The following is a 70,191-nucleotide window of genomic DNA, read 5'->3' on the forward strand; positions in this document are numbered from 1 at the left end:
CAGCTGGAGTGCTGTGTGCACTTGTGGGCCCCTGGGAAGCAGAGAGTCATTGAGGGGCTGCAGCGTGTGCACAGAAGGACAGGGCAGCTGGGCAAGGGGGTGGAGCACAAGGCCAGTGAGGAGGTGCTGAGGGAGCTTCAGCCTGGACATTGAGAGGCTCTTGAGGCACCTCCAGGCAGACTTCTGGCAATCCCCTCATGACAGTGCTCAGCACACGGGCTGTTTCAGTGCCAAACATCCCATCACTGCATCCAAGGGCTTAAGACACTGGAGTGGGTGTCACTTCCATCTTGTGGTTTGTTGGCTCCTTGGTTTGCAAGCACGAGTTAGGCTGTTCATTTTCCTGTATATCCAGCAAGCAACGATGCTTCTTCACAGCATTTTCTGCTATTTTCTGCCCTGGATGTGATTCTGATCCAGTTTTAGTTTTCCACATCTGCAGCAGCAGTAGCAAAGGCATTGCTGTCGCTTTCACTGTTTTCCATTTCTGTGTTTCAAGAACAAAAAGGTCCATTTTTCCGAGATAACCTTGCTTGCTGACATTAGCCAGGCAGAAAAATCAACTTCATATCCATCTAGAGTGCTGTTGAATTGACCCATTTTAATTACGTGGCTGTAACTTAGAACCCCTCTGTCGCTATCAAATGCTATGATTTTTTCCTAAGACAATATGGTGGTAGATGTGAAAAGCAATGAGGTTCTACATGATAGGTACCGGGCTGTCCCTCATGCTTCTCTCTTGCCACAGATGACAGAAGCAAGAGCCGTCTCTCCCCTGGCTCCCGCTGCTCCTGGAGAAGAAGCCAAAGAGGAGCACAATGAGGTTGATGACAACAACCGTTCAACGTTCTTCACACCGCCTTGTTCTAGACCTGTAAGTGCCAGTTGTGTGTGGTGCTGTCTTTAGTGCAAGGCAGAGGTGCAAGTTTTGGAGCAGCCAGCACTTTGCTGTTGCAGGCTGAGGATGCTGGGTGCTGGAGTCCTGCCAGGAGCTAGGGATTTCCTCCAGGCAGCGGCTGCACAACTTGGCCTCTGACCTGTCACGTTGAGGCCGCAAAGTGCTGGTGCCTCTGGGAGAGCATCTGGCTGCTTGGATTAGGGAAGCACTATCTCTTGGTTTCTGCAGTGCTACGGCCAAGGACAAAGGAGGTTATGCGGGAGGTGCCAGGGCTTGGTTTGTTTGTTTTCCCTTTTTGGCAAGGTGTGTTTGGCTTGTGAAAGATGTCTGCACTTTCCTTGAACAGTTCTTCACTGGTAGAGTCTAATTTAGGAACTCTGTCTTTTGGCTTTTGATAAGCTGCAAAGGGAGGATTATGTTGTCCGTGCAGCTGTGGGAGGCCATTATTGTCCCATGTGGAAAAGAAATAAAGTGCAGAGTTGCAAAGCCTCCTTGTGAGGCCAAACAGAGAAGCGGCCAGTTTCTGCTGGGGCATATTTTGCTGTAGTCCACAGCTTTGGCAAGTGCCTTGGAGCCATCAGTGCGTGCTAATCTGCAAGTCCTTGACTGCTGTCTTGTGTTTCTTGGAAGAGGAAGACCATCTTGCAATGGTGCCTGCTGTATCTGAAGTGAAATGGGCACCATTGTGTCTGGGGAGCTGCGTGGGCCAAAAGGACGCAGGGCTGGCGGCCTTGAGCAGCTGCAGATGAGGCAGCATGTGGCCAGGTGGCCAAGAAGGCCAAGGGCATGGTGGCCTGTGTCAGCAGCAGTGGGGCAGCAGGAGCAGGGCAGTGAGCGTGGCCCTGTGCTGGGCAGCGCCGCGGCCACAGCTGGAGTGCTGTGTGCACTTGTGGGCCCCTGGGAAGCAGAGAGTCATTGAGGGGCTGCAGCGTGTGCACAGAAGGACAGGGCAGCTGGGCAAGGGGTGCAGCACAAGGCCAGTGAGGAGGCGCTGAGGAAGCTTGAGTTTGGACAACAGGAGCCTCGTGAGGGGCCTTCAGCATCTCCTCAGTGCATCCAAATATTTGAGCCGTTTTTGGTAGCGATTTTTTCGCCCTTTTTTTTCCTTGATTTTTGTTTTTGTTTGCTTGGAGGAAGAGGCCTTTTCATTTTCTTTTTCTTCCAACTAAAGTTGTTTTCTGTGGAGAGCCTGGTTTCAAGCATGCCTTAAAGAAAGATAAGTGCCTTAAAGAAATATAGAAGCCTGCTGTAAAAGAAGCCTTTCTCAGGCTTGATCCTGTAAATAATTAGGTTCTCAGCTACCTTCTATATAAACAACAAGTTTCTCAGGCCGTTCTGTCCTTGGCTGCTACTGGGAGCAGACAGTCAGTCTGGGAATAGAGATGAAGGTTTTGGAACCTTCCATATCCGGGTGAGAACACTGATCTTGGTTTCAGTAAACTGACTTCAGTTAAAAGGAGGAGCTGAAGTTTTCTCTACAACCTATCAGGAGCTCAGATTTTGCAATATGCATGAAGTGAATTAACACTGTTATAAAAGGTGCCTGATTGATGAATAAAGCGGAGTCGATGCTGACCAATGCAAGGTGGGTCGTCTCCCTCCAACTTCAATAGTTTTCATCATTATTTTCTGCCCTTTTATAGCACTGGGACTGAGTCTGTTAGAATTTTAATTTCCAAGGTATCGCTTCTGGAGAATACAGTAGTTTTGCATGAGAACACATTATTCTGTGCAGGGACCTTGGTGCAGAAGGAGCTGTTGTGGTTCCAGGCCAGCCAGTATGGCCTCACACATCACTTTGAGCTTAGTAGTGCCCGTGCCTTTTTGCAGCCCAGGGAATCAGTGTGTGTTGTTTGGGAATTGAGCAGCAGGTCCATGCCCTTGCATTCCAGCTGCTCCTCAGAGATCACAGGAGCTGGAGGGAGCTGGGCTGCATTTCTCATTCCAGCCAATTTACACCACCGGTGTGGTTGCGTCCAAGAGAAGAACTTGCCCAGCACAGATGCACAAAGAGTGCAATTCCCAGTGCAATGCTCTGGGTCTGATCCTTTTCTGTAAGGACCTACACGCTCCAGATTCCCCAGTCGTGTGCTGTTTTGAAGCAACAGGAGAGCAATCTCAGGATTGTAATTGAGTGTGGCACTGGCTACCAAGTTCTGATGTCTGTAGCAGCAGAGAGGACAGTAAAGAGAGATTTCAGTAACGAAATCTGTCAATCTATCGATCTATCTATCTATCTATCTATCTATCTATTTATCTCTGTAACATTTTCATAATTGAATCTTCCTGGCTCTGGTCCAAGGAAGTTGGAGGTGCAAAGCTCACCTAAAGCATCCCTTTCTGGAGAAGATTAGACACATATTCCCTCCACCAATTCTGAGCAGGAAGAGATGTTTCTGCCTCCAGATAGGATGGTTTTCCCTTTAGAGTTGTTTCTCTCCTCTGGCCTCTTCTGCCCTGAAGTCTCCAGTTAATTCTTTCAATTTCTGCCTGTCCTAGAGAGGTGCAACAATTCCATGTTTAGGTGGTGTTTGGTGACTCTGCTCATGCATGCATAATGTGACACATGGTTTCCTTCACTGGCATCCCCAGGGCTGTGTAAGTGCATTCGTTCATGGGGCCTTAGGAGAGTCTCTTTCCCTCAGCAGCAGCAGCAGCAGCAGCAGCAGCAAGGAGCGGTGGCAGGGTCAGGACGAGGAGGAGGTGGCTGCCCTGGCCCTTTGCTCCCGGGCCCCAGGCCAGGAGGGCTCTGGCTGCAGCAGGGCGCTCTTCGGGCAGCCCCTGGCAGCCTCTGCACGGAGCACGGCGCGCTGCCCCGCCCTGCTTTGCCACTTTTCTTCAGCAATACCCTAGCTCCTCTTCACAAGGAAACAACTCCAGCAATGTAAAATGACCTAACTCAAGTACACTTCTATCTGCCTTTGTATTGTAGTTCAGGGCATGTATTATTTTGTCTAGAATTTCATGATTTTTATGAAAACATGCATTCATATCTGCACATTTTTGTGGTTTTAATTATTCATATACCAAAATACGCCTTTTTAAACTCTTAATTTATTGCAGTTGGTAATTTTGACGTTGTATTTTTTAAAAATGTCACAAAACAACACCCTTTGGGTAGTTTTTCTCATCTTAAAAAAAAAACCCATAAGTAATTTTAGTCTCTGTCTCTCCAAGCTGGTTCATACTGGCCTATTTTAAATCAGGGCTACAATACTTTTAGAGGATTGAGAGAGGTGCAATGAAATGCACACCAGTGATTCCTCTTGTGCAATGTCATGGCCCTGCCATAAAGCCTCTTTTCACTTTTTTTGTCTCTCATTAGCTCAACTGCAAACACATGTTTAGTTCCAAACTTACACAAGATGAGCAAAATCAAAATGATGCGAGGGGCCTTTGGGAGCTCCTTGCTGATCTTTCTGCTTCTTCAGCTGTGCAAGGCTCTGATCCAGGCAAAAGGATTGCACTTAGTGCTACACAGCATTTGGCTGGAACTCTGCTGATTTCTAGGAACAGCTGGAGGCCTCGATCTCCCCAGGATGTTTTGGCTGAGCCAAGCTTTGCTGGCTTTTGGCTGCCAATACCATTGCCCTTGCTTTCTTATATCCACAAGTACCATAGCTGGGCAAAAAGTGCCACGTGGGCCATCTTCCAAAGGCACTTTGCTCTGGAGTTTGTGAATGAACGTGAGCCTAATCTACTGCCAAACCACGGGGAAAAAAATCAGGAAACAGAACTTCCCATCCTTAACAAACAACTGACAATTCAGAAGTGGATCTAGAGCTGCTTTAGGGAATGAAAAGGAAGGCAATCTTCCACGGAGTTGTGCTTTCGGGAGTTTTTCTTCTGACTCCCACTCCCAGCTGGCACTGGAAAAAGTCACGTCTCTGCAAGCGTCGGTGTCTTCTGTCTGTCATCAGTTGCTTTGCTGCAACAATCAGAACAGGCATCAGGCTGGAGAGAGGCTCAGCTCCTGCTAGCAACAGGAGCTGCCCCAAGGAGAAAAAAGAAATGAACTTTTACCTCCCAAAACCATCTCCCCAGAGGCTCAAGCAGGATTTCTCTGGTTCCCAGAAATACAAAGAAATAGGGCTGAGAAGACCCTCTGCAGCTATGTGTTCATGCACAAGACTTTGCTGATGCCATTTGGGTTTGGCCTTTTTTTCTTTTCTATCTTTTCTGTATTCCCTGCACATCAATTTAGAGCTCTGTAGACTACTCTATTTGTGACTACTTTTTCCAGTCCTTTTCCATGGCCTTTGCCTAAGCAGAAAGACAAACTTCCAGAGCTCCAAGCGCCGGGGAGTAGAAGCCCCCAGTATTATCTTGGTTCTTCCTGGGACAGACCCCTCCGGGGAGCTGGCGGACTCACCATCCCTGCAAGCCTTTAAAAGAAGACTGGATGTGGCACTCAGTGCCGTGCTTTAGTTGAGGGGTTAGGCCGTGGGTTGGACTCGATGATCTTGAAAGTGTCTGTCTTCCTAGCCAGTGATTCTGTGATTATGTAACTGAGGCAGCTTTTCCTGCAGCCCTGGAAAGGGCTGCAGGGGCCCTTGGCCAAGGATGGGGATCAGGGCTCATGGAAAAGAAGCAAAGGGCTCAAGGCGAAGGCCGAGAGGGCAGAGCTGCCACCGCGGGGCCCAGAGAGAGCCTCATGTCCTCCTCCTCAACCTGCGCCCTCTGCGCTGCCCTTTGCGGCGCCGGCGGCTCCTCTCGCTGCGGGGCTCCAGGCCGTGCTGGGGGCCGGGCCCCTCGTCTCGGGAAGCGCCGGAGCCTCGGAGGCGAGCGGCTGCTGCTGTGGCCGGCAGGGGAGAGCTGCGGCTGCGGCCCTGGGCACGGCGAGCTGCCGCTATGGCCGGCTCCTGCCGCGGCTCCTGCCTCTGCTCCTGCCCTGTGCGCACAGACACGGCCGAGGGCTGCCCGGCAGCTCCCTGCCGCTCCGCAGCGGGCCCGGCCGGGCTGCTGCTCTCTGCGGCCTCTGCCCGCCGCTGCCGGCCCCGCCGCGCTCCCGCCGGCCTCTGCCGCAGCCGGGCCCACACGGGAGGCAGCACATTGCGGCCGGCTCGGAAAAGCCCTGCCCGCAAACCTCCCGCCACGGCCTCGGCCTCAGGCCACAGGCTGCCGGCGTCCTCGCAGCTGCGAGCCGGCCCGGGCCGCCTGCCGGCCTCGGCCACAGCTCCCGCCTGTGTCTCCATGGCCGCGGCTGCTCGGCCCAGCGGGCTGAGCTCCGCCAGCGCCAGCAGCAGCTCCTCACGGGCCCAGGCTCCGGGCGCTCCGAGCCCGCCCTCCCCCGAATCCCAGCCCTGAGGGGCTTGGCGTCCCAATGCATCCCCTGCGGACAGCAGGGTCGGCCGCTGAGCTCAGCCCATGGCGACACCACCAAGCGACCAATGGAAAAATCACCAAATCCTTATCAGAGAGAAAACTCCCATGGTGCCTGACAGCCTGAAGCAACTGCCAATTACAGATCATTCCATCCATGTGGGAAAAGAGACTTTTGTGTTAAAGCAAAAAAGAGTTATCAAAAAGGAGGGCAGGAACAAACAACAAAGTTATTTGGACTCATGCTTCTTGTCTCTGCTAGAAAGGCCAACAAATGCAATCCTTGCTCTTCTGACACAGCTCTCTCTGTTCATGGTGTGGGACAGCGAGTGCTGATGATGTGCAGGACCTGATGCAAGGGACAGGGAGGAGGATGCAGCAGGCACAGTGCCAAGCTGACAGAGGAATGATCTATGGTAGTGGCACTGAAGTAGAAGAGTTTGCAGGCAGCACAGAAAATGGCTCTTTGTTTCACCTCTTCTTTCAGTGCTGCTAAGAATGTAGCCTGGAGCAAGCTGGGAACACCAGAGCATGGAGCCCTTTCCAGGCAGGGCTGCATCTGCTTGAAGGGGCACAGGGAGCTCAGCAAGAATCAGACACAAACCAGCAGGGGACTGAGGAGCCCCTCTGGTGGCAGTGAGCAGCCTCGGGCTCTGCTCACTGTTGCTGCCATTTTCTATGGAACCATCTCCAAGGACTTCTGTTGTGCTCTGTATTTCTAAGTGCTTTCCCCCTTCGTTTTTTTGTCTCCTGCACCTTGATTTCTCCAAATTTTCCTACCCTGTGAGCAGCAGCCCTTGTCCAGAACTGGCTCTAAAATATCAGCAAAGCAGCTAGGAACAACAACGGGTGGAATCCTGTGGCTCAGGAATTTGTATACCGGAGCCCGGCCTGTGCATTATGCTTTGTCAGGACCTCCTTTTCTGTGCAAAAACTAGTGAGCAGTGGAGTTTGTTTGCCTAAGAGCTCCTGAGAAGCAAATGTTGTGCTAGGTTTCTCATGAGTGTATCCGTTAAGTTCATTACTGGCAAACAGAAAGTAAGGCCAGGGTAGCAGAGCAGCTGGGAGCTGGTCACTCCCTGCAAAGGGCTGGTGTATCATGTGAGAACACCACGTTCCAGCACGGGCGAGCAGGGTAAATGTGCTCAAGGTGCTGCAGGCGAGGTTTGGGCTCACTGACAGGGCAGTCAGGGGTGGTGAGCACTGCAAGATCCAGCTGCAGTCCCCATCCACGTCCCTTTCAGTGCTGGCTTTAGTGTGTCTGCAGCCTGGATCCAGAGCGCCCTGGGCGGCTCCTGAGGCTGCCTTTGCACTCAGGGTGAGGATGCCCAGGAGCCCCTGAGGCCGGCAGTGGGGACCAGGGCTGGGGCTTGTGGCCTGGCAGGTGTGGCTCTGGGGGCTGGGACATGCCAGGGCGTGGGTCACTGTCACTGGCCTCTGGAGCGCTGGTTAACTCTGTGATGTTCCAGGGACAACAGCAAGAGTGGAGAACTGGCTAGACTAGGGTTTGCCTCAGCCAGAACCTCTAGGTCAGCTGCCTAGCAGTAGAGACCCCTGGAGGACCAAATGGAGCAGGCAGCAGAAGCTCTTCTGTGGTGTAAAGTGCAATGAATTTATTAGGAGAGGCAGAAAGAAAGTACTTAGCACAAAATCCCAAAAGGGAAGCAGAAGATTAAACAACCGCAACACCCCTGTGCACGGGTTTTGAAAATCTTTCAATCAGGGGGTGGACACCATACAGTAACCAATAAGCGACTGTTGGGGTGTGGTTTCGAGGGCCACAACAAATCAGAACAAGGGGAAGAGAGAGGGTTGAGACAGGGATTGGATCTTGGGGTGAGGGACAGGGAACTTTCTGGAACAAAGGGTAGGGTTTGGGCTGATGGATGGGCCAAAGGGGCCTGGTTGTCTTGACAGACAGGGAAAAGTCTGGTAAGGAGGGAGGGGATTCCTTGAGGGACACTTAGGGAAGAGAGCATAACACGGGGGAGAAATTAACTGTAATGACTCGGGAAACGCTTGAACATACCAGAAGCTAACAGAACATTTGGCTCAATAAAGTAACACACTGCAACACAGAAATTCAGGCTTTCAGCAGCTGAGAGGTGGCAGTGTTAGAGCCCGCAGCAGCTGGTGAAAGCCATCTCTCTCCTTCAGGTTCTTGCTGTGTGGGAAGGTGCTGCGGGTTGTGGTGGCTGCACTCCCCCTTGCTGGGAGGATGATCTGTACCAGGGGAGAGCAGAAAGCTGCCATGGTGAGCAGAACATGCTCAGAGCATTACAGTTCAGAGAATGGCACTGCCCCCGAAGGGCAAAAAGCTTGAAAGCATAGAATTCTGTGCAGAACCGTTGCACAAATTTTCTCTTCTAGAACGTGCCCATTTTTGTATTCTGTGGATGAATACATGGGGGTTTTTTCTTAAGGTTTTTGGGAGAACTCTCAAGTTTATTTCTGTTTGCATTTTCCATCCTGCATGTATACAGATTTTTTTTTTTTAATTGTTCTTTTGTAAATATTTACAGAAAAAATACCAAAGCATTTTTTAATCCTTTGGAATATTTTGATTAATATTCTTAGAAAGAAAACCTTGTTGAACAAGTATGAAACACAGAGAGAAGAAAAATAGCATAAAAGTCTTTTTTAAAAGGGTGTATAATGAGGACTGCAGAAATGAATAATTCCTCCAAGGGCAAATTCTTCAAGAACGGCCAAGATATTTCCTTAAATCAAGGGAAATATGACCTGAAGCCATACAAAGAGCAGCCAAAGCAAATGAAAACCTTTGGAAAAGAGGGAATTTTGCCAGTGACATCAATCTGTCAGGATAACTAAAGTGTCGCAGTCGAGGAGGTCACGACATAAAGCAGAGACCACAAGCAGTCTCAGTTGGTAACACTGGGCAACAGTTTATTAATGAAAATGGCTGATCTTTTATACACTTTCCAGTTGTTTACCCTTCTTCTACCTTAGCTATTGGCCACAATAATTCAATATCATGCCATTGGTGAAAAGTTACTCTGAGTCCACCTAACTTTCTAAAATCGCTTCATCCAGCTGCAGAATGCTCTTATCTTCCTTCTCTCGATCTCCTTGGTTACGGCCTTGGAGAAAGCTCCTTATCAGCTTCTTCTTCTTCTCTTACTTCTTGCTCCTTTAGCTAACAGGCCCGCTGCTAGCCCCTTCCACACTAAGGGATGTCTATCATCCTTGCACTGCTTTCCTTGATATTTATAGTGTGTTTTCTCCCAGTTTCTGTGAAGTGAATAAGAAACTGCAGTTGTTTATTGTGCAAATCCAGAAAATTAGAGGGCTTTGGGGAGGCTACAAAATGCAGGCCCCAGAGATAGCAGAACTGTGATTAGAGCTAAGCAGCCGCCGTGAGATAGGCAGAGTTCCCGGAACAGCTATGTCAGTGACAATCCTACCTGTTCTTCTGAATCAGACACAAGAGTACTGAGAGGGAAAAATAAAGCACAGTCTAAATCAGAGATGAACCCTCCATTGCAATCACCTAATTGATCTAATATTAATCAGAATTTAGAAAAAGATTTGGATTCAAAGAAACAACTCTTTGCATTACCTGTAAGATATGGTCGTAATGATGTAAATCCACAATTTGAAAGCCTTTCTCACCATGATACAAAAGAACTTTGTCAATCTTTGGGAGAAAGTGGGTTCTCTTCTCCTTATTTTAATAATGTGTTGAAAAGTATTTTTTATTCTTATGACCTAGTCCCTGCTGATTGTCGAAATGTGGCTTCCCTAATTTTAACCAATTCACAATATCTGTTATGGGAATTACAATGGAAAAAACTTCTTAATAAATTGGTTGAAAGATATAAAAATACTCCTTATGAGAATATAGATGTTACCCAACCTAGCAGGTGATCCATTTTACCATAGACCAGAAAATCAAGCGGCGGAATTGCCTTGGCCTGTATTACCAGATATTAAAGGTGCTGCTAGAAAAGCTTTGTTTTCAGTTGAGCCAGCTGGTACTCATGTAAATGCTTATACTACTATCAGACAAGGTGGAACAGAGACAAGGTGGAACAGAATCCTATGGTTCTTTTCTAGCCAGATTAACCCAAGCAGTCGAGAAGCAATGTCCAGATGAACAAGCTCGCTCCTATATTGTTTAAAACCTTGCCTTTGTAAATGCTAATGAGGAATGTAGAAAAATTATTTTAACTTTGCCTGATCAGCCTCCAACTATTACACAGATGCTAACAGCTTGCAGTAGGTTCACTTCTCCACAACATCTTGCTAACATACAGGTCAATGCATTAGGAAAAACAGTGGAAGATAATCTGACACAATGAATGGATAAATTTGAAAAGCTCCTAGAAAAACAAGAAAAAATTTGGGAGAAATCTGTTGGTACTGTACAGTTGGACTCTGATAAAAAGACTTGTGGTTAACCAGGTCACATTAAAAAGCATTGTCCTATGAAAACAACCCAACCTAAACAACTTTCTATTTGCCCTCGATGTGGAAAAGGGAAGCATCTTGCTAAGTACTGTCACTCTCAGTTTGACATCGATGGCAGACCTTTGTCGTTAAACTCAAAAAAGAGCACGGATTAGCACCGTGCCTCGACACAAGTAGTGGTACCCCTGGCAGCCAGTTACCCAGTAAAGTAACTAAATACCTGAGTCATTTATCCCTCAATCAACCAATCCTCAAATGGTTCCAGCTCAATGCCCTCAAGTGCAAGGTTCGAATTAGCCTCCTCAAAATTGATTAATCTATTAAATAATTTGTGTTGCGTAAGCATTCCTACTGCAATTGTCAATCTTTTCCAACAAAGACAAGATTTTTCTATTCTAGGCAAAGCCAACAAGAAGATTTTTAAACTCTCAATCCTCCCTTCTATTGTTTCAGTAAATTGTAATGAAGAACTAGTGATTTTAGCTCTTACACTTGATGTTCCTATAGTAATTCCACCAAAAACACCTATTGCTATTTCTGTTACCAATGAATATACCCAAGCAAAAAATTTTCTAAAGAATTCAGTTGTGTCTGTGCCATCTAGTACCTCAGGTCCAGAGGTTTTTGGGTGCAATGTTTGGACAGTAACCAAGCAAAATTGACTTGCTGCCTGACTCACTGTGGTAAAACAATTTATGTTACAGGCATGCCGGATACTGGCGCAGATGTCACTGTAATTTTTTACATGTCTGGCCCAATGATTGGGATTTGGTGGCTCCTTCAGGTTCCCTCATAGGAATTGGAGGTGCTGCCGTGTGTTTGCAAAGTGCATCCATGATTAACATTACAGGTCCTGAAGGAAAGACAGCAACGGTGCGTCCTTTTGTTGTTCAGAAGCCTCTCACCATCTGGGGGAGAGACGTCCTGTCCCAATGGGGAGCCAAACTGGAAGTAGGAAGTGGGGCTGTGATGGAAACCATGTCAAAACCTGCCACTTGAAAGCTGACCTGGAAAACTGATCATCCTATATGGACTGATCAATGGCCTTCAACAGAGAAAACTTTAAATATCCTTAAAAATTTGGTAAAGGAGCAATTACAACAAGATCACATCACCCCCGCAAATAGTCCCTGGAATTCACCAGTGTTCATCATCCACAAGAAGACATCGGACTCCTGGATGTTGTTTCATGACCTGAGGAAGATCAATGAAGTGATTGAAGACATGGGACCTTTTCAACCTGGACTCCCTTCTTTATCAATGATCCCATAACACTGGTCTCTCATTGTCATTCCTTTAAAGGACTGTTTTTTCCACATTCCAGTTCATCCTGATGATGCTCCAAGATTTGCTTTTTCAGTTCCCATCATCAATCAAAGACAACCCATGCAGAGATATCACTGGAAATCATTGCCCCAAAAAATGAAGAACTCACCTTTAATTTGCCAGTATTTTGTTACCCAAGCTTTGTCTCCAGTTCGACGTAAGTTTCCCAGATCCATGATTCTGCACTACATGGATGATTTGCTCATCGCGGCTCCAACGCAGGCAGAGATGAAGAAAACCCGTGCTAGTGTTTTTACTTAAATCCAAAATGCTGGACTTGCAATTTCTGCTGGAAAAATCCAAGAAGTTCTACCCTGGAAGTATCTTGGATGGAAGATGACTGAGAAAAGAATAACACCACAGAAGATACAGCTCCGGACCAGTGTCAGCAATCTGGAAGGCTTACAGCAGCTTTTGGGAGAAATCAGTTGGGTCAGACGTGTTTTGGGAATCACCAGTGATGAACTGGGTCCACTTTTCAATTTACTGAGAGGAAGCTGCAACATCAACTCTCCAAGAACCTTAACACCTGAAGCTTGTTCAGCCCTTGACAAGGTCATGGAAGCTCTCCAAAGACAGCAAGCTCATCGCTGTATTCCAGAAAAGCCTTTCTTTTTTGGAATTTTAGGAGAAAAAATGCAATTTTGTGGTCTCATTTTTCAGTGGGACCCTTCTGAGAGAAATCCTTTGTTGATAATAGAGCAGATTTTTCTTCCCTATGAGTTTCCAAAGACTATTTTCACAGTTTTAGAGATGATAGCACAAATTGTAATTAAGGCCAGGACCAGATTGTTAAGTTTAGCAGGTCAAGAATTTGCAGTTATCTATTTACCATTGAAAAAAGATCATCTTTATTGGGCAATGCAAAATTCTGATGATTTGCAGTATGCAATGTTGGACTTCCCAGGTGTTTGTTCTGTTGATTAATGTCGCGGTCCATTCCGGTTAACGTTTAACGCGGTGATTTTTTTGGTGCAAAAATAACCAACAAGGCACAGGGGATTTGCAGTAACAAATCAACAAAATGCAGTTTTATTGAAATAACTACAACTGAAAAGCATTGGTGAGGGGAACTGGGGAAGAAAGGGAGAAAATAAGGAAAGAGGGAGGACAGGAGGGTAGAGGGGTTATAGCTACCGAGATGTGGTGCCGCTTTTGTCCTTCGGGGTCCAGCCATCTGTGGTAGTGTGTTGTTAAGTTTCTTGTGTTATTCCCCAATTTATGTATTGTTCTCCCCTATTATGTGTAAAATGGTTTCGTTCCCCAGTTTTTCCCGCCAGTGCTAGCCTGTCAGCTAAGTTGCTATAGTAACCGCTATTCATAGTTGCCGATATGTAATTGCTCCTCCCCTGGTTTCCCTTATAAGTGAAAGTTGTTTCCTCCCTGTCCAGTCAATCACTCCCTTCCTCCTCCCAGGTTTCGAGAACCTTCTCCTCTCTAGAGATGGTGGTTGGCTGGGGTCCCAGGACACCTCCTTTACCTTTTGATTATTGGTCTCCATGGAGTGTCAGTTCTGTGAAGTTCATCCCCTCACCTTTCCTGATTGGCTCTGTCTGTACCCACCTCCCTCCTTTATAATCCTGTTTTCACCCCCTATGAAAAAACTTTTTCCCGGCTGGTTTCCCCGGTGTTTTTGGATCTGGCATCACCTGCAATAAACCGATGTTTAACCCCCGGGAAATGGTCAGCTCCGTTCCTCTCATATACCAGCGAGGTACGCCAGTCCGCAGCCAGCACAGCCCGAGGCCATCAGACGCCGAAGGGTGCTGGCCAGGAATTGCAGAGGGGCGTCGGCCTTTCGCCCTCAGCTAGTCGGATTCTAAACTTCGGGCCACATACGTTCTCCTCTGCAGCCATCAAAGCTCACTGGGTCACGTCTGGGGAGATCTCAACAAGCACAGCTAACCAGGGCTCCAATTATATGATTTTTTCGTTGGGGGGAAGGGGAGCTGAAACCAAGGTCTCCAAGGAGGGGGAAAGAACAGAAAAAGGGGGTGCACAGAGTCCTAGCCAAGCAACAGGCAAAATCATTGTTTTCATGGCCCAATGCTCGCAGGTGCATTTATTCTGGGCAGCTTTTCTCCCCTTCGTGCACATCTCCCCCGAGCTCGGGAGGGTGTTCAGTCCCAGTCTCTGGAAGAAGGTGAGAGGGGGGTTTTCTTGCACGGGGATTTCTTGTCTTGGTTCCTTGATGAAGAGGCTCACATCTCTGCTTGTCTGTCACGGTGGTTGAAGGCAGACGAGGGGAGTCCTCTCTTGGAGGGGGGCACCGCCCTAGAGCTCAGACCAGCCAGGCCAGGAGGCAGGGAGAAAGTCCAGATCCATTGTTCAGAAAGGGCAGAATGCCCCCTTCAAGTTCAGCATGGCGTGTTCTGCAAACAACACCTGTGGAAAGAGTGAGCTGAGAAGCACCTGACGTCCCCTCCCCACTGGCTCAACAGTTTTTAACTTTTCGGTGGTCTTTTCTTCATGGCAATTGTGAGGCAAAAATGAAGGACATTTCAGACAGACTCTCACATGACCCCGTGACTCACGATTGTCTTGAGGGATCTTCATCAGCAGAACTCTGGAGTGTCGTTGATGAATCTTCGGAACTCATTGCATGTCGGTAGCATAACCTGGAAAAAATAGGGATGACATAAAAGAGGAGGATGAAAAGAAGAGAGAGGGAAAAGAAAAGAAAAAGAGAAGGGAAAGGGAAGCAATAAACAAACATAATTAATATGGATTATCATAACAATTTTCACACGTGGTTATTCTTTTATAACAATTTCAAAAATGGCGAATTATAATAATTTCAAAAAAAGGCTAATTAATTAAAGCAATTAAAACAATTTCAAAAAATGGTTGAAACAAATCACAAATAATCAAAACAAAAACAACAAACAAATAATAATATAAGAACTGCCTTTTAAAAATTATTTTCTAAAATACTCTACTAAAGATCAAAATAACCTTCTGTAAATCATACTTGAGAATCAAAAATTGCTCTAAAGCACCTATCCTTACTTCATAGTTGTTTTGTGTCAAATGTTTTGGGGACATCTATATTATAGAGGACATCGGCTAAGTGGTGTGCATTGATTACAGACATCAATCTCCTTAGCCTTTTCATCATGTTCCAATTCATAACGAATAGGGCTGCTGACAAGATAAAACCAAGCATAATTAGAATCAAAAGAACAACAATTGGATGGCACACACTGTTCAGGACACCTGTGGCAGTAGGTGACCACCCAAAGACAGTATCCCACCACCTGTGCTCAGCATCCTGCTTTACCCTCTCCATAACCCGGTTTATTTGTCTCACGTTGTGATGAACAGTCACCAGAGTCTTCTGTCCATTCTTGATTTTCTCGAGGATGTCAACCAGGTCCTGACGGAGCAGCAGTTGTCTCACCAGGGTAAGGTTCATTCTGATAGGAGTGGGCATCAGCCTGTGAATCAGTGTGTATTTGGATTGCAATAGGTTGTGAGAGGTAACTGGAGCTTCGTAAGAGAAATCCCATCCTACAATCTTAGTAAAGTTACAAGCACAAAAGTTTGAGTGATTCTTTGTATCTACCACAACATCTTTTACAAACACAAAATCACAAATGGTTCTACAGCGTGCGCATCCATTGCCTATGTATATAAGAACTGTTTCAGTAGCCTCATTAGGACGAATCTCAAAATGACAGATGTTTTACTCTGTGTCTAAACAGATATCCTGAGCTACGATTGCATTGCTTTCACAGATGAACCCTTGTTGTTCTGGGACAATACAAGATTCCAGATTAACAGTTTGCCATTTGTCATTGACCTGACAGGCCCATCCCCTATATTCTCTGGGATAGAGAACAGCTCCGTCATGGTTTAATCCTAATGCAAGAACAGGAACAGACCAAATGTACAGAAGCATTGCGTATCGTTAAAACAAAAGCAGTGGCTGTGTTTGAAATGGGATCATAAGTTAAGTTCACCAGATTCCACTAGGACTGGAATTCTCTTTTGTCATGGTTTGAGCCTGGCACAGAGCCAGTGCCCCCATGAAAATGCCCTCACCCTGGTGTCTGCTGTGAGATGTGACCAGGAATAAGCAAAACAGGCTCCAGCTTAAACATAAAGAACACTTTATTACCTAAACTACAGGAAAATAGGGAAAAACTATAAGGAAAAGGAAAAAAAAATGGAAAACCTTACAAAAAAACCACTTTTCTCCTCCCCACTACCTGAATTTCCCAATCCGATACATTCTCCCAAATCACCAACTGCCTAGCCTGGCACCACACTTTAGTATACTCAAACTTCAGTTCATGAAGAGGAGAGGAGTCCTTCTTGTTCCATAGGCTTCCCCTGGAAACACACTGAAACCTCGTGTGCTTCCATGTCACTTCGGCACCGCCCGGAAAGTCCTTTTGCCGCTTGTGACATCTTCCTTCCATGCCCAGTGCTCTCACCACCGTGCATGGACCAGAGCTGCTTTTAGGGTTGTCTTTTAAGAATGCCTTGTCTCACTCCAAAAAGGCACAGTCTCTGCTTTGGGACATCTGTCCCCCCCCCATATTTTTCCAATCCCCTGGGGCCGAGGGGTCCTCACGATGAACCCTCCTGGTTCTGAGGCACTGCCTCCCCCTAAGTGCAGTCTCTGTGTCACAGGAACAAACTGAGTCCATGGCCACAAGAAAAGTCCAGCCAAAAGGCCACTCCAAGCATCTCTCTCTTCACTCAGCCAGTCTTCTCTACGTCCTTCGGGCCAGGTCCTTGTTTCATCTTATCTCCCTTCTTAGTCAGCTCCGAGGAGGATCAGCATTCTTGCAAGGCCCCAGTCATGAAAGAAAGGGGTTAAAAATTTCAGTCTCTGCCTGTCTCAGAACGACGATACTCCCACACGCGCTGCTGCTGCGGCCGGCCGGGCTGCACCCTTCTCCCCCCTTTCTCCTCCTGGGCCAGCTGCTATCACATTCCGTCTCGCCGACTCTCCTCTCTCTCCCTCCTGGGGGGGGGAATGGCTGCCCGATGTCTCTTGGGGCTCCTCCACCCTTCCATCCTCAAGGGCCTTCTCACCCCCATCTCTGTCCAGGCCCAGGCCTACCGCATGGCTGCCCCTCCCCCGCCCAGCAGCAGCGACTGGACAGGGGAGGGTGATCTGACCTCTTTCCCTCGAAGTCCCAAGAGAGCCTCCCAGGGCCAGAGCTCTGCTTTTTAACCCCTGTGTATTCTCGGAGGTGTGTCCAAACCCCACTGGCTACACCAGGTGCCAGTATCAAACTCAGAACATCCATTGGTTTGACCACAGCATCCCAGAATTCCCACTTCTTCCTGGTCAAACCACCACATCTTTCAAATTCAGTGGCATTGTCCCAAATTATTTTCCGAATTTCTGTGGGGAAAGTGCCTTCCTCGCCCTCTCTTATAATTGAAGCAGAGACTGACTGCATCCATAATTGTGCCTGGATACAGCTGAGGGCTAAGGAAACATTGTTCTGTGTAGCACTAATGCATCAATCACCAATTTGTGATTATTCATGTTCACTCTTTCCCAATTTGGCAAAATGTTTGACAGCAGCCACTGGTGTGTCCCCAAGGCTAACAGAGATGACCTCAGTGGTTGCTGTAATTTGGTCAGATCTCTAGTTGTAGCAGCCAATTTGTTCATTAGTACTTCAGAATCAACGCTATTCAGAATTCCCAATCCTGTACCCACAACACCGGTCACGTCCCTTGGTGTTCTGATTTTAAAAGAGCTTTGTTTCCGAAGCCAAGTGGTCCAACCTTCAAAAGAAGTTTGCAGAAGCGGAGAACAGGCTGGCTGTATATCTGACACATTGTTCTGCATTAGCAATTTGACCTGTTTGAGAGACATGCCGGATTGAACAATATTTGTTGTTGGCCAGTTTTCCTGATTATATAAGGTCCAACCTTGAAAATTCTTGGCATGAGTACCATAGATCCGGTAAATTGCAGGAAGGCTTGAGACCAGGGCCATGTAAAGGGGCTTTTTGTTGCCTCTGCCAATTGAGGTGTGATTGCTGTGTTTACCGTGCTCAGTGCAGGCCTTGCAGTGTCTGCCCTTTGAGATGTATTAGAAAAGGGCTTCAACCTTGCATCTGAGAGAGCGTAATTACAGCACTTGGTGTGGGTTTGGTACAGTGTTTATCTTAAATGTGTAAACCAAGCCTCTTAATCCGAATGGACTAGCTGTGTCCTTCTGCCAACGACATGTCACGTAAGTAGGTTTGACCAAAGTAAAACTGTACCAGCAATCAAGTGATTCATCATTACACTCTCTTGTAATTGCAACATTGTTAGTTTGGGGACCCAAAGCATAACTACCAATATGTTCCTGGTGGCAACGCAGAGCCAGGGCACTTTTTATTTTGGAACTTGCCATTTCTTCATGGGACATAATTTTGCTGAAGGGATGTCCAGATGATTCCTTCCACCTGTTTCCATAAAATTTCCAGCAATTATGATGGAGGTGGCCTTTTCATGGAGAGTTCCTTCCACCTTTCTGCATGTTACCACAATTGACTCACCAACCGTTCCTGTCAGGGTTCTGACCAATTCGTTCTGGTCCCATCTCCACTCATTTGGTCGGTACACCTTGGAGTCGTGCAGCACTAGGGTTGCCAGGCTTGGGTAACGACCCTTGGGATAGGATCCAAGAACATTGGTGTGCTGAATGATGGCTTGGGGCCACAGCTGCTCACCAGGGCGTTGTCCATGAAATTGTGGTAATACGCAGAAAAGTATTAGCAAGGTTATCATGTTTCGGATGATTCTCATGTCCCTCCGGGTTCTCTTGTAAAAGTAAAAACAACAAAAAATCCTGCCACTGAGAGGCAGAAAGGAGTTTAAAACGAAGGGATTATCCAGCATGTATGTATGCGGTGCTCTTTTCCAAGAGCATCAGAGGCTACCCATGCATGTTTGTTCAGAGGGGTTTCCAGCACAAGTGGTACCTCGCCCACCGTGGGGAGGTCCACTAAGACAGGTTGTCCAGGGTAATGTGATGGATTATTTGGATCGTCAGGACCCTCCAGCGAAGGGACAATGCTTGGAGGTGTAGGGCAAAAAGCAGTGACTTTGGGGCAGCTGTTCACCCCCCACCTGCCATTTACCCCCTTAACAGCCTCCCACAGCCGACAGTCCCAGTTTGCTTTCTGTGGCTTAAGTGTCATGGTTTGGGCCGAACATCCATTGGTTTGACCACAGCCTCCCAGAATTCCCACTTCTTCCTGGTCAAACCACCACATTAAGGAACCACTTCAAAAGGCCATTTGTCCTTTCCACAATCCCGTTAGCCTGAGGGTAGTAAGGAGTATGAAAGGTCCACTTTATGCCTTTGGTTCTGGCCCAGTCCTTACCACTTTAGCAGTAAAGTGAGACTCGTTGTCAGACTGAATTTCTTGCGGCTTTGGGAAAGTTTCAAACCACCCCTGCAAAGCTTTAACTGTATTATCTCCTGTGGCCCTTTTAAAAGCATCAGCTTGTACCAACCCAGATACAATTTCCACTCCTACCAACACAAAATGTTTACCTCCTGACCTTTTAAAAGGACCAATATAATCTACCTGCCACGCTTCCCACAAGCCTTTACCTTTCCTCAAATGCAGAGGGTCATCCTCTAAAGGATGCCTTTCCAGTCGCTTGCGGCACTGTTTGCATGCATGTTTTACACATTTCACAGGTAACTGGCCAGCTGCGGGCATGTGCTTCCTGGTACAGATCTTTTGCACCTATGTGCTGTCTTTTTACATGTAACCATTCTAATAGTTGATTCCAATCCTCTGAGATAGTTTCCTTTTTCAGGGGGCTAAGCCTTGCTAGTTCATCAACTCTGTTGTTCCATTCTCCTGCTTGATTCCCATCTGTTTGGTGAGAAGCTACCCAACCAACCAGAAAGTTTCCTTTGCTGGCCATTTCTAGGATTTCTTGCCATTTATCTTTCTGCCACACTGGGATTCTGTTAACTTCCCAGCCATTCTGTTGCCAGAAAGGGAGCCACTCAGTGCAGCCTTTGTGTACTGCATATGAATCAGTGTAGATGTAAACAGGAGAAGTGTTCTGTGCCTCACGTTGGAAAACACTCCAGAGAGCTACGACTTCTCCAACCTGAGCGCTGCCCCCCCCATTTTGTGATAATTTTTTCACCAGATGAAATATGTAAGGCAGCCGCCTTATATTTCCAAGTCTTTCCTTCCCGCTTTGAAGAAGCATCTGTAAACCAACAGTTTGCTGCTAACTCAGATGAGAAGGGTGGTGCTACTTCTATTACAGAAGCAGGTTTGTCTTGGCTGGTATCCTGGCTCTCATTGTCTTGTATTGCCAAGAATTTTCCAGCACCTTCTGTGACAGGAAAGCTATTGCAATAGTACTCTATTTGGGCATACCCTTTCCTGACTGATGACTTTTGGGCTATGCCATCAGGTGGAGGGTCCCATTTGTGACAGCTTTAATTACCTTGAAGGGACCTCTCAAGATAATAGCTTGCTGCCGTGTGATTTTTTCTACTTCAATGAGAGCTAAGCTAACAGCAAACAATCCCTTTTCCCAAACAGTGTATCTTTTCTCAGCATCTTTAAAACCATGGGAAAAGAAGCTGACAGGCCCTGTTGGACCCTCAGGACCTCACTGCCAAATGTGTGTTGATAGCCCTGAGGAGGCAAACCCCCATTCCACTTGGAAAGGGTCTTTAGGGTGAATGGGCCCCAATGCCTGATGTGCTGTGGCTTCAAAAATCAGTAATTGTAATGCTTCCTCCTGAGAAGGAGTCCAATCCCATTTGTCTTCTTTCCTTAGTAAATTGTAAAGGGGCCTAGCAATGATTGAGAAATCTGGGATATGTTTCCTCCAGAATACTAACAGTCCTAAGGCTTGCTGGAGGTCTTTTTTGTTTTCAGGCATTTTCATCTGCTCTAAAGAAGTTAAAGTGTCAGGTGGGATACATGTGCTTCTGGATTGCCACCAAATTCCCAGAAATTTTACTTCCTGAGAAGGCTTTTGGATTTTCTCTGGGGGAATCTTTGAATCTAGGCTCTCCAGATGAGAGATTATATTCTGCTGGAGATCCCCCACCTCCTTAATTTCCTCTCCTCCTACCAAAATGTCATCAACGTATTGGTAAACAGCTACAGTGTCAGTTTTAGGTATTTTTTCTAATTCCTTAGCTAAAGCATTGTGTGCTAGAGTTGGAGAGTGTTTGTATCCCTGAGGGAATCTAGTGAATGTGTACTGTTGTCCCTCCCATGTGAATGCAAAGTGGTCCATGTCCTCTGGCTGTATAGGTATCATGAAGAACATGTCTTTGACATCTATTGTTGCCATGATTGTGTGAGCTTTTTCTTGTATTGATGTTATTAATTCAGCTAAATTTGGCACTGCTGCAGTCAGGGGTCAGTGTTGGCATTGAGCCTACGATAATCAATCGTGAGCCTCCATGTCCCATCGGGCTTTCGGACTGGCCACACGGGTGAATTGTATGGGGAGTGTGTGTTAATTATTATTCCTTGGTCACGCAAATCTTGAATAACCAGTTTGATGCCTTCCCTAGCTCCAGAAGGCAAAGGATATTGTTTCACATTGATTGTTTTACTGCAAGGCAGTGCAGTGCGGTCTGAAGCAGCCTAATGTTAAGTGGTGGAGTGCCAAAACACCACAGAAAACCCTCAGTGTCTTCCCACTGTCTTCCTGCGAGGACATCCATCCCTAGCAGATTATTCAGGATGTCCCCAATTACCATTTTGACAACTAATTGATTTTCCTCTCCAGGGAGTGTTACTTTGACTAAAGCAACATTCATGGGTTCTATAGTTCCCAAAGCATTAAGAACACAGCATTGCCTTTTTGTTGGAACAACTCCACACTTCTGGGCACCTTTATGTGTTAGTGCAGAGATCTGGGCTCCCGTATCAACTATGAAGGTTACCAGAACTTTTTTGGGGCTTGTGATAGCTGTGATTAATATATCTCCTGATTTGCTTTTTGTGAGCATTCGTAGGTAAACCCAACCTCCATCCCTTTGTCACCTGTAAGCAGCGGAGATATTAGTTTGCCGAAAGCTCTGTTGGTGTGGATTCAGTGTTTGTGTTTTGGGGTACGGGCGGGTGGGCAGTTATGTTGCTTAGGCTCTGTGAAAGAAGTTGCAAAAGAGTTACTTCTGGCTTACTGCCAGTGCTTTTTAAGAGACAGGCAGCCAGGGTTTCACTGTCCAAGTTCTGAGAAAGAAGCTGAGAAAGAGTTAACTTTGTCTCACGGGCTGTGTTCTGTGGGAGGGACTGAGATGCAGTTTCACTGCTGTCCAGGTTTAGAGCAAATTTAGGGAAGAATCCCCCCAAAGGAGCTCCGGTGGGAAAAGCAGATCCAATCGGCCCCTCCCCCCAACTGGTCTGGGAGGAAAAAAAATACCTCCTTGGAGAAAGGTGGAAAAAAACCCTGTTTATTAAACAATAAGACCAAAACAGTATCAAAACAATGAGACCCCTTGCCACTCTAAAAGAGATGACAAACTGAGAAAACCCTGGGTTCAAGCAGCAGCTCACTCAGTCTCTATCAGTCTCTCAGTGCTGGAATTGTCGCAGGCCCGGCCCGGCCCGGTGGGCCACAGCTGCAGCTGCCGGTGCTCTCCTGAGTGTTCAGTCCAGAGCAGTTCCAAAAGGTCCAAAGAAAAGGGAAAAAGAAAAACAGTCCAGGGAACTTCTTTGCCTCAGCTAGCTAACACAAACTAAAAAGCAAAAGAAGAGCTCTCTGCCCTGCTGTCTGTTCACAGACAACACAGTCAGGAGCAGGAATGTGGAGGAGTGAGTGCAGTGTCTGAAAACAAACTGCGCGCTTCTTCTCTCTCCCCCTTCACTCTCTGTAACACTCTTAAAGGTACAAAACTTATTATTATTCAACATAAACAGAATGAGACGATTGGGGATAAAAGCATCATATATAGTCAACCCAGGACAACTGCCCAGATTCTGAGGGAGAAACTGGGGAAGGGTTAACTTTGGCTCATTGCCTGTGTTCTGTGGGATGGACTGAGATGTGCTGTGTGCTGTACTGTGTATTAGAATGGGGACCTTAGGGCATCGGCCTGGCCGTGGCCGTGCAGCTCACCAGGGACCCCCAGAAGCGACACCTGGGTGAGAGGGGTGTCCCCAAATGTCCCCAGGGCAGGGAGGGTGAGGGGGGACACACAGGGCGGGGAGGGGTGGATGTGGCCGATCTGTCGCGGGGCGCTGAGTCCCGGCTGGATGATAACAGGGGCGCGACAGAGCCCCCGTTGGAGCTCCGCAGAATCCCAGCTGCCAGTGGAGGTTCGGCGCAGAAACAAAAAGGCAGCAGCACAGGCCCTGGGGTGGAACTGGGGGAACTTTATTCGATGGCAAAACTCCCTGAGTCTGTACAGGCTCCATGGAATTGGCCAGGGCCCCATGGAGGGCTGAGGCTTAGCGATAGGAATTGCTGAGCCATGATGAAATAGCAAAATAAGCTCCTGTCTTCCACCTCTCGGACCCCAGCTTATCTCTGTAACCCCATAGGTCACTTGCCCCCAATCCCTACTATTGGACAAGTTTGGATCCCTTTGTACCCTATAAAAAGGGGCTGGTTTGGCCCGTTTGGCAGAAGAAGAGCCATCGCTGGAACCCTTCACAGATCCCCCAATAAAACCATCGCTGTGGAACGCCAGGACCTTTCTTCTCTCTCGTCTGCTTCCCCCAATAGCCTGCCAGGCACCTTAGCAAGCAAAGAGCTGGAATTCCAAGAGAGCTGATAATCACTAAAGAGCTGATATCCACTCAGCTTGCTTAAGGTAGCCACGGCTACGAGCAGCCTGGGCATTTGGACTCTCTGTCCCCAGCAGGGACTGAGCTATCCGGCCCGTGCTGCCTTGCTCGGGGGCAAAACCTGCCCTGCGGGCTGAGGGGCAATGCGAGCCCAGGATCCCAGGACCCTGAACAGAGGGCAGACAACAGCTTATAAACGGGGGGGTCTCAGGGAGGGTAAAATCTCTAGCTAATTGGGGGAACTGGGGGTGGAACACAAGGCAGGGAATACAATGTGTAAACCAATGAAGGATTTCAAGGGAGGAGAACAGCTTGAGTAAACCAATGGGGTTTCGGAGGATACAAAACTGACAGGGAAGTTTCTAAAGGGGAGGGCAGGTTCGGGCAGGGATTGACATTTAATGGAAGGAGGAGTAAGGAAGGTTCTGGGGCAAAGGTAGGGGCAGGAGGGGTTAACAGCTGGGAAGGGGGGGAGGTTTGAAACTTGGCAGGGAGTAGGTGGGTAACAAAGAGAACTAAACTGAATAACGGGGAGGCCAATACAGAGGGGTTGCAAAACCACAAATTACACAGAGAACCTGCCAAATAAAGAAAACACACTACAACAGGTGGACATCCTGGGGGTGTCCTCAACTCCTTAAGGGACACATCAGGATTGTCCCCAGCAGGGGATTTTGGGATCCTTGATGGATTTTTGAGATCCCTGATGAATTTTGGGAGGTTTTGGGATCTGTGATGAATTTTTGGGGTCGCAGTACCGGTCAGCATGCGGAACCTGTCACAATGGATTTGGGGCCAGGGCTCTCTAATGGGATTTTTGGGATCCCTGGTGAATTTTTGGGATCCCAGATGAATTTTAGGGGTCACTGACTGATGTTTGGGGTTGCAGTCCTGGCCACCATGAGGGCCCTGTTGCAGCAGGGGCCACTGGAGGGGCCACCCTTGGGGACAGCCTGTGGATCCTGTGGCTCAATGTCACCAGCAACAGTTCCGTGGCCGAGAGCCTGGGGGGACTTCCAGGGGGATGCGTGGACATCATGGCTGAGGAATTTTGGGGAGTTCTGGGCTGGTTTGAAGTGAGACCCATAGCACGGGGAATGGACCCAAAAATGAGGGGGAAGGACTCAAAATCAAAGGGTGTCATGGGATGTCTTGGGGTGTCACAGGTGCCATGGCAGGACTCTGCCTGTGCCAGGGTGGGCGCAGACACTCAGTGCCAGGAGCAGCCATGGGAACATCCTGAGGGACACGGGGACACCCTGCAGGACACAAAGAGACCCTGCAGGACACAACCCCAAGACCTTGGGGACTTCAGCCCCACCAGGGGTGGGGACAGGGACATAGGGGGAGGGACAGGGACACACAGAGGGGTGACAGGGACACACAGGACAGGATGGGGACACACAGAGGGGTGACAGGGAGCCATGGTGGGGGATAGGGACATACAGAGGGGAGGAGGGGACACGATGCAACCATGACACACATCAGGGGACAGTGTTGCCACACCTGTGTGGATGCTGCCACCAGGACGCCTCTGGTGACACCCAGTGCAGGGCAACCTGACCCGCCAGGTGACACTGACCTTTTCCCCTGTCCCCAGGGGCAGTTGAGGTCCCCTGAGTGCGGTGGCCCTGGGACACCCTGGTGGCTGTCACTCGCTTCCGGGCCACTTGTCACCAGCTGAACAATGTCCCCACCCTGCCCTGATGGGTGGTGACATTCAGCTGGGACACCACGGTGGTGACAGTGGGGATGTGGTGGCAGGAACTGCATCAGGCAGCACTTTGCCATGGCCCAGATGAAGGTGCTGGTGGCACTGTGGTGGTGGCATTGACGCTGTCCCAGTTCATGTCCCCATGCATGTTTGCCATGTTCCCATCCATGTCTGTGTTCCACCATGTCCCACATGGTCCTGTCTATGTCCATGTCCCCCCATGGCCCTACACATGCCATTGTCCCCCACATGTCCGCATGCACGGCTTAGTTCAACGCCTTTATTTCTACCCAGTTTCAGGGCTTTGAAAGGAATGAACAGAAACCTTTTCGTTTCAAGGAAAAAAAACCCAAACGATTTATATATCTCTGCTGGCAGAGCATCCATGTGCTTGGCAGGTGGGAAGAACCTTTTTTGGAGGGGTTTCCACCCAACTGTGTCCAAAATTGAGGGTTTTGTCCCAGTCCCTCCCCATTTGGCTGTGGAAGATATCTGTGGGCCAGAGAGAATTAAAACGATGGATTTATGTTGGAGAAGACCTCCAAGACTATCCAGTGTTGTTAAGGCCACCAGAAGAGGCAAAAAGTGATTTTTCTTTGGGGTCAGGACTGGACAAATCAGCTCTATAAAATGGATTTCAGATGTTGGTCTGGGGATGTGTGCAGGTACCCACGGAGAGCCAGGAGGATGTGGAGCCCCCCAGCCAGGTGTCTTCCCAACAGGGATCACCGGCACCACGGATCACAGGGGATCATCCAGGGTGGATCCCATGGGGGATGGAGCTGGAGCAGCACAGGAAGCTCTTCCTGCACTCAGGGCACTCACAGGGCTGCCCTTAGTGGTGGCGCCGTTGATGGTGGGTCACGGCTGAGCTTTGCCGGAATCTCTTCCCGCACTCGGGACACTCATAGGGCGTCTCCCCGGTGTGGATGCGCCGGTGGCTGGTGAGGTGGGTGTTGCGCTGGAAGCCCTTCCCGCAGTCGGGGCAGCGGAAGGGCCTCTCGTCTGTGTGAGTGCGCAGGTGCAGCAGGAGATGGGAGCTGGTCTTAAACGCCTTCGAGCATTGATCACACTCGTAGGGCCTCGCCCCAGGCCCCTCTCCGGTGTGGATGCGGCGGTGCCTGATGAGGGTGGAGTTGTCATTGAAGCCCTTCCTGCAGTCAGGGCAGCGGAAGGGCCTCTCATCTAAGTGAATTGGCTGGTGCTGGAGGAGATGAGAACTGCTCTGAAACCTCTTCCTGCATTTATCACACTCATAGGGTCTCTCTCCAGTGTGGATCCGCTGGTGGTAGTTCAGGTTGCAGCGCTTGCTGAAGTTCTTCCCACACTCTCCACACTTGAAGGGCTTCTCCCCGGTGTGGGTCCTCTGGTGGACAGTCAGGTGGGAGCTCCTCCTGAAGCTCTTCCCACACTCGGGACACTCGTATGGCCGAACCTCTGTGTGGATTCTCCAATGGCGGACCAGGTAGGATCTCTTGCTGAAGCTCTTCCCACATTCCGAGCACTGGTGGGGCTTCTCCCCATCCTGAAGCTCTTCATCGACCCCCAGCTCCGAGCTCCGGCTGCCCTCCCTGCCCTGGGTGGGTCTTTCCTCCTCAGATCCCCGTGATCTGCGTTTGCAGCCCCTCCTCGTGAGGGATCTCCGGGGCTTTTCCTCCCCATTGGATTCCTGTGCTGTGGAGCTGCTCAAAACAGCCTCTTCCACGAGGTTCTGCTGTGGGGATTTGTCCTCCCTGGTCTCCATCCTCAGCTCCTTGTCTGGGGGAGGAAGGACAAGGAGAGGATGGGATTTGCCTCCGTGCCACAGGGAAGGGGAAGGAGATCCCCCCAGTGCATCCCCAGCAGGACAGCTTTGGCAGCAGGGTTGTCCTGCAGCCGGGGGCCGTGCTGGGCTGGGAGATGGAGCAGGAGAGAGGGGAAAGGGGCACTGACTTCCTCCTCACCTGCATTAAGCTCCCGGGACATCTTCCTCTTCCTCACAGCCTCCTCCTCCTGCATCGGGCCAAGGTTTGAGAATGGGAAATCCTGATTTGGGGAAAAACAAGGGCTGAGCGCGTTGGGTTTGATGGTGCCGCTGCTCAAGAGCAGCTGGAGAAGTCAGCGCCCCTTTCAGCCTCGGGGGCCCGGAGCCCGCTCATCCCCAGCCTCCCGCACCCCTCCAGGCAGCCGGTTTGTCCCCCGGCTCCGGGATCGCCCCTCTGCGCTCTCCCCGCTCCGGGGGCTCCCGAGTTCCCCACGGATCTCCCGGGCATCCCCCAGCCCGAGATTGCCCCAGTGCTTGCCGGGACCGGGCGAACGTGAGACCGCCCATGCTCTCTCCACGGGAAATTTACGTTTCGGCTTTGAGGTCCTGCAAGATCCAAACATCCCCTGCCCCACGAAAAAACCCTCCCGGAGCTCCCCCATCCCGCTCACCTGCGGCTCCTGGAGGGGGCGATGCAGCAGGAGACGGGGGAGCTTCGGCCTGAGCGGCGGGGGAAGGCGGCGCGGAAACCAACGTGGCTCTGCCGCTCCTCTTCCTCCCGCTCCTCCTCCGCCCCCAGCTCGGCCCGGGCAGTGCCGACCCCCAGAAGCAGCCGCGCTCTGCCCTGGGCGGGTTCCGAAACAACCCCGTCCCGCGCGGCACTGGGAGCGATCCTGGGAGCACCGGGACCGATCCTGAGATCAGCAGGAAGGAACTCGGAGCGCTTTCCCTGCCAGTCCCGCTCTTACTGGGAGCACTGGGAGGGAACTGGGTGGGAGCAAACAGCGCCCGGAGGCGGCTGCAGCCGGCGGTGGGCGGGGCCAAACCGCAGGGAGTGGTTATGCAAATACGGGAGCGGTCGCGCGCTGGGATTGGTGGGCGGGAGCAGCGCGGGGTTTGCTCGGTTATGTGAGGGCGGGGAGGGGCCGGAGCGATGGCGGCGGCGTCCGGTGAGAGGGGACAGGGAGCGGGAATGGGGACAGGGAGCGGGAACAGGACCAAGAATGGAGATAGGGACCGAGAATGGGACCGGGGAAGGGGACAGGGACTATGGACAGAGACTGGGAATGGAGACCGGGAATGGCACCGGGAATGGTGACAGGAGACGAGAATGGGGGCCGGGAATGGGACCGGGGAAGGCAATAGGGACCAGGAATGGGACCAGAGATGGGGACAGGGTCCGCAAATGGAGACAAGGACCAAGGAGGAGAATATGGGAACGGGGAACATGGATACAGCAACCGCAGAGAGAATATGGGCTGGGGATTGGTGCTCCAAAGTGTCCCAGTGAAAGCCAGCAGGGGCTGTGAGCTCTGCAGCTGGGCCTCCCCTGCGCTGCTGCGGCCCAGGGCCCAAAGGCGGGGGCTGCAGCCTCGCTCCTGTCTCAACAACAGGAGCCTCCTCCAGGCCCGTGGCCCCTGCATGGCCCCAGCGTGAGGGAGGGCTCTGAGGCACAGCGGCTGCTGGCAGGAGGGGCTGCTCTGGCCACCTGGGGGCCTCTGAGAAATGCCCAAAGCCTTGTGCTCTCTGCAGCTGGCCAAGGACAGCAGCGGGGCTCAACGGTTCGTGTGGCACAGCCAGCCCGAGCTCTGCAGCCCTCAGGAATGGGACCGGGACAGGACCGGGAATGGGGACAGGGCCAGGAATGGGGACAGCGACTGGGAATAGAACCAGGAATGAGACTGGAAATAGGAGATAGGGACAGGGACCAGAACAAGGACCACGCTATTGGGACTGCAACCGGAAATGGGAATAGGGACAGGGACTGGATATGATTGAGAAAATGGGAGAGGGACCTGGAATGGGACTGGGAATATGGAAACAGGAACCAGAGAGAGAATACGGGACAGGGATTAGAAAGATGGTATCAGGATTGGAAACAGGAACACAGGCGTGAGAGTGGGAATGGGAATATGGGAGTGAGACAGGCAATACAGAAATGGAAATGCGGGACCAGCAGTAGGATTGGGAATACAGGAACAGGATGGGGAATATGGGATTGGGAGTATGGGAACGGCAACGTAAGGTTGACCCAGGGCCTTTGTGGGGTCTGGTTCGGCAGCTCTGGACCCCCGGGCCTCACTATCTCACAAGGACCAAAGTAAAGGACGGTAGGCGCTCTTCTCCTCGGGACCAAAAATCCCACCTTAACTGTGGAATCACTCCAGGGTGGTCCAAGAGGGGAAAAGAGATCAAGTGTCTGATCGCGGGTGATTTTAACCCCAGGGAAAGGGGGGCGGAGGAGAGAGGCCACGGCCAATGGGATACAACTGATGGGAGGGCCGAGGGGAGGAGTAACCCAGGGCAAGAGCAGCACTGGGGCTTTGGGGGAGAGGGGTGTGTGCGGGACAAACCATGTGATACAACATCAACTATTCCCTGCAAAATAACAAGACCACCCAGTGCAGAACAATAACTAAAGAAACAAGTTAGTGCAATACAACCAGACAGACAGTACAGGGACAGGGAATGAGACTGGGGATGGGATTCAGACTGGGATGGAAGCAGAATGGGCCCAAGAGTGGGGTGACATGGGAATGGGCCGGAAGAAAGGAGGGTGACAGCAGGGAGAGGGGGATCCTGCACAGGGAACACCGGGAACCAGGATGGGGGAGATGGGAACAGTCCCAGGGCAGGGGGGCCTTGATCAGCTGCCCCAGAACCATGACCAGGGCCTCCCAGCACAGCTGGAGCCACTCAGCCTGGGGTGCCCAAAGCCCTGAGCAACCCCCAAATCCCTCCCAGGAACCCTCAAATCCCTTGGACCCAGCATCCCCCACATCCCCTGGAAGATTCCTCCATGTCCCCCTCAATGTCTTAGTTCAATGTCTTTATTTTTTTACTCCAGTTTTGGGTGTTTTGAAGGGACAAAGAGAAATGACAAGAAAACCCAGGCCATGGGGACCCAGGAGGATGTGGAGCCCGCAGGCAGGTGCCTTCCCAACACGGATCACTGGGCTCTGCCCACCGGGGATCACTGGGGACCATCCAGCGCGGATCCTCCCATGGGGCTTGGAGCTGGAGCAGCACAGGGAGCTCTTCCCGCACTCAGGGCACTCTCAGGGCTTCTCTTAGTGGTGGCTCTGTTTGTGTTGGATCAAGCTACAGCTGTGCCTGAAGGTCTTCCCACACTCGGGACACTGGTGTGCTGTGCTTGAGGAGATCCAAACTGCTCCGAGCCTTTCCCACACTCGGAACACTCGAGGGGCTGTTCCCCAGTGTGGACCTTCTGGTGGGAGGTCAGAGTGGATCGAACACTGAAGCTCTTCCCACATTCCAAGCACGTGTAGGGCCGTTCTGTGGTGTGCACCCGCTGGTGGTAGAGGTGGGAGCTGTGCCTGTACCTCTTCCCACATTCCCTACACTCCCAGCGCCGCTCCCCCGTGTGCAGCCGAATGTGGGTGAGGAGATTGAAGCTCTGGCTGAAGCTCTTCCCACATTCCAAGCACTCATGGAGCTTCTCCTCATCATGAAGTTGCTCCCAGCTCTGAGCTCCGGCCGCCTCCCCAGCCTCGGGTGGGTCTTTCCCCCTCAGATCCCCGTGATCTGTGTCTGCAGCCTCTCCTTGTGCCTGATGTCTGGGGCTTTTCCTCCCTGTTGGATTCCTGTGCTGTGGAGCTGCTCAAAACAGCCTCTTCCATGAGGTTCTGGTACAGGGATTTCTCCTCCCTGCTCTCCATGCTCAGCTCCTGCTCTGGGGGAGGAAGGGCAAGGAGAGGATGGGATTTGCCTCCGTGCCACAGGGAAGGACAAGGAGATCCCCCCAGTGCGTCCCCAGCAGGACAGCTTTGGCAGCAGGGTTGTCCTGCAGCTGGGGGCCGTGCTGGGCTGGGAGATGGAGCAGGAGAGAGGGGGAAAGGGGCACTGACTTCCTCCTCACCTGCCTGGGGCTCCTGGGCCATCTTCCTCCTCCTCGCAGCCTCCTCCTCCTCCTGCATCGGGCCAAGGTTTGAGAATGGGAAATCCTGGTTTGGGGATGAAAACAAGGTGTGAGAGCTGGGGATTCCTCCTGCCCAAGCCCATCTCTAGAAGTCACAGGAGCAGGGATTGAGCTGGGAGAGGCCGGGATGGGCAGCGTGAGGCTCTCAGCTGCTGCCATCTGATGGGGATGGGGGGAATCCAACGTGGGGAAAAGGAGAGGCAAACTGGGAAAATTGTGGGCTGCAAATCCACACTTGGGCTTGGTGGGGACCCTGGGTAGGAAATTCCATCCCTCTGGGCTGATGCCCGAAATATAAGCTGGAAATAAATCCTCACAGAGCGGTGTTTTTAGATGTCACGTACTGTGGTATATTCATGCAGTAGGTGTTGCTCAGTGTCATTGTGTCACTACAACATCATTACTCACCTGCCAGAACTCATTTACATTGTGTGATCTCTGGGTTATTAGATAGTTCTTCTGCACTGCACTTGCACTTTCCTAATTCGGGGTCTGTCAGGAGTCTGTGATTGTCCTGGTTTTGCAGGGGGGGCATTTTAGGAAAGGCTTTCAAGGCCTTCTCTGCATCTGAAGTTTTCAACTTTGTCTTTGGAGCATGTGCAGTTAGGGTGTTCCTCGGTGTGTCTGGTCCTAACCAGCCTAAATTCTTTGGTTTGTGGCTCATTGGCTTTGCACAATTTCTCATTAGTACTACCCCTATCTATCTCTGAAGCTCTCCACCTGGTGAGTTTTTTTTCTTTTTTTTTCTGTCTATTCAGCATTAAGCAACTAGTTAATCATAAAAAAGCCATTGCACTGTACAAAGTTATTTATATCAGGTTATATAGGCACAAAAAAGTATGATTCAGGTTATCTAGGTATATTTATCTAGATATATAAAAAGTCATGATTTAGGTTCTGTTGATATCAGGTTATATAGATCTATCAGGTTATACTGATATCTTACAACTCAAGCAACATCATCACTTTGTAACTTTGATCTAAGTTCTGTCGGCATCAGGGCCCTTCCCAAAGGCCTGTAGGTGTTGGAGCAGGGACTGCAGAGACAGGTGAGGGATCCCAAGAGAGATTTTGGGGATGGGATCCGTGGGGATGGGAATGTCCTGGGGCAGGGTCACACGTGAGCCAGGTGTGCAGGGCAGGACCTTGCCCTGACCCCAAGCACTGTCCCAGCTGCAGGATCTGCTTCCCATCAGCCTCTTCCTCCTGCGGCCCCGAGCCCAGCGTGGTGCTGAACAAAGGGGCTGGGCCGGGGTCATCCCCTGGTGGGGGCTGTGCACTCCCTGGGCCCCCTCCCCAGATTCCCTCTGGGGGGAGCAGGAGCTGGGGCAGGAGCCCTGTGGGGAGGGACGAGGGGGTGACACCAGGATGGGAGGGTCACACACGGCCCAGGGGGATCCCCCCTCACTCCCAGGGTGCCAGGAAGACAAACCCCTACATGGAGCCCCTGTGCCCCAGCAGCACCTTGTGGGCAGGGTCTGGTGGCAGCTCTGGGGGGTCATGACTGCCTAAAACCCCCTCCCAGCCCCCTCAAACCACCCCACAGATCTCTGCTCATCCCCAAACCACTCCATGCAACAGAAATGGCCCCAAGATCCATCAAAACTCTTCCACCCCTCCAAAGACCCACCCAAATTCTCTCTAAGCTGCACAGCCCTTCCAGAACTCCCAAAACTCCCCCAGAGACCCCTCAAAAGCCCCCTACACCCTCCTAGCACCAGAAATGCCCTCAAGAGCCACCAAAAGCCCCCTCCAATCCCCTCAGGATCCCTTCCCTGCCCCCCATGGCACTGACCAGGGAAGGTCTGTGGACAGCAACAGCCACAGCTGGGAGCAGCTCAGGCACTTCATCACCGTTTTAGGCATTTCCATCCCTTTGGGCTCTTCCCAGAGGCCTGCAGATGTTGGAGAGGGGACTGCAGGGAGGGATGAGGGATGCCAAGGGTGGGGTTTTGGGCACAGGAGGAGGGGCTGTGCGAGCCACTTGCTGGGGTGTCCATCTGGAGGCCCCCCTGGTGGTCCCGCGGCCCCCGGCTGCAGAGCTGTCACCACCTCCTACTTGGGGTGGTGGCTCTGGTGGCACCTCTGCTCCTTGGGGCTCTTCCTGCAGCCAGAGAACTTGGAGGGACCCTCCTCTGGCTGGGTCCTCCAGGCATTCCATGAGCTTTGCTCCATGAGCTCCTACTGGAAGTGACTGGGCTCTCCTGGGATCATACGGAGATCCTACTGGGAGTGACTGGGAATGACTCCAAGCATGCTGAGGGCAACTGGGATATACTGGGAGTGTCTGTAACCCTATTGGGAGTGACAGAGACCACACTGGGAACAACAGGGACCATGCTGGAGGCAACTGGGAGCAAGTGGGAGTGACTGGGTCTACACTGAGGGCAACTGGGCATGACTGGGACCCTGGTGGAAGAGACTGGGATCATACAGGGAGTGACTGGGACTATACTAGAGGCCACTGGTATCACACTGGGTGCAACAGGGAGCAATTGGAAACCATGCTGAGGGAAACAGGGATCATACTGGGAGTGACTGGGCTCTGGGAAGCACAGGATGTTGATGAGCAGGAGGACAACTCCCATGCCAGCCCCACAAATAACCCCTATTGCTGTGGATCCCCCCAGCCCCTGGCTCCCCCAGCTCAGCCCTGCTCCGGCTGTTCTGGACTTGCAGCAGCTCCAGGCCAGTGGGAGATGTGCTGGGTGCACTCACCAGGCTGGCTCTGGGACTCCCAATATTCTGGCTCAAATCTGGCTCTGCTCAAAGGGGGTCCCAGCCAGGTGCATGCAAAGGTGGGTGAGGAGGCTGGAGCACAGCCTGAAGCTCTCCCCACATTCCAAGCACTTGCAGGGCTTCTCCCTGCCATGAAGGTGCTCAGGAACCACCAGCTCCAAGCTGCATCTGGATCTCCAGCAGCTTTCCCATTACAGGGTGGGTCTTTCCTCCTCACGGCTCCTTGGGCTGGGTTTGCAGCCCCTCTTCATGTGGGATCTCCAGGGCTTTTTGTCCCCATTGAATTCCTGCCCTGTCAAGCCTCTCAGATCAGCTCCTTGTATGGGTGAGGAAGGACAAGGAGAGAAAGGAACAAGAAAAAGGAAGGAAGGAAGGAAGGAAGGAAGGAAGGAAGGAAGGAAGGAAGGAAGGGAGGAGGAAGGAGGAAGGGAGGAAGGGAGGAAGGGAGGAAGGGAGGAAGGGAGGAAGGGAGGAAGGAAGGAAGGAAGGAAGGAAGGAAGGAAGGAAGGAAGGAAGGAAGGAAGGAAGGAAGGAAGGAAGGAAGGAAGGAAGGAAGGAAGGAAGGGTGGAAGGAAGGATGGATGCTGGGCTGGGAGATGGAGCAGGAGAGAGGGGAAAAGGGGCACTGACTTCTTCCTCACCTGCCTGGGGCTGCCAGGGCATCTTCATCTTCCTCATGGTCTCCTCCTCCATCTGATCAAACTTTGGGAACTGAAATTCCCTTTTTGGGGGAAAAACAAGGTGTGAGTGTGTTGCCTTGGGTGTTCCTCCTGCCCAATTCCATCTCCAGAAGTCACCAGGTGTCTGGTGCCCATAAAAACCTCCAGACCACCAAGGTTCAGCCACCCTCATAAAAACCCAAACCACCAGGATTCACCAAACAACCATTCACCCAGGAGTTCCCCCGCTCTGGTCTCTCCACTTTGGGGTTCAGGGGTCCCTCCTGCCTGGCCTTCTGCAGCTCCAGTGTGTATTGGTGTCCCCCCTCTCTGGGCTGCAGGGGCCCCTGGCAATCCCAGAGGTTCCCTTCCCTGGGCTCCCAGGTGGGTGTCAGAGGGGCTCCAGGGGTACCAGCTGTGCGGGGTCCCCGTTTCAGGGCCCCGGGGTGTTGCGGTGTGTTTCAAACTTTCAGGTCCCTTCCCCAGGTGTACCAAAACCCTCTTCCCCTCCCCGCCCTCGTCCCTTGCCGAGTGAGTCCTGTCAATCAGGCTTAACATTCCAACAAGGCGTCGTGTGGTTGGTCGAGTTCAAAGGATGCCCCTCAGGCCCAGAGGTCATTGGCCTGTCTAGGTGTCCCTCGTCCCTTGAGACCCCACCCCTCCCACCTGGTTGGTGGCTCACCTGTCCCCTCCCCTCCCCCTGAGCTTAAAAAGTGAGTCTGGCCATGCGGTCGGGTATTCTGTTGGAGCTCTTCCCAAGATTCAGACCTGCATCACCATGGAATAAACCTCTGGATTTTAAACCCTCCAGCAGAATCCTCTCCTTTTTTTCTCTTCACCTTCGCCTGAAGTTTTCTTCCTGAGGTAAACGGAGTTCCTAACAAGCCTGGACTTTTTTAGTGCCCAGCTGCAATCACCAGCAAGCTAAAGGTGTCTCTGGGGTGATACACCACAGCTGCTGCCTTTGGCTCAGCAGCGAGGGTCAGACTGGCCCAGGCACAATCTAACTGGTAATATTGGGATTCATATTCCAATACCGGGGTACCCCTGGGTCTCCCTTGTCCATGGTCCCAACATCTCCAGGCTGCAGAGGGTCCCCCCTATCCGGGTCCACGTTCCGGGCTCCCGGGGTCCCCCTTGTCGGGATGTCCGACCCCGCAGGCTGCAGAGGCTCCCGCAGCTCCGGTGCCGCTCAGGCACTGCGGATTCTGCCGCAAGGCTGAATATTCAGTTCGTGGAAACTTTGTTATCTCTGCTTACATGTGCAAAACCAGCTGCTGCTGAGACAATCCTAGGACTGAAGGCTTCCCACCCAAAATGCTGCATTCGGTTCTGACACACCATTAAGAAATCCAAGAGCAAAACTGAACACTGATTACAGAATCTTGCAAAATCCCATCCCAGAACATTTTGTCATAAAATCACAAATATTAACAGGTGCTGAGAAAGTCAGCAACATTACAAAACAAGCTTCCAACACTGTGACTAGAAGAGTTCAGGCAATGCATTTGATTGGAATGAGCCCTCTCTTTCTGACATGTGAGCAATGCCATCGAATTTCCCAAACTGGGGAAATGGGGAGCCCTGGCAGCAGCAGCTTCACACACAGCAATGACACAGAACAGGGCAGGGCAAGAGGCTGGAAAAATGACAACTTCTACTTGCAATTAAGAACTCTTGTTTCAAGTTCTACTATAGACACTCTTAATATAGAGTCAAAAAGATTAAAAAATACTAGTAACAACTGTAATATTAAGAGCAAAAGTAGTCAAATTAGCAATAAGAATGAATAATGGTAATAAAATCCTATCACACTTATACTAGGTTTGCATGGCCAGGTTTTGGTAAGAGGGGGCCCTAAGAGCACCTTCTGTGAGAGGATGATGGAAGCAGCTGCTTCTCCATGTCCCACAGAGGCAATTCCAGGCAGCTCCAGGACAGACCAGCCGCTGGCCAAGGTTGGGCTCGTTAGAAATGGTGGTAACACCTTTGGGATAAGAGATTTATGAAAATTGGTTATCATGTAGTTGTAGCTGTGACCAGGGTGAGAACATGTGAGAGAGGAACAACTCTGCACCCCCCCAGGGCAGGGCAGGACAAGGGGCTGGAGCTGATTGCCCTGAGGTTCCCTGGGGCAGCCCCTGGGGAGGCAGCTGGGCCCCTGCAGCCCATGGAGGGCCTGGAGAGCAGAGATGCACCTGCAGCACCTGGAGGAGCCCGTGCTGGAGCAGGGGGTGCCTGAGCAGGGGCTGTGACCCCATGAGAAACCTGTGCTGGAGCAGGGACCAGGCAGGGGCCTGCAAACCCATGGAGAGAGGAGCCCATGATGGAGCAGGGTCCTTCCATGTGAGCCCATGGGAGAGTGAGGCACGCTGCAGCAGTTTGTGAAGAGCTGCTGTCCCTGAGATGAACTCTCCTTGGAGAAGTTCATGAAGAAGTGTCTCCAGGAGGGACCCCATGGTGCAGCAGGGGAACAACTCCTCTCCTTAAGCAGCAGGAGAAACAACAGGAATGAACTGAGCAGAATCCCCATTGCCTGTCTGCCTGCACCCACTGGGGGAGGAGACAGAGCTGGGAGGGAGGGAGGGATGGACAGAAGGTGTTTTTAAAGCCTTCTTTTACTTCTCACTATCCTGCTCTGATTGATAGCAATAAATTCAATTAATCTTTCTAATTTTGAACTGTTTTGCCCATGATGGCATTTGCTGAGTGATCTGTCCCAGTCCTTAACTCAACCTATGAAGACTTCATTCTATTTTCTCTCTTCTCTCCATCTCTGGAAGGGAATGAGAGCAGCTTTGGTGGGTGCCTGACATCCATCTCCGCTCCTTGTGATGTCACAGGCCCATGAGTGTCCCAAGTGTGGGAAGAGCTTCTGCCAGAGCTCAGCCTTGACCCAACACCAATGGAGGCACCACTAAGGGCAGCCCTGTGAGTGCCCTGAGTGCAGGAAGAGCTCCGTGCACTGCTCCAGCTCCATCCCCCATGGGACAGTCCAGGCTGGATGATCCCCAGTGACCCGAGGTGGGCAGAGCCCCGGTGATCCTTGGTGCTGGTGATCCATTTTGGGAAGACACCTGCCTGGGGGGCTCCAATTCTTCCTGGCTCCCTGTACCCTTGATATTCTTTTAATTTCTCTTTGTCCTTTCAAAAAACCCAAAAACTGGGTAAAAATAAAGATGTTGAACTAAGGCAAGGACGGGGACATGGGGGAATCTTGCAGGGGATGTGGGGGATGCTTGGTTTGAGGGAGCTGAGGGTTCCTGGGAGGGACTTGGGGGTTGCTCAGGCCTTTGGGCACCCCAGGCCAAGCAGCTCCAGCTGCACTGGGAGACCCCGGTGGAGGTTCTGGGGCAGCTGATCAAGGAGCCCCTGGCCCAGGACTGTCCCCATGTCCCCCCGTCCCAGTTCCCGGTGTCCCCTGTGCAGGATCCCTCTCTCCCTCCCGTTCCCATGTCACCCTGCACTGGGACACGTTGTGCTCCCATCCCAGCGTGAATCCCACTCCCGGTCTCAATTTCTGTTTCTGTCCCACATTCCCTGTCCTGTTCCTATTCCTGGTCCCAATGCTCTTCTCAGATTTCCATTCCTGTATTCCCTGTCCTGTTCCCATATTCCCATTCCTGGTCCCATTCCAAGACCCTCTCCCATATTCCTGGTCCTAGTCCTGGTCCGTGTCCCCATTCATGTCCTTGTCCCCAGTCCTGTATTTCCTGTCCCTGTATCCATGCCCCATCCCAGTATTGGTCCCAGTCCCGTACTCCCGGTCCCATTCCCGAGGGCCGCCTCTCCCATGGAGCCCTGAGGGCTGCACAGCTCGGGCTGGCTGTGCCACACGAACCGTTCAGCCCCGCTGCTGTCCTTGGCCAGCTGCAGAGAGCACAAGGCTTTGGGCATTTCTCAGAGGCCCCCAGGTGGCCGGAGCAGCCCCTCCTGCCAGCAGCCGCTGTGCCTCAGAGCCCTCCCTCACGCTGGGGCCATGCAGGGGCCACGGGCCTGGAGGAGGCTCCTGTTCGTGAGACAGGAGCGAGGCTGCAGCCCCCGCCTTTGGGCCCTGGGCCGCAGCAGCGCAGGGGAGGCCCAGCTGCAGAGCTCACAGCCCCTGCTGGCTTTCACTGGGACACTTTGGAGCACCAATCCCCAGCCCATATTCTCTCTGCGGTTGCTGTTTCCATGTTCCTCCTTGGTCCTTGTCTCCGTTTGCGGACTGTGTCGCCATCTCTGCTCCCATTCCTGGTCCCTATCCCCTTCCCCGGTCCTGCTCCCTGTCTCCATTCCCGCTCCCTGTCCCCTCTCACCGGACGCCGCCGCCATCGCTCCGGCCCCTCCCCGCCCTCACATAACCGAGCAAACCCCGCGCTGCTCCCGCCCACCAATCCCAGCGCAGAATCGCTCCCGTATTTGCATAACCACTCCCTGCGGTTTGGCCCCGCCCAGCGCCGGCTGCAGCCGCGTCCGGGCGCTGTTTGCTCCCAGTTCCCTCCCAGTGCTCCCAGTAAGAGCGGGACTGGCAGGGAAAGCGCTCCGAGTTCCTTCCCGCTGATCTCAGGATCGGTCCCGGTGCTCCCAGGATCGCTCCCAGTGCCGCGCGGGACGGGGTTGTTTCGGAACCCGCCCCCCAGGGCAGAGCGCGGCTGCTTCTGGGTGTCGGCACTGCCCGGGCCGGGCTGGGACGGAGGAGGAGCGGGAGGAAGAGGAGGGAGACCGGAACAAGAGAACGAAGATGAGCATCCCCAACACCACGGGACTCCCCCGCCCGCACGCTCCGGCCGCAGCTCCCCCCGCTCCGGCTGCATCGTCCCCCCGGAACCCGCAGGTGAGCGGGGAGGGGGAGCCCCAAATCCATCGGCGGGGCGGGGGGGGACCGCTCCGGAAGGATTTTTTTTGTGGGACAGGGGATGTTTGGGTCTTGCAGGACCCCAAAGCTGGGCCGGAAATGCCCCTGCAGGGATCTTGGGGGGGGGGTCCCACTTTGCGATCGCCCCGGACCGGCAGGGAGGAGGAGATACCGGGTTTGGGGATACCCGCAAGAGCCAGGGGGAACGGGGAGCCCCTGTTTTGTTTGCCCAATTATCCCATCATCAAAAAAAACCAAACAATATTAGAGGTAGCAGCAATTTTAATTGAATAGTTTAGAAAATATATAAAATTGGATACACTTGAAATACTGACAATATAATTTGATTAAAAGAAGGGATAATTTGGTTCCAATAATAGCGCATAAGTAAAAGATAACCGCAGGGTACGGAGTGCAGGGTTCTGCACCCTTGCCACCTCACGTACAAGCTTGCCAAGTGAAGTTTCCCCCCTTATATGCCATGTGTCAATGCCATGTCCTCCCATTTTCCATTCATCACACTTCTACCTCCGCCCTCATCACCTTTACCGTGCATGCTCCACCACTCGTTTTGGTGGTCGCACAAGTCTTTGGGGGTCGTTTTTGATGAAGACCTCTCCTCTTCTTCGATGTCCTTCAACTCACCCCTGGGTTACACATGTGCCCCAAGCCATACAATGTAAGCCAAAAGTAACATATTATTACATTTAAGTCTCAAAGCAATAAATCTCTTATAGCTGGCTTTTTCCTGAGACCCAACGAGATTTTCCCTTCTTTTTCCTAATTTTTAGTAACTGTTATCTCTTGCTTTTTCCTGTCCCTGAACTTTTGCAGGGAAGGGGGGGGATGTGGAACCGCTCCTCTCCCTTTCTTTCTTGGCATTACAACTTTTAACTGTTTTATTATTGTTTCCAAATATTAATTACTGTATCAATATTGATTATTGTTTCAATTTTGTGGGCACGCATCGTACCTATTTACCACACCCCGGAGCAGGGAGAGCGCAGAGGGGCGATCCCGGAGCCGGGGGACAAACCGGCTGCCTGGAGGGGTGCGGGAGGCTGGGGATGAGCGGGCTCCGGGCGCCCCGAGGCTGAAAGGGGCGCTGACTTCTCCAGCTGCACTTGGGCAGCGGGACCATCAAAGCCAACACACTCAACCTTGTTTTCCCCCTGTTATAAATGATCGACGAGAAAGCCAAATTTATAAATGGGAAAGATTTTATTTTCGCTACCAGAAATACGCTCCTCAAAAAGCCACAGTCAAAGAGAGCATCGAGCCCGGGGTTGGCTCTGGGTGAACCTGGACTCGACCTCTATCGCATCGGATCTCCTTCTGTTCACAAATGCCGTCCCCGAGGGGGCTGTTTTTTACAGTTTTTTCTGCCCGAGTCAGGGGTGTCCCGATTTCTTGTCACCCCGCATAAGTATGAAGTTTCTTTTTACTGTGCAGGGCTGGACAATTGCTATTTCTTGGGCGGTGGTGGGCACTCATAATGTCAGGAGAAGTCCTGTATTCAGATGTATGTTTTTAACCACCTGGGTTATCTTGATTGATTATACTTATCAAGTACTGATCGTCCTTGGGTGTTCCCGGTGGTTCCAGGGGAAGCCCATCTTTGCACCAGCCAGGTTATTTCATTTGCTAAGGTGGCATTCTTTTCCTGCTGCCACCAGGAGTTTCACAGCTTCAGTGAGGTAATCTGTCTCTAGGTTGTCCATGGTCAGAGGCTCCTGTGATGTTTAATTTATTTTCAATTGATTTTTATACATTTTCCCCCTACACATGAATTACTTTACATTACATATTACACCTCCACACCAGGATTTCCCATTCCCAAACCTTGGCCTGATGCAGGAGGAGGAGGAGGCTGCAAGGAAGATGTCCCGGGAGCTTAAAGCAGGTGAGGAGGAAGTCAGTGCCCCTTTCCCCCTCTCTCCTGCTCCATCTCCCAGCCCAGCACGGCCCCCAGCTGCAGGACCACCCTGCTGCCAAAGCTGTCCTGCTGGGGACGCACTGGGGGATCTCCTTGTCCTTCCCTGTGGCACGGAGGCAAATCCCATCCTCTCCTTGTCTTTCCTCCCCCAGAGCAGGAGCTGAGCATGGAGAGCAGGGAGGAGAAATCCCCACAGCAGAACCTCGTGGAAGAGGCTGTTTTGAGCGGCTCCACAGCACAAGAACCCAATGCGGAGGAAAAGCCCCAGAGACCCCACATGAGGAGGGGCTGCAAACGCCGATCATGGGGATCTGAGGAGGAAAGACCCACCCTGGACCGGGGAGGCGGCCGGAGCTCAGAGCTGGGAGTCCATGAGCAGGTTCAGGATGGGGAGAAGCCCCACAAGTGCTCAGAATGTGGGAAGAGCTTCAATTTCAGATCCAAGCTGATCCGCCACATGAGAATCCACGTTGGGGAAGGGCCCTACATATGTGGGGAGTGTGGGAAGAGCTTCAGGATGAACTCTGAACTGACCATCCACCAGAGAAATCACACCGGGGAACAGCTCTACGAGTGTGATAAATGCAGGAAGAGGTTTCGGAGCAGTTCCTGTCTCGTCAGGCATCAGCGGAGTCACACAGATGAGAGGCCCTTTTGCTGCCCCCATTGTGCAAAGAGCTTCAAGGACAAGTTTGTCCTCATCATCCACCTGCGCACCCACAGCGGGGAGAGGCCCTACGAGTGTGCTGAGTGTGGAAAGAGCTTCGCCCAGCACTCCACCCTGACTGCCCACCTGAGGACCCACACGGGGGAACGGCCCTACGAGTGTGCTGAGTGTGGGAAGGGCTTCAGGACGAACTCTGAACTGACCATCCACCAGCGAAGCCACACCGGGGAACGGCCCTATAAGTGTGAGGAGTGTGGGCAGAGCTTCCACAAGAGCTGCCACCTGACCCGGCACATGCGAATCCACACAGGGCTGAAACGCCCATACAAGCATGGGGAGTGTAAGTGTGAGCAGTGTGGGAAGAGCTTGAGGTCGAGGTCTGAACTGATTGTCCACCAGCGTAGCCACACCGGGGAGAGGCCCTTCAAGTGTGAGGAGTGTGGGAAGAGCTTCATGTCAAAGTCCCACCTGGTTGGCCACCAGAAGATCCACACTGGGGAGAGGCCCTTCGAGTGCGATAAATGCAAGAAGACGTTTCCAATCAGCTCCAGTCTCATTCTGCACCAGCAGCTTCACACAGATGAGAGGCCCTTCCGCTGCCCTGACTGCGGGAAGGGCTTCACCCGCAACTGCAATCTCGTCACCCACCGGCGCATCCACACCAGGGAGAGGCCCTAAGAGTGTTCTGAGTGTGGGAAGAGCTTCTCAGAGAGGTCTGCCTTGAGCAGACACCAACAGAGCCACCACTAAGGGCAGCCCTGTGAGTGCCCCAAATGCAGGAACAGCTTCGTTCCCGTGACACCCTTTGTCTTCTGATTTTGGTCCTTTCCCCCCACTTTGATATTTTTCCCTCTGTTTTGGATCCTTTCCCCCTCTTTTGCGTCCCTTCTCCCTATTTTGTGTCTTTTCCTCCCTATTTTGGATCCTTTCTCTGTCCTTTGGGTCCTTTCGCTGTTTTGGGTCACTTCCCCCCTATTTAGGGTCTGTTCCCCCCTATTTTGGATCCTTTCCCTATTTTCCATCCTTCCTCCCAATTATGGGCATCCTCCCCTTTGACTTTGGCAAATTTTTGGGTGCATCCCGCCCTCCAACCCTCTCCCTACCCCTTAACCCCTCACCCCCTTCCCCTCAGGTGTGTCCTCAGTTGTGTCCCCAGCCGCCCCTCCACACCACATGGACTCAGTGCTCACCATCCTGGATGCCCTTGAGTCCCCAGCCCAGGACTGTGGATCTCCTTTTCCAGGAGTTCCAGAGCTGGCCTGGCTTCCAGGGGACACCAGTGACACTGGGGCTCGGGGTTGGTGACCTGGCAGGGTTGCTGGGATGGGGTTTGGGGTCATCTTGGCACTGACCGAGGGTCTTGTCCACTCTGCAGTGAGGAGTGGCCCTGGCCGGAGAGTATGGGATGGATGGGGCAGGAGAGGTTGGACCCTGGTCCAGATGGACACGAGACCATGGATCCCACTCTTGATGGACACTGGTCCAGATGGACATGAGACCATGGATCCCACTCTGGATGGACCCTGGTCCAGATGGACACCAGAGCCATGGATCCCACTCTGGATGGACCCTGGTCCAGATGGACACCAGAGCCATGGATCCCAGCTGGACACTGGTCTGAACAGCCCCTGGCCCTGCAGCCCCCCAGCCTGGCCATACCCTGGACCACACTACTGTCCCACACCACTGTCCCACCAGCCCATCCCAGTAGCCCCCAACCCAAAATCTCCCAAAATAAACCCAATTCCAGAACATCAGCTCCACATGGTCCCTGCAGAGTGAGAGGGAAACTGAGGCGAGGGCTGGGGGATGACTTTGGGGTGATTGGAAGGGATTTGGGACCCACCCTGGAGACCCCAGAATGAGCACCCACCCCTCAGATTGTCACCACAGCATCCAAGTCCCCCCAGCTGTTACATCAGGGGGACTCGAGGAGCCACTGTGACCCTGCAGTCCCTTTGAGAGGTGACCCATGGTGTCCCCTCGGTGTCACCGGTGTGTCCCCAGTGGGAGCAGCGGCATCACTTCCTGGGGCACAGGTAAAGGGGGAGGAGGAGGAGGTGAGGGTGGGGGAGTGCAGGGTCGCACAGCATCCTTGGGGGGGTGGAAGTGGTGAGGGAGACCCCGAAATGTGGTCAACCCCCCTCCTGTAGGATGTGGGTCACCCCTCTCTCTTTGGGGCGCTGGTGGCAAACTGGCGGGTGACGGTGACAAAAAGAGCAAGTGCCACTTCTGGGATGTACCAGAAAGGGGGTCCTGTGGTGCCACCAATACCCTCCCTGCAGAGGGGATGACAAAGGGAGAATCAGAGGGGTCTCCAGGGTGTGGGGGAGGGAGGGGAAGTGCGACGGGGGCGCAAAAGAAACAACTCCGGTCCCACATGGGGGTGGCAGTGATAGTGGAGCCCTGGAAAAAGTTAAAGATAGAATCTAAAATGTTAAGCTTTGTGTTTTTCCAGATCAACTGCACCTGCATAAGCAGTATGATAAATGATATAATTGTTAGATGTGATGATTGTTTAGTAATTAAATATAATTTTTATATAACCATAAGAAAAATCATGAGAAACTATGTTGGAAATTTAAAGGGGGGCTATGCTTAGCTGAAATCTATGTATACAATAGAACGATATAAGTTTAATAATTAACATGAAAGTTATATAACGATAGAGTATAAAAACATGATCATCTCAGATGTATGGTCGAAATCAGATTTGGGTAATACCTTGATTCCCAGAGCTCTTAAATAAAAAGCACCACATATAATCGCTCCGTGATTATGTGGTTTTCCCCCTGTCAGCCTGTCACCGTGTCACCCTGTCCCTGGCATGGGTGGGGACTGCGAGGGGCTGGCACGGGTCCCCACTGGCTGGGGACCCCCTAGATGGGCAGGAGAACCCAAAAAATTGGGACCCTTGGATTGGGCACCTCAAAAATTGGGACACCTGGATGGTTAGATTTGGAACCCCAAATTTTGGGAACCCCCAAGGCAGGGATGCCCACCCCACCATGCCCAAATCCAGCCCCTGGAGTCCCCAAAGTGACTACCCCCATCCCTACCCTCCAGCCCACAACCCCAAATCCAGCCCCAAAATTACTCCCTCCATCCCACCACGCCCAAATCCACCCCCAGGACCCCATAAAATTACTCTCCCCATCTCACCACCCTCAAATTCACCCCCAGAACCCCCAAACTCTTCTCCTGCCCCTCTCCAGCTGATGGAGGTGGAAGCCCCCCTGGCTTCCCCCCGAGCCCCCCGCCCAACTGAAGACCTACAGCTGGCACACTGGGACTGCTGCCACCCCCAGAGGGGACCCCAAAAGGGGTGGGGGGTCCTGGGGAGCCAGCACTGGGCACGGCTGCAGGGCTGGCCCTGTGCATGGCCTGTCATTGTCACACTGCCACACCCACTGGCATTGCCACCCCATGGACACGTACCCCCTGGCACTGTCACGGTCATGGTGGCACCTCCATGGCCATGTGCCCCTTGGTGTCACCACACCCATGGTGGCACATCCATGGCGTCCTGTCCCTTGGTGTCACCATACCCACGGTGGCATGTCTGTAACCACGTGTGCCCTGGTGTCACCACACCTGTGGTGGCACCTCCATGGCCAAGTGTCCCCTGCTGTCACCATACCCATGGTGATACCACCATGACCAGGTGTGTCCTGGTGTCACTACACCCATGGTGGCACCTCCATGGCCACCTGTTCCTTGGTGTCACCATACCCACGGTGGCATGTCCATAACCGCGTGTGTCCTGGTGTCACCACACCCATGGTGGCACCTCCATGGCTTCCTGTCCCCTTGTGTCACCACACCCATGGTGGCATCTCCATAGCCACCTGTACCCTTGTGTCACCACACCCTTTGTGGCAACTCCATTGCCACCTGTGCCCCATCCTGGCACCCCTGGTGGCATGACCAGGCCACCTGTCCCCCATCACTGCCACTCCCCCCATGGGTGACAGGGGCACAGGAGGCATCCATACCCTGTTCTGTCCCCTCCCATGGCTGGGAAGTCACCTGAGGTCCCCCTTACAAGCAGCCAGGAAGGAAGGGCATGGAATTGTCACAGTGTTACATCCCAACGCAGGGGAGACCATCCATAGGATGGGTGGAGGGGAATGCATCACAGGGGAGGAGCCCAGTGATGTAGGAGCGGGAACAGGAAAAAGGAGAAGGAGGGTCCTGGGCACCATTCTGCTGTGGTAAGGCAAAATTTGGCGCCACTTGGCCTGAGATGGTGGGTCTCCTCACAAGTCCAACACCATCCTGGCTAATAAAACTGGGCAGGGGAAGTGGGTAAGATGGCTTGAGAAGGAGGGTTAGGTTAGGGCTCAGCATGGCATGGCCAGCACCATCCTGAGGGAAGGACAGGAGAGGTCGAGAGATGGCGGAAAGCTGTGGCATTCCCACGCCTCTTGGCAGGTTGCTTCATTCGACCTTTCCTTAGGGGATGAGGGAGCAGGGATGTGAGGGGAGGAACACAGCAAATGGGGAGACAACTGGAGATCTAAACGTGTAACTTCTCCAAACTTCCCCCTGATTTTTTAACTGAATCATAAATAAAACAAAAAAGAAGATAAAAGTTCCCAACCTTAAAATTTTCCTCCATTTGTACAACAGCTATCTTTACCCCAACATTATCCCAAATTCAAGTGATAAAACTGATTCCCTCATAACATTCACAAAATATTTGAAAAGAAAATGAACAAAAGCTTTTAAATTCCCCTTTGAAAAACTAATTCCCCAAGCAACAAGGGTTAATTTAACTTGGGATATAAATCTCCCGCTGCAGAATGGTGAATCTTGTGCCCATTCTGCAGTCTTCCCACCCAAAGATTTAAAATGAGAAAACAAAATAAAAGGGTGACTGTCACAGACACATATTATGAAAACTCTTTCCTTAGGACTTTTCCTCCTGAGAAGCTGAAAGGCCTCAGAAACAAAATGTAAACAATGATTATCTGCTGCTGTGGAATGCTACAGGTGGATCTGTGATTGGCCTCATGTGGTTGTTTCTAATTAATGGCCAATCACAGTCAGCTGGCTCGGGCTCTCTGTCCGAGACACAAGCTCTTGTTATCATTCCTTTTCTATTCTTAGCTAGCCTTCTGATGAAATCCTTTCTTCTATTTAGTATGGTTTTAATTAGTATATATCATAAAATAATAAATCAAGCCTTCTGAAACATGGAGTCAGATTCTCGTCTCTTGCCTCTTCCTCGGACCCCTGTGAACACCGTCACACGTGACCCCAACCATAACATACTCAAACAATGGTGGGCCAGCAAAGGATCTTGTGGGGGTCTGTCACAGAGAGCATCCTGTAGTCCATAATTCTGCGGGCTTGCTGCTCTCTCCCTTCAGTGCACCCTGATAAAACTCAGAGCTTGCTTTGGGGTAGTGGCTGACCTGAAGGTGACATAAGGTGCACTGACACTGGACACGCTCTTCAGGGGTGTGAGATGAAGGTCCCTGTTCGGGTGCCACTTGTTGGAGTTCATGGTGGTGGTGGATGCAACATTCCCCAAGACCATCCTGCACCAATGGGCAGGAGCCACGAGGGCAGCAGCACACACCCAGAAACACAAACACACAGAGCAGCTCAGCAGTGAAGACATGGGAGGGTCCAGGCACGGTATAAGAGCCGAAATGAGGGATGCAGGACTGTTGTGGTGTGTTGCAATATCCTGTTTTACCTTCTCCCTTCCCCCTCGCCCCTCGCTGAGTGTGCCCTGTCAATCAGGCTAACATACCAGCAAGGCGTCGTGTGATAGGTGTCCCTAGTACCTTGAGACCCTGCCCCTTCACCTGGTTGGTGACTCACCTGTCCCCTCCCCTTCCCCTGTCCTGAGCTTAAAATGTGAATGAGACCATGCGGCTTCATTCTGTTATCAGCAGTAGCCCAGTGCAGACATATCTGTGCTCATGGAATAAACATCTGGCTACCTTCTAGCAGAATCCATTCCCTTTCTCTCCACCATCGCCAGAAGCTCTCCCCTGAGGAGAACGGAGTCCTGTCTTGTGCCCCGCTGCACTTTGCCGCCAGCCAAGGTACCTCTGGGGTTAAACACCACAGTGCTGCCTCTGGCCAAGCAGCGAAGGTCAGAACTGGCCTAGGCACCATCTAACTGGTTATATTGGGATACATATTCCAATATATTGGCGTCCCTGGGTGGGCTCGACTCTGCAGCCCGAAAAAGGACTCGCAGTTCCTCAGAGAAGCTTCTGCCAGCCGTGCATCCAGCTGAAAGGAGCCTGGCTTCAAGACTCCCAGCTAGAGACTTTGGGAATATTCCCAGAAAAAGTTTCGTGGACTGTTCGGTGCCTTCTGGAAAGCCCAGCTTCATTGTGGTGAGCACATTTTCCAGAGGGAGAAAAGGGCAGCCTCTCTTGCACCCAGAGAGAGGTCCTTTTCCGGTGGAGACCTGCCTGCCTGTACCCAGCCTACAGCTTCCATTTCACGTGAGTATCTCTGCTTTCGGTAGAGCAGAAGCTCAAAAACAGACTCTGCCGCGAGTTCTGTTCCTTTTTGCCTTTGCATTTTGGCTGCGCAGCCCCACAGACGAGAATTCATAGCGTTCTAGTGTTAGCTTTCCTGCTGCGTGTTTCACTGTTTTTTAGAATTCGCGCCGGAGCGGGATCGCTCTCTGCCCTTCCCCCCCCCGGCTCAGCAGCGTGTTCAGACACGTGTTAGGAGACTCTCTTTCTCTTTCTCTTTGCGGGGGAGGGGGGGGCTCTCTTTCCACGTGGCTGCGGGGTCGGGAGTGCTCTGCACACGCGGCGGCGGGGGGGGGGCGTCCCGGTTTCGGCTGCCACGTGGCGTGGCTGCTGCCTCTGCTCCGCGGGGGGGTTGCATTCCACGGCGGGGGAGGCTTTGTTTCTGCCTCGGTTCGGCAGGGTGTGCCGGTTCGGCAGGGCGTGCCCTGCCGCCGCTGCCCGGGAATTTTAAAAGCAGTATATACAGCTGCATTGTGAAGCTTTTGTCTGCTCGTTATCGCTTTCTATCTGTGGTTTTTTTTAGAAATTGGTAGCTGATTTTAGCTTTGTTTTTGGTCAGGCGGGATTAAGTACTTTGCTTTTTAACATGGGTTCCAAACTTAGCATTGTACAAAGGGGAGTGTATTATCATATTGTTAGCATTTTAATCAAGAGTAATGTGAAATTCTCTAAAGGAAAATTGAAACAGTTTATAAGATGGCTTTTTCTGCAGTTCCCAAACATTTCCCTGAAGAAATCCACAATATTCAATTCTGGGATAAAGTTGGGAATGAATTGATAACCTTAGGACAATCTGGCAAATTACCCTCAGCTAAATTTGTGTTCTGGAGTTTGCAAATTCGAACAGCATTGCTCAAACAAAAGGAAATGGAGAAAAAGCCAAATGTAAAGCCATGTGCCTCTGCTCTCCCTGTTCCTCCCTCTCCCTCTAAAACCCCTAAACCTCTTTCCCCAAAAAAATCCCGAGCACGTGGTAGCTTTTCGGAGAGCAGTGATGTCCAAAATGGCCCCCAGTCCCTAGGGGGTGCACAAGATGGTGGATGCCACGTGGCATCTTCCCAAACCTGGTCTTCTTCTTCCCAAAATCCTCTTAAGCATCCCAAAATTCCTGCCCCATCCCCCTCTCCTCCTGTTCCTCGTGACACCTTCCCCCTCCCCCCGCCTTTCCTGCAGTACCCTCAGCTCCGCCCCTCTACTCCTGCCAGGGGGCGGCTGCTGACGTGATGTCACCAGGTGACCCCGCCCTCTGTTCCCACGGTATCCCCGCCCCCTGCCAGCCCCTTGACCCCGCCCCCTGTTCCCACGGTATCCCCGCCCCCTGCCAGCCCCTTGACCCCGCCCCTTGTTCCCACGGTTTCCCCGCCCCTTGCCGGCTCCCTGTCCCCGCCCCCTCCCCGGGTTCCCACGGTGGGGACACACCCACTGCCTGTCCCCAAACCTGTAGCTGTGATCCCAATGCTTCTGATTTAAGGGATACAAAGCAGGGGACAGCAGACCCAATGCATGGTGCCATGTTGTCACTGGCTCCTGTTACGTTTCAGCCTGCAGCTCAAGCTGGAGCAGCCCCAGCTGCTAATTGGAGTTCTTTTGGACGACAATTGATTAAAGAGATCTGTAAATCTCATAAAGAATATGGTCAACACAGTCCATATTTCCGTGGCCTTTTAAATTCTGAATTAAGTAGGACTATTGTAGTTCCACATGATTTAAAACAATTGTTTTCATGTCTCATGACATCCACGGAATTCAAATTATGGGAATCAGCATTGAAACAACTGCTAAAAGATGCTCTCCCAAGCTTACAGGCTGATCCAAACACAGCAAAAGACAACAATGGTAACCTTATTACTATTGACCACCTCTGTGGTGAGGGTCAATGGTCTTCTCCCTCAGTCCAAGCTGCTGCAATTCCTGCAGAAACACTTGAGAAAGTAAAGGAAGCAGCTGAAAAGGCATTCTTTTCCCTCCAACCTGAGGGGCCTTTTGAGCCCTATAGTAAAATCAAACAACTACCATCAGAGCCTTTTGTGAAATTTGTAGAAAGGCTAACTAGAGCCATTGAAATACAAGTTAAAAAGGAAAATGCAAGGGAAGCAATTTTAGAAGAAATAGCATTTACAAATGCAAATGAACAGTGTCGAGCGGCAATCCTGAGCCTTCCTATGGAACCTTCCCCTACATTAAAAGATATGCTTCTAGTCTGTAACAGGAAAGTGCTTCTGATGACTGTAGCTGAAGACACCAGACCAAGGCTGCTGCCAAGACCACCTCAGCGTGTTGCTGTTGCCAGCCCTGCACCTTCTCCCTCAGCACAGCAGTACCCTGGGCAGCAGCGGAGACCGGCAATGGTTGAGCCCACTAAACCATGCCTGCTTTGCAATAAGCTAGGGCACTGGAGTAACCAGTGCCCCCTGAAGAGGGAATTTGATGAATTTAAAAATAGCAGGGGAGGAGAACTGCAAGCCCTCCCTGGGGGTCAACAACAAAAAAACGAAGAATAAAGCGCCAGCCTGCCAGGCGTGCAGACATAAAAAGAGCAGGCCAAGAGAATAAGGGTAGCAAAATAAATCAAGCGCGCGATAATATTAACATTTGTGTAAGTGAAGCAGGTGCTTCAAAGACCAAGTCCGCTAGTCCACTGTTAAATGTGAAACAAAATAACCTTTGTTATGATTTAAGTGATCCTGTATTAACCGCATCTTCTGTCAATGAGCCTTACAGGTTGCAGCTGACAGAGTCACTCCACCTGAAGGACACTGACTGGCATATTGTCTCTGTAAATCCTGAACAGAAAGGTACTTGGAACCAAATTCGTTGTAAGTACATCATCACTGGGGACAAAAACACACCACAAGAGATCGAAATTGCTCCGGGACTGACAACATCAGATCCCAAGCAATTTGTTCTCAGCCTGCACTGTTTCCACCCACCCCTGTTTCTTCCCAAGGGACAAATTGTTGCTCAAGCTATCCCTGTGCCATCTTTACCTGAAAATGTCGATAAACAAGGGCCCACAGTCGCCCGGGTCCAAGTTATTGGGACAGATAAACCCAAATTGTGGTGCAATGTCAGTGGGGGTGAGGAGTCTCCAAATCCCATTGCACCCTGACGATGCACCGCGTTTGGCATTCTCTGTCCCTTCTATCAATTCAGAAGCTCCTATGAAAAGGTACCATTGGACCGTTCTTCCTCAGGGCCTAAAGGTATCTCCAGCTATCTGCTGGTATGTCTCTTCCCTGCTTTCCCCAGTTCGTGCAGCCGCAGAGAAGGCCATCATCTACCATTATATAGATGATATCCTTGTGTGTGCCCCCAATGATGATTTACTAACACATGCGCTTGACCTAACGATCGATGCATTGATTGTTGCAGGGTTCGAGCTCCAGGAACAGAAAATTCAAAAGATGCCACCTTGGAAGTATTTGGGCTTAGAAATTGGAAATAGGACCATTGTTCCTCAAAAACTAGAAATCAATCCAAGGATCAAGACCCTTGCGGATGTCCACAAGTTGTGTGGGTCTTTGAATTGGGTAAGACCATGGCTTGGTCTGACTAATGAAGACCTTGCCCCTCTTTTCAATTTACTGAAAGGGGGAGAGGACCCAGGTGCTCCTAGGTCTATTACCCCAGAGGCACGGAAAGCTCTAGAAAAGGTTCAGATTGCAATGTCCACAAGACAGGCCCACCGATGCCGGCCTGATCTGCCATTCAAATTTATCATCCTAGGTAAGTTGCCACACCTCCATGGAATTATTTTCCAGTGGGAGGAAAAACAAACACCTAAGGCAAAGGACACACCAAAAAAGGACCGGGACCAGAGGGACTCTCTCTTGATCATAGAATGGGTTTTCCTCAGTCACAAAAGGTCCAAGAGGCTGACAAAGCCTCAGGAGCTGATAGCAGAACTGATCCGGAAAGCAAGGACCCGGATCAGGGAGTTAGCAGGATGTGATTTTAAGTGCATTCACATTCCAGTTGAGTTAAAATCAGGTCAAAATACTATGAAAATACTGGAACAATTGTTTCAAGAAAATGAAGTGTTGCAGTTTGCTCTGGATTCCTACTCAGGACAATTTTCGGTAGCACGGCCCGCTTGCAAATTGTTTGAACAAGATGTTCAATTTACTTTAAAATTAAGAACTGCTCTAAGTAGGAGACCTTTAAAAAGGGCTCTGACTGTCTTTACAGATGCGTCCGGGAGGTCCCACAAGTCTGTTATGACTTGGAAAGATCCTCAAACCCAGCAGTGGGAGACGGACATTGCTGAGGTGGAAGGTTCACCTCAGGTTGCTGAATTGGCTGCAGTTGTTAGGGCTTTTGAAAGGTTCTCAGAACCATTTAATCTGATTACAGACTCTGCATACGTGGCAGGAGTAGTATCCAGAGCAGATCAAGCAATACTGCAAGATGTATCTAACATTGCACTTTTTGAATTGCTTTCCAAACTGGTAAAGTTAGTCACTCACCGAGAGCAACCCTTTTATGTGATGCATGTCAGGTCACACACTGACTTGCCAGGGTTTATCGCTGAAGGCAACAGAAGGGCAGATGCTCTTGCTGCGCCTGCAGTGATGGCCACTCTCCCAAATGTTTTTGAACAGGCAAAAATCAGCCACCAGCTTTTCCACCAAAATGCACCTGGCCTGGTTCGCCAGTTTAACATCGCTCGAGAACAGGCCAAAGCGATTGTGGCCACGTGCCCAAATTGCCAACAACATGCACTCCCTACAGTGAGTACGGGAGCAAACCCAAGGGGACTGAACAGTTGTGAACTGTGGCAAACAGATGTAACACACATACAGGCTTTTGGACGGCAGAAATATGTTCATGTTAGTGTAGATACCTTTTCTGGAGCGGTCTATGCTTCTGCCCACACAGGAGAATCATCTATTGATGCTATTAAGCACCTCTTACAGGCTTTTTCTTTCATGGGCATCCCCAAGGAGCTGAAAACTGATAATGGGCCTGCTTATAGATCCAAGGAATTCGGGAGCTTCCTGCAGCAATGGGGAGTAGAGCACAAAACTGGCATCCCCTACTCCCCTACAGGTCAAGCCATTGTAGAAAGAACTCACCGTGATATTAAAAGGGTCCTGGACCAGCAACAACAGGTTCTGAAGGTAGAACCTCCCCACATCCGGTTATCCAGGGCGCTATTCACAATAAATTTTCTGAATTGTTCTTTTGACAGCCTGAACCCTCCCATCCTACGCCACTTTGGGGGGAACAGTCACAGGTTGATGAAAGAAAAACCTCCAGTTTTAGTAAAGGACCCTGAGACTTGGAAAATGGTGGGACCTTACAAATTGGTTACTTGGGGACGTGGATACGCCTGTGTGTCCACCCCCTCTGGTTTAAGGTGGGTTCCTTCCAAATGGGTAAAGCCCTATGTTCCCAAAGTCTCAGAGAAATCTGCAGAAGCACCCCAGGTTGCTCACGCTGCCTGGAGAAGAAAACGCCGCGCACGTTCTCTGGAGGAAATTCCATTTAAGCCTCCTATCTGGAATAGTTTGTAATATATGTTTGTCTCAAGTTTTTGTACCAGTTTAGATCCCACTGTTCGTGTGTAGCCTCGAGACGTCATGAGACCGAGCCTGCTTCTCGTCCTACTCGTGATCATCCCACCTGCAATCTCCTACATAGTACCGCAGCCCAAACCACATATGGACTACCTTGACAAAGGCTCTCAGACATCAACAGAGAAACTGACAACGAGCTGAATGGACTTTTCAATGGCTGGGGACTCTCGGGCTGGTTGGGATCTATTCTGAAAACTGTAATTTTAGTGCTGTTTATTTTAGTTGTAGTTATTGTAGTTTTTAGCATTGTTTTTGGAGTAATCAGACGCATGGTTCTCAAGTTAATCTCAAACTCATCTCCCCCTCCTGAAGTCTACCATTTGGAAGCCCTCAGTGCTCCAGTAGATGACCTGGAAGCCTCAGTAGAATCATTCTGCACCATAAACACAGCCCTCTTCTTTTTAAACAAAACTAGGGGGAGATGTTGTGGTGTGTTGCAATATCCTGTTTTACCTTCTCCCTTCCCCCTCGCCCCTCGCTGAGTGTGCCCTGTCAATCAGGCTAACATACCAGCAAGGCGTCGTGTGATAGGTGTCCCTAGTACCTTGAGACCCTGCCCCTTCACCTGGTTGGTGACTCACCTGTCCCCTCCCCTTCCCCTGTCCTGAGCTTAAAATGTGAATGAGACCATGCGGCTTCATTCTGTTATCAGCAGTAGCCCAGTGCAGACATATCTGTGCTCATGGAATAAACATCTGGCTACCTTCTAGCAGAATCCGCTCCCTTCTTTTCTTCACCATCGCCAGAAGCTCTCTCCTGAGGAGAACGGAGTCCTGTCTTGTGCCCCGCTGCACTTTGCCGCCAGCCAAGGTACCTCTGGGGTTAAACACCACAGTGCTGCCTCTGGCCAAGCAGCGAAGGTCAGAACTGGCCTAGGCACCATCTAACTGGTTATATTGGGATAATACTCCAATACAGGACTCCAGGCGGCTCTCCAAAATGCAGTTTATTCCATCCAAGAGGTTTCAGCAGTCCAGGGTCGTGGTCAACAGGGCCTGTGCCTACAGCTGTCAGCTCCAGCTGCCGGCAGGCCTGGAGACCCTTTGGTTTTGGTTACAATGCATTATATACTTTTCTTTGCTTAGCATCTTAGTAGAGTAGAACCAATCTATGCCTTAAATATTATCTATATGTCAGGGTCCATCCTAGTGGAGAGATGACCTGATGGTTCGTAGGAATGATCTCAGAGTGCAAAACACCAACATGGTACAAGGGGGTTTGCAGTGATGATCAAATCAAATGCAGTTTTATTGAAATAACTACAGCAAAAATGCGATAGAGGGATTAAGGGAGAGAAAAAGAGAGAGAAAGAGAGAGGAGAGAGAGAGAGAGAGGGGATATAGCTACCAACGCAGAGACGAAGTCCTTTGGTGCGGTCCAGTCAAGGGTCCGCCTGCTACGCTGGGGAGATCTCAAAGGCTCTAGCTAACTCAGAGGTTTTTATTACTGAAAATTGTGAGGGGGGAAACAGATACAATAGGGAACAGATGTAACAGGTAGTCCATGTTCTCAGCAGTAAATGAGAGCCATTGTGTTCTCGGTCCAGTGGTCACAATCTGCAGGCAAACATCTCGCTTTGGTCAGCTTGCCTCCCCAACACACCTCCCCCGGGCTGGGGGTTTCAGTCCCAGTCCTTGGAAGGAGCAGAGGGGCCTTTTAGGAGTTTCACGTCTCAGTCCTTGATGGAAAAGCTTCTTACATCTCAGTCTGTCTGTCACGGTGGTTGTAAAACAGATGAGGGTCTTCGGTGGGAGACCACCTGGAACTCAGGAGAGGTCCAGCCAGGCCGAGAGGTGGGACAGCTTCCAGAGCTGCTGTTGTTGCAAACGGGGCAGGGTGTCCCCTTCCTTGCATACAGCAAACACTCCTGTGAAAACAATAGCTCAACACTGAGCTTTCAGGTCTCAGGGCTCATGGCGTGTGACTTTTCTCCTTCAGAGCCAGATATTCTAGACAGCGGACGTCTTCTCTTCAGTGGTCTCCCCAGGACAATCGTGAGGCAGATGAGGGAAAATTTGGACAGACTCTCACACGACCCCATGACTCACGATTGTCTTGAAGGGATCTCCATCAGCAGGGCTCTGGAGTGTCGCTGATCAGTCTTGCCGTACGTTGGTAGCATACCCGGAAAAGTAGAGACAGCATGACAGAGAGAGAGAAAAGAGAAAAGGAGGAAAAGAAAGGATAGAAAAAAGAAGGGGGAAAAGGGAGACAATAAACAAACATAATTAATATTGATTATCATAACAATTTTCACAAATGGTTGATTAAATAAAACAATATTATTTGTATAAGAATTCCAAAAAAAGGTTAAAACAAATCACAAATAATCAAAAGCAAAAGCAATAAACAAATCATAATATAAGCATTAACTTTAAAATAATTTTCTAAAATAATTCACTAAAAATCAAAAATAATTTTCACAAAATCATAAAAGGGTACTCAGTATTACTCTAAAACACATATGCTTAATTCATAATTGCTTTGTGTCAAATGTCTTGGGGATTTCCACAGTGCAGGGGACATCAGCCAAATTGTGTGCATTAACTATACACGTCAATCTTGTCAGCTGTTTCACCATCTTCTAATTCATAATGACTAGGATTGCTGATAAAATAAAACCAAACAGAATTAAAATCAAAAGGATAACAATGAGATGACACACACTGTTCAAGACACTCGTAGCAGTAGGAGACTGCCCAAAAGAGCATCACACCACCCGTGCTCAGCATCTTTGTCAACTCTTTCCGTGACATGGTGTGTCTGTCTCACGTTATGATGAACAGTCACCAGGGTCTTCTGTTTGCTTTCCTTGATTTTCTCCAGGATTTCAACCAAGTTCTGATGGAGCAGCAGTCGTCTTACCAAAGTAAGATCCATCTCAATAGGAGTAGGCATCAGCTTGTGAATCAGTGTGTAGTTGTATTGCAATAGTTAGTGAGAAGTGACTGGAGCTTCACAAAAAAAAATCACATCCTACAATCTTAGTAAAGTTACAAGCACAAAAATTTGAATGATTTTTAGTATCTACTATAACATTTTATATGAGCACAAAATAACAAATGGTTCTAAAACATGCACATCTATTGCCTATGTATATAAGAACAGTTTCAAAAGCCTCATTAGGACAAATCTCAAAATGACAGATGTTTTGCTCTCTGTTTAAACACATGTCTTGAACTATGATTGCATTGCTTTCACAGATGAACTCTTGTTGTTCTCAGGCAATACAAGATTCCAAATTAACAGTTTGCTATTTCTCACCAATTTGACGGGCCCATTCTCTATGTTCGGAAAGATAGAGAATAGCTCCGTCGTAATTCAGTTCTAATGCTATAACAGGGAAAATCAAATGCACTGAGGCATTGTGTATGGTTAACACAAAAGCTGTGGCTGTATTTAAAATGAGGTCACGGGTCAAATTTCACTAGGTTCCACCAGGACTGGAATTCTCTTTCAAAATCAGTGGCACTGTCCCAAATTATTTTCTAAATTCCAGTGGGAAAAGTGCCTTCTTTACCTTCTCTTATAATTGAAGCAGAAATTGGCTGCATCCACAGTTGTGCCTGGATACAGCTGAGAGCCAAAGAAACATTGTTTTGTGTAGCACAAAGTGCATCAATTATCAATTTGTGATCATTTACATTTACCTTCTCCCAATTTGGTACTATGTTTGATAGCAGCCACTGGTGTGTTCGCAAAAGCCAATAAGAATGACTGCAGTGGTTGCTGTAATTTGGTCAAATCTCCAATTGTGACAGCCAATTTATTCAAGTTCAATTAATTTACATGTCATGTGTAATATCATCACCTGGTGTTACCATAAAGGAAGGGAAAACATAATTTCTGTTGTCCATCACTAGTGTTATCATGGTTTATCAGGTCTTCATGTCCCTCGGAGTTCTTCTGAAAAAGTAAACACAACAGACTCTGCCATGAATAGGCAGAAAAAGTTAGAACAATGGAATTGTAAGAGAGGTTTTGAACAGCAGTGGTACTTCCCCTACAGCTGCAGGGAGTCCACCAAAAACAGGTTGTCCAGGGTAATGTGCTGGGTTCTTGAAATCATCATCTGGTCCCTGTAGTGAAGGAATTATGCTTGGAGCTGTTGGGCAAAAAGCAGTGATTTTGGAACACTCATTTACCCCCCATCTATAGTAAGAGGTGTGAGAAGTCCATTCAATCTTTTCACCTTCTGCCCTATCCTGCACACTTTTGACAGTAAAGTGAGAAACATTATCAGATTGAATTTCCTGTGGTTTTAGGAAAATCCCAAACCATCCTTGCATTGCTTTAACAGTATTATCTCCAGTAGTTCTTTTAAAAGCATCAGTCTGGAGCAACCCAAATATAAACATAGCATAGGACTTGGTGTTAATACAGACAAGAAAGCAATTCTGTCCCTCACTTTGGAAAATGCTCCAAACAGTTAACAGTTCCCCAACCTGGGCATTGTCCTGTTCCTCTCTGTTAGCAGAAGTGGGGGAGAGAGGAGGGGTTGCTTTAGTCACACAGGCAGGTTTATTTTGGCTGCTACCCAAGCTCCCAGTTTCTTGGATTGCCCAGTTCTCCTCCACCTCTCTGGGAGCCAAGCCAACCACAAACAACCCCCTTTCCCAGGTCGTGTACCTTTTCTCAGCATCTTTGAAACCACGGGAGTAAAAACCAACAAGCTTTGTCAGACCCTCAGGACCCTGCTGCCAAATGTGTGCTGAAAGCTGTGAGGAGGCAAATCCCCACTCCACCTGAAAGGGGTCTGTGGGATGGATAGGGTCCAGTGCCTGATGAGCTGTCACTTCAAGAATCAGCAATTGCAATGCTTCTTCCTGAGAAGAAGTCCAATCCCATTTTATTCTTTTTCTCAGCAAGTCATAAAGGGGAACAAAAGGGTCATTCTGGTTACTAGGAAGTTTATCTGGTCTTTCTGTAGGAGACATAGCTACTATGGTTTTCTGAAGGGGAATTGCTGTAGGTTTACGTGTTCCTGGAAGCTCTTGAGTTAAAGAAGTCATATTTTCAGGCTTTAGAGGTGATTTCATTAGTGACTCAAAACCAGGAATTAATTTATTTTCATGAATTGTTTGCAGGCAGCCGGTTTTATGAATGTTTTCCAGGAGTTGGTCGGGGGTACCGACCAAAGGCTCTCTCCTTTCCAAGGGGTTAAGCCCCCCTGCCCAATGAGCTGGGTGCTGATTTGGGGACCATGGGATGCGTCTGTCTGCTGTTGTTAGGAACACCCCATGTCCCCAGCACCCAGCGGCTCCTTGTTCTGACAAAAGAATCTCCTCTCCCCCAGTGAGAGACACTTGAGAAATGTGTTCTGTTTCAGATTTTTGGAGGAGAAGCCTGTACTGCTTTGCGAGTTTTGTTAATTCAGTAGCAGTGTACAGGATTTCTTTAGTAGTTTTGTACGGGTAAAGATCTTCATTATTGATATAGTTGCATTCTGTTTTACTAAGAGGTTTTATGTTATTACAGCAGTGCTTCCCACAATTTTTCATCAGGGCTAATTCTGTTTGAGAATAATTTTGATTAATGCGAGGAGTTTCTTTCTCCTCTTTTGAGGAATCAGCGTTCTGTGAATTTTTAACATGCTCCTCTCTCAGGGCAGCCCGGAACAAGTTATTTACATTTCTTTCTTCATCCAATTGGTTTTGCAAAACTTCAACTAGGTTTTGAAGGGAGTCAATGATAGCATTTTCCTCACTTTTTCGCTTAAAGCGAGTTTCTATGGCTGCTGTTAGGCAGGCGCCCAAAACTGAGCAGAGGATGGTTTTATTTGTGCCCAGTTTGAATTTTGTTTCATGTTGCAAAGAAGATATTTTATCAATAACATTTTCTAAGTTGAACCAATTGCAGCTTGCCCATTCTTCTCCTCCCAGAGAAGGTGTGGCATTGTATTTAGCAAGCAGAGCATAAAATTCAGCTTTACCTTTTGCACTGGAGTTTTTAGTCATTTTGTGAGGGGACCAAAGCTACACCAGGGAGTTAACTTAAGTTACACAAATCACACAGCCTTTCCACTGTCCCCTTGCTTCCCTGGGTAGTTGAAGAGACAGAATCAGTCTGGGAGGCTCTGTGAGGTTGCTTCAAATTTGTCTCTTCCTTCCCAGACAGTACAGATATGCACTCACACAAACACACGCACACAAATTTTTTCTTTGTGAGGGGACCAGAAACCTAGAACAGGGAAAAAGCCACTCAGCCTTTGCTGGGCCGCCCCTGGCTCCCTGTGTAGGTGAAGGGACAATATCTGTCTAAAAGGCACAGCTTAATTTCTTCAGGTCTGTCCCTCCCCTTTTAGACAGTCCAGGTACACAAATACAGCAATAACAACAGCAACAGGTTCAGATTCAACTCAAATACAACAAGAACAGCATCAATACCTATTGGAATATGAATCCCAGTATTACCAGTTAGATTGTGCCTGGGCCAGTCTGACCCTCGCTGCTGAGCCAAAGGCAGCTTCTGTGGTGTATCACCCCAGAGACACCTTTAGCTTGCTGATGGTTTCAGCTGGGCACTAAACAAGTCCAGGCTTGTTAGGGACTCCGTTTACCTTAGGAAGAAGGCTTCAGGCGAAGGTGAGGACAAAGGAGGGATTCTGCTGGAGGGTTTAATATCCAGAGGTTTATTCCATGGTTACAGATGTCTGAATCTTGGGAAGAGCTCCAACAGGATGCCGAGCACATGGCCAGACTCACCTTTTAAGCTCAGGGGGAGGGGAGGGGACAGGTGAGCCACCAACCAGGTGGGGGGCGCGGGGTCTCAAGGGACGAGGGACACCTAGACAGGCCAATGACCTCTGGGCCTGAGGGACATCCTTTGAACTTGCCCAACCGCATGACGCCTTGTTGGAATGTTAATCCTGATTGACAGGACTCACTCGGCAAGGGGGCGAGGGGGGAAGGGGAAGAGAGGTATTGCCACACCTGGGAGGTGACCTGGAGGTTTAAAACACACCGCAAATACCAATATCAATATCAGGATTAGGAGCAGTATCAGTGTCGGTGTCAGTGCCGGTATCAGATCAGTAACAGTAGTGACAGTAACAATTTCCCCTGTTTTGCACTGAGAGATCTTTTGTGCCAATTCCGGAGACAGAGCACTCAATTTAGCATGAGATTTGCCTGCAAATCCCTCTTTCTACCAAAATCCTGTCCGTGATGCCAATTTAATGTCAATTCATTTAATCCTAGTGGACAGATGACCTGATGGTTCGTAGGAATGATCTCAGAGTGTAAAACACCAAAACAGTACAAGGAGGGTTTGCAGTGATAATCAAAACAAATGCAGTTTTATTGAAATAACTGCAGCAAAAATGCAATAGAGGGATTAAGGGAGAGAAAAAGACAGAGAAAGAGAGAGAGAGAGGGGATATAGCTACCAACGCAGAGACGAAGTCCTTTGGTGTGGTCCAGTCGAGGGTCCGCCTGCTACGCTGGGGAGATCTCAAAGGCTCTAGCTAACTCAGAGGTTTTTATTACTGAAAATTGTGGGGGGGGGAAACAGATACAATAGGGAACAGATGTAACAGGTAGTCCATGTTCTCAGCAGTAAATGAGAGCCATTGTGTTCTCAGTCCAGCGGTCACAATCTGCAGGCAAACATCTCGCTTTGGTCAGCTTGCCTCCCTCACACACCTCCCTCGGGCTGGGGGTTTCAGTCCCAGTCCTTGGAAGGAGCAGAGGGGCCTTTTAGGAGTTTCACGTCTCAGTCCTTGATGGAAAAGCTTCTCACATCTCAGTCTGTCTGTCACGGTGGTTGTAAAACAGATGAGGGTCTTCCGTGGGAGACCACCTGAAACTCAGGAGAGGTCCAGCCAGGCCGAGAGGTGGGACAGCTTCCAGAGCTGCTGTTGTTGCAAACGGGGCACGGTGCCCTCTTCTTAGCATACAGCAAACACACTTGTGAAACAATAGCTTAACACTGAGCTTTCAGGTCTCAGGGCCTGTGGTGTGTGACTTTTCTCCTTCAGAGCCAGATATTTTAGACAGGGGGCGTGTTCTCTTCAGTGGGCTCCCAAGGACGATTGTGAGGCAGATGAGGGAAAATTTGGACAGACTCTCACACTATAGCCTATCATAACTACTATAATTACCATATTCATGTTACTATTCTCCAATCTCTAAAAGTTAGTACATTACAGTTTAAGCTAGAAGTTGTTTTTCAGTTTTCTTGTATTGGAAAATTCTGAGGCCTTTTTTCTACTTGCAAGATTTGCTAACTTGTTTGTCTGTGCTATCTTCCTGCTTGGTAAAAACATCTTCTTATTTGAGGTGGGTTTATCCTTTGCTCTAAGTCATAAAAACCCCTCCCAACCAACACACCCTTTGCCTCCTTGGTTGTCCAGTAAGACTGGCTCAGCAATTATTTTCTTCTATATCGAAACTTGCTTCCATGTCTATTCCTTCATCAGACTCTACATTTAAAAATCTTTCTGCTAAGCATACGTACCTGTGAGACTTTCTTGTCAAACTTTCATCCTTCCCAACACACAGAGTTCCAACAAGGGTTTATTAGGGCCCAACTCTGAAGGAGTCCATGCGCCAAAGACTAAGACAAAGGAGGGTCCAGGGTATAAATACAAGGAAAGAGGGGGTGGAGAAGAGCATCAGGGATCCAATGGTCTGAGGGCTCAGGGGTGGTACACAAGGAAGGGACCAATAGGAAATGCCAGGGTGGATGGGTGGGGTTACACAAACCAATGGGAAGACAGGGAAGGGAGAACTCACTAGAACATGAACATATAAGGGTAAAAGGGGAAGGGAAGGCCAATCGGCCAATGGGGAGGACAGAACTGGGACAAACTAACGTAGTGCTGCAGAGCACCGTGGGGGAAGCTTCTTTCCTCCCCCTGAGCTGTGAGGAATGCCCAGAGCCCAGGGTGCATCTCTCCAGGGGATCACTGCTGCCCTCTCTCCCCTAGGCTCTAGGGCCTCCACACCCCATTGCAGAGTGTGACAATCCCTTCCCTGGCCCGGCTGCTGATGCTGGGCTGCTGCCCCCAGGACACAGTGGCACTTTAGACTGCCAGGGAACGGCTGATTCATGTTCAACTTGACCTTGGCCAGGACTCTCAGGTCCCTCCGTGCAGCTGCTCTCCAGCCTCTCCTTCCCCAGTCCATACACCAAGCCAGGGGTGCCCATCCCAGGGGCAGAATCTGACCCTTCCCTTGCTAAACCCCACACCATTGGTGATTGCCCATCTCTATTTGGGAGGTCTCTGCAGAGCCTCTCTGCTCTCCAGACAGTTGAGAGCTCCTCCCAGTTTAGTGTCATCAGCAAATTTACTGATTATCCCTTCAAGGTCACAGCCCCACCACCTGAAGAGGCATCAGAATGCCCCTAACCCTCAATCTCAATGTTTGGCTGTCCTGGGTGATCCTTGCCATGACCACCACTGTGTGAGTCATCCAACAACCCAAACAAAATATTTGGGTCACTCTTGCAAAGTCCCTTCAACAGGACAGTTCTTGCATGGCCATGGGCAGTGTGGAGGATTCTCTGTCCAAGTGCCTGGTGGGAATTACCACCGGAGCAGATGAGGGCCCGCTCACAGGTAGGGGACTCATCTCAGGGGACACCTGGGACAGGTGGATGAGGACGCTACCACATGCACCAGAGAAACCCCGAGAATTGGACCTGTTGGGGTCCTCCCTAGCTTCACAATGTGTCCATTTTGATTAGAGAAGATTGGCAGGAAGCTCTTACAGGTATCTAAACAGAGTGATGTCGCAGACATCTTTTTCACTAAAAATCCTTTCTTTAGGATTTTCCCTTCTGGGAAGCTGAGGCCCCAGAGAAAGAATGTAAACAATGGTTGTCTGCTGCTGTGGAATGCAACAGGTGGATTTTTTATTGGGCCATCTTGAATGTTTATAATTAATGGCCAATCAAGGACTGAGCTATCTTGGACTGAGTCCAAGAGAGCTGGCTTTGTTATTATTCTTTTCTATTCTATTCTTAGCTTAGCTAGCTTCTGAGGAAACTTTTTCCTTCTATTTCTTTTCGGTATAGTTGTAATGTAACATATATGTCATAAAATAATAAATCAATGAAGATGAAGTCAACATTCTCGTCTCTTGCCTCATCCTGAAAACCCCTGTGACCACAGTCACAGAGTGACACCTATCAACAAGGTTTATGAGAGAAATTGGTGCAACTATGCTGCCAAAACACCCTCTTGGTCCTCATTCCAACCTGAGGTGGTTCCCCGAGAAGTATTCATTATCTGGAGAGATCAAGCTTGGCATGGCCATTCCATCCTGCCTCCTAGGAGGGCCATGCTCCCTTGGCCAGCTTGCTTCCCTCACCCCAAATTTCACCGTAATTAAAGATTGGAGGAAACAGAATCAATTGGCATGTCAAAAGAGCTAATATAGAGAATTCAATAAAATTGTGATTCAAAAATTTATGACAGGGAGAAATCCAGGAGGGTTGTGGCTTCAGAATTATTACCTTGGGTAGCTGCAGCTAAAGCCCTCGGTGATATTTCTCACCTGGGGTGCTGGCTCAGCAAGCAGGCCAGCACGACATCAGCTGCTTTGAGCGATCTGCTAAAAGACAAAGAGATCACCAGGCACACAACCCTCCAAAATGGGGCAGCCATTGGCTTCCTCCTGCTAGCTCATGGATGAGAGGGCTTTGAGGAACTTTGTTGTTTTAATTTAACATCCCACAGCCTGTCCATCCAATCTAACATCGGGAAGCGTGAAGATTTAGTGAAGGAGATCAAAACGGAGAAAAAGACTGCAGACTGGATGGACAACTTTCACATTCTGCTGTTTAAATTAATTGTCTGAGTACATTTCATGGATTTTGGTGGTTTGGAAATAGTTTGGTGAGATTTTGTGAGCATTTCCTTCCTTGTGCATTTCAGTTCTATATTTTAGGAAATGTTTCATGTGCTTTCCTGTAGAAAGCAGGTGTTCTTGATTTGGCTGGATGTGCGGGGTGCAACTCCATCAAACTCATGCACCATTTATAGGAAATACTTCTGTTTCTATACTCTATTTTATATAGATATTCACTGATTTTCCTAGAATAAACATACATATGATAATCGTTTCCCCAAAATCATTAACATATTTTCTCTTCCCTTTCCGCACACATTCTTCAGTCCTCAGGGTCTCTTTGGTGGTCCCTGGCAGTAGGCAACCCCAAAGTCACACCTGAAATGGTAAAAGTTGGACAACTGGGCTGGTTGCTTTCCAGTTTTTTTTCCAGGAAAAGCCTTGTGCGGTTCGATAGGCCAATAGATTTTTAAAAATAAGCATTGCATTAACCTGATGCCTTTTTCGGGGCTACCTATAAATAGAATAAAGGAAATAAAAAGTGGTTGTATTTTGAAATGCTTTCAGGTACATCTTGGGCAGATGAAGCCCCCCTAGGGGCTACACCCAAAAATGGACAGAAACTTTTCCTGGAAACAAAGGAAAACCAGGAAAAACCCAATCAACAGCCACTGGTCAAGAAATCTCAGGGGGAGTCATGTGGGGGCTAGAATTTGGGGGATCCCAGTGGGGCTGGGGGTTCCTGCAGCATCTCCTCAAACCCCTAGGCCTGGAAGCTTTGGTGTCCTCAGCCCTCACCTCCATCCTGGGGCTCTGAGGGGCTCGGGGTGTTCTCATCCCCATCTCTGTGCTTGGGATGATCTCAGGGTCTTCTCCAGGCTGGGAACGGCCAAAGCAGCTGCAGGATTCTGGGCTTGGACTCTGCAGGAAGTTTTGTGTCTCTGCTTCGGTGCCGTGTCTGGGATTTCGGGTCCTTGGCACGTGGGATTTCCCAAAATTGGTGATGGGAAAGGCTGAGTTTAGGTGGGAAAAGCTGGGTTTAGGTGGGACAAGCCAGGTTTAGGTGGGAAGAGCTGGGTTTAGGTGGGAAGAGCCGGATTTAGGTGTTGCCTTGGAACAGTGGGTGAAACACTGGGAGTTCCGGTGCTGTCAGGTGTTCTCTTGCTTCTCCAAACATTCCCCTTTGCTCTGAACTCGATGAATCCTCGCAAGAGCCAGAGTCAGTTTGGGGTGAGCCCAAGAATGAAGAGAGATTGAAAAGATGATGAGGAACCAGGGGGTGAACTGAGAGCACTGGGAGTGAACTGGGAGTAAACTGGAAGCACTGGGAGTGAGCTGGGAGCACTGGGAGTGAACTGGGAGCACTGGGAGCACTGGGAGTAAACTGGGAGTAAACTGGAAGCACTGGGAGTGAGCTGGGAGCACTGGGAGTGAACTGGGAGTAAACTGGGAGCACTGAGGTCAGGCTGGGAGTGACACAGGGATGGCACTGGGAGCAGTGGAGGACACAAGGGGTGAGACTGGGATGTCGCTGCAGGGAGCAACACTGAGTCCACCAGGGGTGAATGGAGAGTCAGCTGGGAGCACTGGTTGGAACTGGGAGCACCCAGGGAAACCACAGAGTCCTACTGGGAGCTCTGAAGAGAACTGGGAGCACGGAGATGAGGCACTGGGAGCACTGGGAGCAGTGGACACTCCATCTCGTGTCCCAGTTACTCGAGTCCAGCTCCTCCCTGGCTGGGCAGGTGGGGAGGGGCCGGGGGGTTGTGAGAGTCTGTCCGAATTTTCCCTCATCTGCCTCATGTTCGTCATTGGGGGCCACTGAAGAGAAGACCCCCCTGTCTAGAATCTCTGGCTTTGTAGGAGAAAGTTACACACGCCAAAGGCCCTGAGAGCTGAAAGCTCAGTGCTGAGCTATTGTTCACAGGTGTTGTTTGCTGTATGCTACACTGAGCTCACAGGGCACCGTGCCCTTTTGCACAACAGCTCTGGAATCCTCCCCACCTCTCGGCCTGGCTGGATTGCTTCTAAGCTTTAGGGTGGTCTCCCTCCAAAGGAAGGCCCCTCTCGCCCGTTCATAACCACCGTGACAGACAAGAAGAGATGTAAGAAGCCTCTTCATCAAGAGCCCGAGACATGAAACCCCTGTGTGAGAAGGCCCCCTCTCACCTTCTTCCAGAGACTGGGACTGAAACCCCCCCAAACTCAGGGGAGGTGTGCAGGGGGGGAAGGAAAGCTGCCCAAAGCAAGATGGAGGTACAGGCAATGGACCATGAAAACAATGGCTCTCGCCTGCTGCCTAGCTTGGACTTTGTGTACACCCCTTTCAAATGCTATTCCTCCCCCCTGAAGACCTTTGTTTCTGTTGAGAAATTTATTGCCCCTTCCCCAAACGAAAAAGAGTATAATCGAGGTCCAGATGAACTCCGAGATCTCCCTGGACGTGGCCTGGCGAGCTCCATCAGCTGGACCCCAAAGGACAACGCAGTACCACGTTTGGTAGCTATAACCCATTCTTCTTCCTTCCTCTTTTCCCTCATTTTCTCCTTTTCTTCCCTGGTTCCCTCCCCAACGCATTCCTGCTGCGGTTATTTCAATAAAGTTGCACTTGCTTGATTGTTACTGCAAATCCCCTGTGCCATGTCGGTTTTTTGCACCCCGAGATCACCCCCACGAACCATCACGAAGCCCGTTCATGAGGACGGATCGTGACAGGGGTCCCCACATTTTTCTGGGTGCCCCCAGCAGGGAGGGTCTGATGGACAGAGGGGGGAGAACAGGTAGTGGGGGTGATGCAGGTGGGTGTCCAGGTGAGGCATTCAGGGTGCACTGGTGTGGATATTCTCAGTTCAGTCAAAGAAAGAACAGAGATAATTTCTCCCAGGCTGAGCCTGGGAATCTTAGAGGAAAGAATGAAAACAATTATTATCTCTCTTTCTGTAACCACTGTTTATAGTTATAGTTCTCTAGAGTGTGCTATTCATAGTCACCAGTAATGTGAGATGTTTTCACTTTGAGACCAATCAGGTCCAGCTTAGCGAGTGAGACTGTAAAGTTCACAACTTTTTGCTAATAAAGGAATTATTCTTTTGCTTTCTGATTCACCTGAAGAATGGAGTCTTTCTTTCCATCCCTGACTCAACAGTATCATGCTGGGAAAGGAGACCCCAGGAATGAGGGACCCTGGAAATGAGGACCCTGAGAATGAGGGACCCTGAGAATGAGGGACCCCGGTGTGAACAATGCATGTGTTTTATGATTGGCTTTTTGCAAATATTAAAATGAATATTATATATGTTGTGTTAGAAATTGTGCTGTATTAATTCTCTTAAGTACTGTGTTAAATATACTTTTAGGTTATAAAAAATGTTAAAATAGAAACGCTGCTATGGAGGATACTTTTTTAAAAGAAAAGCAGCCACAGGACACCTGAATCTTTCGGAGAAAAAGAATTTATTGCTCCCTTATCAGAAGAAACGAACTTTTTCCTGCCTCGAAGGCACTGTCAGGATTTGGAGGAAGAAGCTGTCACTGCCCAGACAGAATCCTGTGTTTGAATGGAATTCATGAATAGTTCATGAGCTTTATGAATATGCAACAGGCTGTTGCTTTTAAGGGTTAACCCTTTGTTAACTGTGTCCTTTCTTGGGCTCCTGCTGCCCAGAAAAAGGTACCCGGACGTCCGTAACTCTTTGTCTCTATTGTCTCATATTGTCCTAATTAAATTTGTCCAAATTATTATTACTCTAATTATATTACTTTTTTATAACTATTTTATTACTATTAAACTTTTAAAATTTTAAAAACAAGTGATTGGCGTTTTTCACACCGGGGATGAGGGACCCCGGGAACGGGATGGACGGGCCCCGGGTGATCCGAGGTCGATCCCAGGGGGTCCCGGGGGAATTCCCAGAGATCCCCCGCCCCCACCGCGCCCCTCGGTCACTTTCGCGCCTCCCAAACGGCGCCCCTGGGATCTGCCCAGCGACCGGTGACGTCACGAAGAGCGCTAGCTGCCATTGGCTGCTGCGCGGGCGGTGGCGCCAATCGCGAGCGGGGCGGGGCCGAGGCTCCAGAGCTGGGGCGCTCGCAGCGGGGCCGAGGGACCCTCGCACGGGACCAGCCTGTCGGGGACCTCCGGGCTCCTGCACGGACAGGACCCCCTCACCGAACCCCTGAACTGCCCATTCCCAGGCACGGAGACCCTCCAGAACCTCTGGGCGCGGAGCCCCCCTGCCCTCTCTTATCCTAAACGGGACCCCCTGTACTCCTAATCCTGTACCGGGACACCCTGTACCCCCTGTGCCCCTTACCCTGAACCGGGACACCCTGTACCCCTTATCCTGAACCGGGATCCCCCTGTACCCCTTATCCTGAACCGGGACCCCCTGAACCCTTTATCCTGAACCGGGACCCCCTGTACCCCCTATTCCGAACCGAGACACCCCTGTACCTCTTTTCCGCCACCGGGACACCCCCGTACCCCTTATCCTGAACCGGGACCCCCCTGACCCGCCCATTCCCGGGCACGGGGACTCTCGGCAGCCGCTGTTTGCTGGTTCCCCAAAGGTGGGGAGTTCCCCAAATGTGGGGGTTCCCCAAAGGTTCGGGAGGTCCCCAAAAAGGCCGGACCCCCCCGATGGTCACAGCAGGACCCGGGGGTTCCCCAAAGGTGAGGGGGTTCCCCAAAGTTCGCTCCCCTCTCCCCCCCCAGAAAAGCTTTGCACCATCGGGACATTTTAACAGCGCTCATTGGTTACAGACATTGGCAGAACTTCTGATTAATTAGTGATTAAGTAATGGTTAATTAATGATTAATGAATGAATTTCCCAGTTTGCTGCTCCTGTCTCCCCCCTCCAGTGCGATGAGCCCGGGGTGCAGCTCTGCCCTGGCAGGGGACACGGCTGGGGTGTCCTGAGGAGAGAGAGTGACAGGGACAGGGACAGGGACAGGGACAGTGACAGGGACAGGGACAGGGACAGTGAGGACAGTGCTCCCAGTCCCCCCTTCCATTACTCCCAGTCCCCCCAGTCCCTCCCAGTGACCCCTCCCAGTGCTCCCAGTACCCCCTGTGCCACTCCCAGTATCCCCAGTATGACCAGTCCCCCCAGCGCTCCC

General features: G+C 50.4%; 2 protein-coding genes and 1 long non-coding RNA gene across 5 annotated transcripts; 1 reads left to right on the plus strand and 2 right to left on the minus strand.

The window, feature by feature from the left end:
* Window positions 1–22,727: 22,727 nt before the first annotated feature.
* On the minus strand, window positions 22,728–27,194 carry LOC135441308 (zinc finger protein 239-like). The gene has a single exon (XM_064700851.1). It carries the CDS (start codon window positions 27,189–27,191, stop codon window positions 26,283–26,285), a length of 909 nt encoding a protein of 302 aa, XP_064556921.1. The 5' UTR covers window positions 27,192–27,194; the 3' UTR covers window positions 22,728–26,282.
* A 2,994-nt stretch (window positions 27,195–30,188) lies between these two features.
* Window positions 30,189–39,107, minus strand: LOC135441309 (uncharacterized). 3 transcript variants are annotated; one of them, XR_010438463.1, is made up of 5 exons: window positions 39,047–39,097; window positions 36,616–36,735; window positions 34,731–34,810; window positions 31,291–31,375; window positions 30,189–31,104 (listed from the first exon to the last, which is right to left on the minus strand). It is a non-coding gene; the product is annotated as an uncharacterized LOC135441309 (long non-coding RNA). The 3 variants fall into 3 exon arrangements; XR_010438464.1 differs by lacking the exon at window positions 36,616–36,735 and having other exon boundaries at window positions 30,196–31,104; window positions 39,047–39,107; XR_010438462.1 differs by lacking the exon at window positions 39,047–39,097 and having other exon boundaries at window positions 30,197–31,104; window positions 36,616–39,032.
* A 92-nt stretch (window positions 39,108–39,199) lies between these two features.
* Window positions 39,200–45,006, plus strand: ZNF565 (zinc finger protein 565). Its single transcript, XM_064700850.1, has 3 exons — window positions 39,200–39,564; window positions 41,410–41,488; window positions 41,674–45,006. The coding sequence occupies exons 1-3, from the start codon at window positions 39,472–39,474 to the stop codon at window positions 42,864–42,866; spliced, it is 1,365 nt and encodes a 454-aa protein (XP_064556920.1). The 5' UTR covers window positions 39,200–39,471; the 3' UTR covers window positions 42,867–45,006.
* Window positions 45,007–70,191: the final 25,185 nt, after the last annotated feature.

The sequence above is a fragment of the Zonotrichia leucophrys genome, unplaced genomic scaffold (genome assembly GCF_028769735.1).
Source record: "Zonotrichia leucophrys gambelii isolate GWCS_2022_RI unplaced genomic scaffold, RI_Zleu_2.0 Scaffold_233_80496, whole genome shotgun sequence".
NCBI lineage: Eukaryota > Metazoa > Chordata > Aves > Passeriformes > Passerellidae > Zonotrichia > Zonotrichia leucophrys.

Coding starts and splice junctions, on each gene's coding strand:
- LOC135441308 (XM_064700851.1), bottom strand. CDS start 27,191: ATGGAGACCAGGGAGGACAAATCCCCACAGCAGAACCTCGTGGAAGAG.
- ZNF565 (XM_064700850.1), top strand. CDS start 39,472: ATGAGCATCCCCAACACCACGGGACTCCCCCGCCCGCACGCTCCGGCC. Junction 39,565..41,409: donor CGTCCCCCCGGAACCCGCAG/GTGAGCGGGGAG, acceptor CCTCCACACCAG/GATTTCCCATTCCCAAACCT. Junction 41,489..41,673: donor GTCCCGGGAGCTTAAAGCAG/GTGAGGAGGAAG, acceptor TTCCTCCCCCAG/AGCAGGAGCTGAGCATGGAG.